Source organism: Triticum aestivum, chromosome 7A, assembly GCF_018294505.1.
Source record: "Triticum aestivum cultivar Chinese Spring chromosome 7A, IWGSC CS RefSeq v2.1, whole genome shotgun sequence".
Taxonomy (NCBI): domain Eukaryota; kingdom Viridiplantae; phylum Streptophyta; class Magnoliopsida; order Poales; family Poaceae; genus Triticum; species Triticum aestivum.
The window spans coordinates 449,979,411-450,051,499 of NC_057812.1; the positions used below are offsets into that span (position 1 = coordinate 449,979,411).

At 45.5% G+C, this 72,089-nt stretch overlaps 1 pseudogene; it reads right to left on the reverse strand.

The window, feature by feature from the left end:
• Window positions 1–7,210: 7,210 nt before the first annotated feature.
• On the reverse strand, window positions 7,211–27,375 carry LOC123147493 (L-type lectin-domain containing receptor kinase IX.1-like; annotated as a pseudogene).
• Between the last annotated feature and the right edge of the window lie 44,714 nt (window positions 27,376–72,089).

A 72,089-nucleotide genomic window follows, 5' to 3' on the forward strand; every position in this document is an offset into this window, starting at 1 on the left:
TGCTATGTTATGCTAGTAGACGTGGATTGGGTGAGTGTATCCATGACAGTTGTGAGATTGATAAATTAATGATTTATTTAAGGTGGCAACTTAAACACACATCTGGGTGGATTGAGGCACCTGGGTATTCCAGCGATTGCCTTTTTTTTGGACCGCCACCCAGGCTCAAAAGGATCATGAGATTATTCATACTAGAAACTTCTGTGTGCAGCCACAAGCTACTATGGGCTCTAGCATAGTTGAATAACTCGTGCGAACTCTTACAGTGGTAGACTAGCAGATGTAGGGGAAAGTAGATGTAACGGTCTACCCGTTCATAAGGTGCTAGCGCTTCTGAAAGACTATGTCTCGGTCATCCGTTTCTCAAACACCATGTAGTGCGAGAATCCCAACAGAGGAGATCGCGTCTTATGGGGAAAAGTGCGCAAACCTCTGCAGAGTGTATAAACTAATCATGGTTAGTTGTGTCCCCGGTTATGGACAATTTGAGTATCTAGTATTTGGATTATCATGTGAATCTCATCATGTTACTCTAATTAATATTTTTGGGTTTTTAATGATGATGTTTAACTGGGATTGAGAGGGTGTCTACACTCTCAATGTTTAACAACTACCATGATAGTTAAATAAAATTTATTCCTTTGCAGTAGGGAAAAATTGGCTTTACGCAAAACTGTAACCATATAGCTTTCCACCAGCCATATATGCATGTAGTATAGCCTATTTCTGTTCATTGCTCTCTATGTGTTACTTTGTCAGCATATTCCATGTGCTGGCCCGTTTTCGGGCTGCAACGTTCATGTTGCAGACTTTTCAGACAACGAGTAAGGTGCCTTTAGGTCGTGGTTCTATACTCAGTGATGTCGTTGGAGTTGATGGACTCACTTATCTTCCAAGCCTTCCGCTGTTACCGTTATTAGATGGCCTTAAGCCATATTTATTGTAATAAGTTCTCTTCTGAGACACTCGTTGTAATAAGTGTGTGATTGCTACTCTGTTATAAATCCTTCAAGTACTGTGAAGTGTCCACATTACTGATCCAGGGATGACACTGGAGCACAGAGATTGGACCGTTTGAGGTCTGGTCACTACATTGTTGTCACTGCCTTGCGTGCTTTATTCTAGCTCGATTGCGACCTCTCATCGGCGGCAGAAGAGGCCCTAATGCAGCCTGGAGGTGAAGGAGGGCCAGACACGAGCGTGGCAGCCTCGACTGACGCCTAAGCTTTGCTTATTAGTCCCAGATGTAGCCTAGTTTCCTGATGATAGTCAACCTGAAACTTGCTAGATGTACGCCTGTTTGCAGCATCTTAGTGTTGTCCTTGATGGTCTTGGCGAGACCAATTTTACCCATGTGGTCTACTGAGCAGTGTGCTTGTACTGTCATAATCTTTGTGCATTATGTTAGAACAAAACCTTGATATTTTGTGCTGGAATGTATGTTGCCTAAATTGTCCTGATCGCCAATCAGTTGTACATGAAACAATTGTTGCCTCCTCCTGTCATCTAGTTTGCATCCAGAAGTCCAAGCTTCATACCATGGATTCCCATGTGGTTGCCTACCTGGGAGGATATCGCCTCAAGAACTTCGCACACAGACCGGCGGATGGAACTAGGGGTGGGATCTTGCTGCTTTAGGACAACTCTGTGGTATCCATCTCAAATGTCTAGATTGGCACCTATTTTCTCTCCGCAACAGTTGCTCTCAACAATGCCTCAGATGCAAAGACATTTAAGTTAACTACGGTCTATGGACCTACCAGAAGCATTCACAAAGATGACTTCTTTCTAGAGCTCACCTCCCAAAAACCGGTCGATGGGACAAAATGACTGGTCAATGGAGACTTTAATCAAATTTATCGTGCCAGAGACAAAAACCATGCCACTGTTGATCGCAGTCGCCTCCTGAGGTTCTGCAACACTTTGGTGAATTGTAGGCTAAAGGAAATTCATCTACAGAACCGAAAATTCACTTGGAGCAATGAACGCTCTAATCCAACGATGTGTAAGCTTGATGGCTTCTTCTACAATGATGATTGGGATGTCGAGTTCAGCTCTCATATTTTACACGCTTTATCATCTTCGCTTTCTGACCACTGTCCATTATTGCTTGCTAATGATGATGGCCCAAGGAGACCCAAAACATTCCGCTTTGAGAATTACTGGACAAGGATGCCTGGATTTAAAAAGGTTGTCACTGATGCTTGGAATGAAGAATCCATTCATGTGGAGCCCTATCAAAGGCTGTTTCATAAACTGAGGACTGCTGCTAGTAGGCTTCTCTCTTGGAGCAAGTCACTATTTTCAAATGCAAAGATACAGTTACACATGGCCCTGGAGGTGATTTTGCTTCTCGATTTGGCTCAGGAGCATAGAGAACTCTCCCATGATGAAGCTGACATCCGGAGAAGGCTAAAGAGGAAGATCATTGGATGGGTCGTACTGGAGAAATCAAGAAAGCGGAAAAACTCAAGAATAACTAATCTGAAAGAAGGAGATGCTAACACCCGTTACTTCCACTTGCGGGTGAACCATCGTAGGCAAAAAAAATTCATCCGTTGCCTCAAGCACAATGGTGGCTGGGTCACTGAACACAAGCACAAAGAAGATATTATCCATCGTCACTTCAAGAACATCGCCAAAAAGAGACCCTCGCGTAAAACAGATATCAACTGGGACATTATTCCTACTCCTGATTGCGACCTACATGGACTGGATGATGCCATCTCTGAGGAGGAGGTCAAGGCTGCAGTTTTTTCCATGCCAAGTGATAAGGACCCCGGGCCAGATGGATTTACCGGTGCCTTCTTCAAATCCTGTTGGAGCATCATTAAGGTTGATATCATGCAGGCTATAAATCGCTTCTCGAATCTACATGCCTCACATTTGCACTGGCTAAACACTGCGGATGTTACCCTCATTCCCAAGAAGGAGGGTGCTGAAGACATTGTGGACTTTCGCCCCATCAGTCTCATACATGCCATCGCGAAGATCATCGCCAAAGTTATGTCCAGCCGTCTAGCTCCGCACATGAATGACCTTGTTTCCCAAGCTCAAAGCGCCTTGATCAAAAGAAGATGTATCCATGACAACTTTATGTATGTTCGCAACTTGGCCCGACGCTTCCACCGCAAAAAAATCCGACTCTGCTATTCAAGCTTGATATCAAAAAGGCTTTTGACTCGGTTCATTGGGATTACCTCCTTGAGTTGCTGAACCATTTTGGCTTCCCTCCGCGCTTCCGAGGTTGGGTCTCGGCCCTGCTTTCTACCACTTCATCGAGGGTACTTCTCAATGGTGTGCCCGGATGCCCAATTTCCCTTGGATGTGGCTTGAGACAGGGGGACCCCCTTTCCCCTCTCCACTTTGTGCTCGCAATTGATCCTCTACACCATATCCTACAGAAGGCCACAGAGCAAGGCAAGTTGCACCCTCTTGATGGAAATGCGATGGTGATTCGTGCCTCCTTATACGCGAATGATGTTGCGGTCTTCCTTGCGCCAGTTAAATCTGAAATCAAATTCTTCACAAAAACCCTTGTGTGCTTTGGGGAGGTCACTGGCCTGGTCACGAATTGCTCTAAAAGCATGGTTTCCCCCATCCGATGTGACCACTTGGACCTTGATGATATACTGCATTCCTTCCCGGCCAACCGATCTACCTTCCCAATGAAATATCTCGGATTGCCACTGTCGGTCAAGAGGCTAAATAGGATCCACTTCCAGCCCCTGGAGGACAAGATTGCGGCCAAGCTTACTCCAAGGTTGGGCATGCTCATGGCATCTCCGGGAAGGGCGGTGCTGGTCAAGTCTGTCATCACGGTCGTCGCTATATACTATATGACAACGTTAAACCTACCGATTGAGGTTCTGGAAAAGATTGATTCTCTTCGCCAAGCCTTCCTTTGGGCTGGATGTGACAAGGTCACTGGAGGAAAATGCAAGATCAACTGGATGCAGGTCTACAAGTCCAAGGTTCATGGGGGGCTGGGCATCTTAAATCTAAAGAAGTTTGCATCTGCGCTTCGCATCCGGTGGCTTTGGGCAGAATGGTCGGATCCTCCTAAGCCGTGGGTTCGCTTGGGAAACCCTTGCGACGAAAATGATAAAAACATTTTTGCGGCTGCCACCAAGGTGCTTCTCGGCAATGGTCTTCGGGCCTCTTTCTGGGAGTCCGCTTGGCTCGACGGTTTGAGGCCCAAAGACATCGCCCCGAAGATTTTTGATCTATCAAAAAGATGGGGTTGTTCGGTTCAAAAGGCATTGCAGAATAATTTCTGGGTCTATCAAATTAACACGGACAAGATCACCTCCACTAGACATCTGACCGAGTTCGTCAACCTTTGGGAGAAGATTTCTACGGTGCACCTAAACCCCGAGATGGATTATTCTATTTCCTGGAAACTCACTCACGATGGCATTTACTATGCATCTTCAGCCTACAAGGCCCAGTTCCTGGGTTTGGTTGACTCCAACATGCAACAATTGGTGCGGAAGATTTGGGCTCCCCCAAATGCAAATTCTTTGCTTGGCTCATTATCAATAACAGGATTTGGACGGCCGACAGGCTTCAACGCCGGGGTTGGCCTAACTGCGACCGTTGCCCCATATGCAAACAAGTTCAAGAATCCGCGGCCCACCTACTGTTCCAATGCCGCTACACGGTTCGAGTTTGGGGAATGATCAAGTCTTGGCTCAGCTTGGTGGATGTGCACCCTTCTGCTTGATGGCCATCCACTCGGTAAAGGCCTGGTGGAACCTTATTGATTCCAATATGTCGCAATCTAGACGGCCGATGATGTCCTTCCTGATGCTTATCTCGTCGGAAATTTAGAATGAGAGAAACGCACGTGTGTTCAGTAATACCGCGGTGCCGGTAGGGGTTCTTGTTGCTAGAATCAAGGATGTATCCAAGCTATGGTGTCTTGCAGGGGCAAAGTATTTGAGTAATGTAGTGCCGCGAGAGTAATGTGTTGTAATTCGGCTTTTTGGCCGAAACCTCTAAACCTTCTTCTTAATCAATGAAAGTGGCAAATCTTTTGCCCAGTTTCAAAAAAAACTAGGAGTTCGACTAAATGTGGCTTAAATCCTCAAAAAAAAACTAAAGGTGCTCTAACTCTGTTCCTTTTATGGAAGGAGCAACGCAAGTTGTAAAGGTAAAGGGCAGTGCTACGAATCAGACTACTAATGTTTAGCATCCTATCAGACTACTAGTACACCGTTAGATTGATACAGCCAGGACCGTGTGATTGAAGAGGTGGGCCTAGGTAGTTGGTTTGCATGTTGCATTAATTGTGATTTGTTTCCCGTCAACTGCTCCCCAGAAATCACGCTAGACCTACATCACTTTAGCAGTAAAATCCACCTTGCTGCTTCATCCGTACACACGTTGAAATGTGCAATAAACTGGGAGAAACTGGTGCGTCTAATGCATGTTGTTGGTCAGTTTTTTGTGACTGGGAAGCACATACTATAATATATAGAAACACGTTCTATCACTTGAATAATTCATTTTGCTTCTATTTCCTAGCAAATTTGCTTCCATATCAACAGGAGATTGTTTCAATCCGGTGAGATTTGTGTCCAGCGCGACCATTTGTTTTGTTTAGATCAACTAGAGGAAATTTTGTTTCGGATGACCATAGAGCTGCCACCAATGCAACAATAAAATGCTTCCAACAATACAAATATATGATTCCATCAAACACCTTTTTTACCATTGTTATTATTGGCGTTTAGAAGAAATTATATTGGGACTTTGCTTCCAAAGAATTTGGTATTTGCGTCCAAAGGAATGGGAATTTGCTTCAATTTTTTGTATTTGCGTCCAAAGAAATGGGAATTTGCTTCCTAAAAATTTGGCATTTGCATCCAAAGAAATGGGAATTTGCTTCCAAATAATTTCGAATTTGCATCTAAAAAAAAATGAGAATTTGCTTCCATATATACAACAAAAATAATACATGCATGTGACCAGGTTTCGCATCGCCTGGGCACAATGCAGACGCCATACTTCCAAAGATATATATTTTGCTTACTATTTTTCATATATTAGAGAACATATATTTGTTGAAAACATATATTTAAACATGGGAATATGTTTCCGCAATCTAGAATATTTTTCTCGGTTAAACGGAAAATTTGCTTCTATGGTGATCACGAAGCACTGCCCATCTACGGCAGTGACATGATCTGCAAGCATAAATGCAAAGATTGTCACTAGCACCGTGCCCTTGTGGACGTGTTGCATCTTACTACCTTCTTCTGTGCTCCCTGCAATCCGAGACATAATCATGCGATAGAGTTAACAAAATTGGATGAACAAATCCGAGCGATTGAGAAGAACTCTACAATGCTTAAAATAATGAAAATTCCCAATGGAAAAAGAACAATACAAACTATGCTACACGCAATCCATTTTCAAACTTGTGCATCAGTCGGGACTCACATGTGCTTCATCCTCGTCGCCTACTTGTACATGCAATGCTGAGATGCAATCTCGCCCGGTAATCCACCCTCCTATCTCCTGCATGGCGTGAGAGCCTATCCCAGTTGGCCTCGTGTCCAAACCGAGACGGCTCTCAGACGAGGTGGATCAGAGCCTCAGAGGCCAAAACTGCAGGTGGAAAAGGCTCCAATCCTGGCGGAATTAAGCACGACAAGGAGGGAGGTTACGAGCTTGACGGTGAGCAAGTGGTGGGTCAGTCCCCGCGCAGCCGCCGGCAAGATGGGGCAGCGACGAGGTGGAACGGAGGCTGCAGATGTGTGGGTCAGAAACTCGTGCTGGGTGATAGAGGAGAAGCGGCGACGGGCATGGCGAGCTTAGCGATGTGCACAGCTGGACAGGAGGGAGGTGAAGGGAGTTAATTAAGGGAGAGAATAAAGGGCATGGGCCAGAAAATTGGGTGGTTAATATCAGGCTTGATTTTCGGGCATCTCTCAGCCGTGAGATCAAATACAAATCGACGTTGTCCGACGAGTCTGTTGAATGATTCTCATCAGACTTCTGTAGAGAAGTGTTTCCCAAAGGTAAAACACACATCGTCGTTTATATGATACTACAACTCAAGAAGTCATGCTCATGAGCATTTGATGCGAGCACATCGGTCATGCTGGACACTTCAGTTCACGATCACAATGAAGCCCTGAAGAACGGAGACATTTCTGTTCAGACCCGCCACAAAGAAATCTCGACATGGACCTGCCGGTACTCATGCCCTGGGTGTCACCATTGGCGCTGGCCCCGTGTAGCCGCTCGTCGTCGACGACCGCGTCACGGTGGACGTCGACAACCCTGAAGACGACGACTGCCCGTCCCACGGTGCCATCGGGGGCGCGTACGTGGGCACGGGCATCTTGGCCGGCAGCACGGGCAGCTGCTTGGCATCCTTGGACACCAGCGTGGTCATGGCCGTTCTGATGGACGGCCGCGCGCTCGGGTCCGGGTGAGCGCACCAGAGCCCCACGACCATCACACGCTCCACCTCCACTTCATCGTAGTGGCCGTTCAGCCGCTCGTCGACCGCCTCAAGAACGGCTCCCTGGCCGTACAGGTCCCAGACCCATTCGGTCAGCCGGGAGACGCCCTGCTTGTTAGCGGATGTGCTTATCGGCCTCTTCCCGCACGCCACCTCCAGCAGGACCACGCCAAAGCTGTACACGTCCGACTCGGAGCTGGCGCTGTTGGTTTTGATCTGACGGCTTAAACAGGCCAGTTAGATCTATTAGTCTAACAGAAGAAAAAAAAGATAAAGGGATAACGATAAGTGAAGGGGTCCACGTACCAACGTACGTGAGCCTCGATCAAAACTAACGCGCCCTGATCGGGGGCGCCCAAAAACCAACTCAGGTTTTGGGTCCCCTGTCGCCAGCGCCATATTAAAAGGATACGGGAGAGAGCTGGGCACCTGCGAGATCACAATTCACGTAAGGTTTACTCTCCTCCCGATATTCTCTCACCCCATCCGATCAGGGGGAGTGCTGCAGCGACGGGAAGACCTAAGCCAGCCGCCGCCGCTGTCCCTGGGCAGTGCCGGTGGCGTCCTGAAGGAATCAGGACGTCGAGGAGAACATCTACTTCGACTACATCACCCCTGCATCACGCCTGCACCGAGCAGGCGATCATGTCCACTCCCGTGACATGTAAAGAAACCCTAAACCCTTCTCTGTTCATGTTGTGAGGTGATCTAGGTGCAATCTGTTTCTGCTAATGGCATCCCAGAGATGCATAATTATTCCAACAATGGTATCAGTCGCCAGATATGATTGCTTTTAGATCCCTATATCATGTTCAGTAAACCAATCTCAAGTTTAGGCCCTCTGTAGATCAAGTTTGATTGCTACTGTTTTCTAATGTTGATGTCAATTGCCCACTGTTGATGATGTTTTAATTCCAATTTGCTACGGATCAGTAGTGCCACCTAAGTTCATCAATTCTAATTAATCTAAGTTAAGATCTTATGCTCACCTTCATGTTAAGTTGATTAAAATTGATCATGCTTAAGTACTGTTTTCGTATGCATTAGCAAAATATTAGGCATAGGGATACACGCAAGTCAACCGTAGCACCCCCTCATGTTTAAGAACCCTAGAATTCATCCCCAATTCGCAAGAACCCTAATTCTGAAATTAGGATTGCTTTTTCCCCACATCAAGCAACTAATGAACACGAATTGGAGAAGCAATGAGGAGAATCCTCACCTAATGCGCCGCGTCGACGTCTATCCCCTTCGGGGCCCGCATGGCCGACACCATGCGAGGACGCCGATGCCGCGACGCCGCCGTCCCTCGGGTCGGCGCGCGGAATGCCACGCCGCTCCCTCCCAACGGAGAGACCGTGCGGTAGGACGCCGTGGGCCGCCGTGCCTCGACGTCGCCGTTCAGCAGGCCGCTGGCCCGCCGGGGTGCTCCTCCCGCCCCGCTTGGACACGACCCGGGCTGCCATGCTCGACGGGAGAGCGCGCGGACTTAGTCCTGCGCCCGCTCCTCCGGCGAGCACCGCCGTCGCGTCGGTATGGACTGGGGTGGCCGACGTTCTCGTCGCCGCCGTCGACCTCGAAATGGAGCCAGCGGGATCGGGAATCAGATGCGGGGGAGAGGGGGAAACGACCTAGGGTTAGCCCAGGTCAGCTGTTTTTGCTCCGGCCGCAAGCCGCGCGAGCCGTCAGATTCGATCGGACGGCTCACAGTGTCGCGGAGCTATGACCCGGGCCGGCGGGCGTTAATGGGCCATTTTTGGCCACGGGCTTCAGCCCAAGTTGCCTTAGCCCAGCGCGTTTTTTTTACGGTTTTTCGCTGCTGGGTTTTGGGCCGCTGTATAACCGTGGGTATTTTGGGCCATCGCGTTTTTCTGTGATTTCCAGTGCATGTAAGTTAATATCTTTCATGTTTTGCACTGTTTAAAATAGAAAATGCCTAAAAATAAAATGAACACATTATTATTCTGGGTAAAATTGAACCAACGAGATTTTTTATTCAGGATTTATTATGTGTTTTGCATGATGAATTTTTAGACATCAAAAATAATGATATTTTCTTTTATGTTGATGTTTAAATTAAGAATGAAATGACTCTAATTTTAATTCGGACCAACGTTGTTTTATTATTATGAGTCATCCCCTATGATATTTTAAATCCATGTTTTTTCTGCCCAACGGTGTTATGACATGGAGTTGAAATTAAATACTTGGTATGTTTGTTTATTTACCAACGTAAATTTATAATCATGCAAGTTTACTTATGAACTTTTATGATGATTTCAGCTTCCGCTCCATTCCGGTCCGACACGATCGAACCACTTACGGGGAGTAACTTCCCTCGTTGGAAGTCCCAAGTCGAATTATGTTTGGGTTGTAATGAATTTGACTATGCCTTGAGGGAAGAAAAACCTGTGGCACCTATGGCAGGTGTCACAGGGTATGCAGAACTCAAGAAGGAGTATGATGTTAAGATGGAAAAGTGGAATAAGTCCAACCATATTGCGCTTCTCATCATGAAAGCGACAATATCGCCGGACATTTCGAAGCACTCCCTAAGAAAGATACTGCTAAAGATTTCCTCACTTAAATGGAGGAGCAATTTAAAGGCTCCGACAAAGTGTATGCTCATGAGCTTTTTGCTAAACTTCTTCAGAAATACACTATTGACGGAAATGTTAGGCAGCACATATTGAGGGTGGTAAATGCTTTCACCAAGCTTAAGGCTTTGGAGTGTTCTTTAAGTGAAGCCCTTCTTGTCATAATTATTTTTGAGTCTCTTCCTGAAGAGTTTGAACAATTTAAGGTCAACTATAACTCTCTAAAGGAAAAATGGCCACTCTCTGAGATGACCGCAAGGATCGTCCAGGAGGAAGAAATGATCATGAGGCAGAAGAAAGACCATGTCTTTCATGTTGGCTCTAACAAGAGAAAGCATGACGGACAAGGTTTCCCTAAGCCTCAGAAAAGGCAAGTCAAGAAAGAAGGCACTAAGCCATTCAACCCTAAGGCATTCAAGGGTAAAGAAGCCGGTGGTTCTTCTTCTGCTCCTAGCAGCTCCACTGCTGGAGAAAATGCTTGTAACTTCTGCAAAGAAGAGGGACACTATCAAAGGGACTGCCCAGGCTTTCTAAAATGGATGAACAAAAGAGGTATTGATAAAATTACTTTTGTAGATGAATCACTTTATGTTGATTTTTCAATAAAGTCATGGTGGATTGATTCAGGGGCAACCACTCACGTTGCTAACTCTATGCAGGGATTCGATACGATCCAAACCATAAGAGGAGGAACAAGAAAACTTAAGGTTGCGAACGGAGTTGAGGCCGATGTTGAAGCTGTGGGATCTCTCACGTTGGAGCTACACACTGGCCACACTCTTAGATTGAATAATGTTATTTATGTGCCTACCTTAAGTAGGAATTTGATTTCAGTTTCTCGTTTAGATGATGATATGTATGAGTGCCATTTTGGCAAGAAACAATTTGCTTTGATCAAATGTAATAAGAATGTAGGCATCGGTGTTAGACGAGGCCAACTATACATGTTATCTCTTCATAATGATTCAGTTATGCATGTGAGTGATGAAATTAATGTTGAGAAGAAATGGAAAGGAGTAAGTAATTCTTCGAAATTGTGGCATTGTCGTTTGGGCCACATTTCGAGGGGGAGAATGGAACGCTTAGTTAAAAATGAAATACTCCTCCCATTAGACTTCTCAGATGCAGACAAATGTGTCGACTGCATTAAAGGAAAATTTGCAAAAACAATTAAGAAAGGAGCAGTTAGAGCCACAAGGGTTTTAGAATTAATTCACACCGACATATGTGGACCCCTTAATGTTAAGTCTGTAGATGGTTTTGATTCGTTCATTACATTCACAGATGACTTTTCCCGCTATGGGTATATTTATCCCATACGTGACCGATCGGAAGCTTTGGAGAAATTCAAAGTCTATAAAGCGGAGGTTGAAAATCAACTGAACGCAAAAATCAAAGTTGTACGGTCTGATCACGGGGGAGAGTATTATGGTAGGCATGCTCCTTATGGGCAGATTCCTGGACCTTTTGCCAAGTTCTTATCTAAAAATGGAATCATTGCTCAGTACTCAATGCCTGGTGAACCACAACAAAATGGTGTGGCCGAGCGCTGTTGGGTTTCGTAGTAATTTCAAAAATTTTCCTACGCGCACACAGGATCATGTGATGCATAGCAACGAGGGGAGAGTGTTGTCTACGTACCCAACGCAGACCGACTGCGGAAGCGATGACACGACGTAGAGGAAGTAGTCGTACGTCTTCACGATCCAACCGATCAAGCACCGAAACTACGGCACCTCCGAGTTCGAGCACACGTTCAGCCCGATGACGATCCCCGGACTCCGATCCAGCAAAGTGTCGGGGAAGAGTTTCGTCAGCACGACGGCGTGGTGACGATCTTGATGAACTACAGCAGCAGGGCTTCGCCTAAACTCCGCTACAGTATTATCGAGGTATATGGTGGCAGGGGGCACCGCACACGGCTAAGGAATAGATCACGTGGATCAACTTGTGTCTATGGGGTGCCCCCTGCCCCTGTATATAAAGGATGGAGGAGGAGGAGGCCGGCCAAGGCAAAGGTGCGGCCAGGATAGGGAGTCCTACTAGGACTCCAAGTCCTAGTAGGAGTCCACCAAGAGGGGAGGAAGGGAGAAGGAATAGGAGGAGAAGGAGAGGTGGCCGGCCCCCTTTTCCCTAGTCCAAATCGGACTAGAGGGGAGGGGGGGCGCAGCCTTTTTCTCCTCTTCCCACTAAAGCCCATCAAGGCCCAATACTCTTCCCCGTATTCCCGTAACCCTCCGGTACTCCGGAAAATACCCGAATCACTCGGAACCTTTCCGAACTCCGAATATAGTCGTCCAATATATCGATCTTTACGTCTCGACCATTTCGAGACTCCTCGTCATGTCCCCGATCTCATCCGGGACTCCGAACTCCTTCGGTACATCAAAAATCATAAACTCATAATATAACTGTCATCAAACCTTAAGCGTGCGGACCCTACGGGTTCGAGAACAATGTAGACATGACCAAGACACGTTTCCGGTCAATAACCAATAGCGGGACCTGGATGCCCATATTGGCTCCTACATATTCTACGAAGATCTTTATCGGTCAGACCGCATAACGACATACGTTGTTCCCTTTGTCATTGGTATGTTACTTGCCCGAGATTTGATCGTCGGTATCCAATACCTAGTTCAATCTCGTTACCGGCAAGTCTCTTTACTCGTTCCGTAATACATCATCTCACAACTAACATATTAGTTGCAGTGCTTGCAAGGCTTATGTGATGTGCATTACCGAGAGGGCCCAGAGATACCTCTCCGACAATCGGAGTGACAAATCCTAATCTCAAAATACGCCAACCCAACATCTACCTTTGGAGACACCTGTAATGCTCCTTTATAATCACCCAGTTACGTTGTGACGTTTGGTAGCACCCAAAGTGTTCCTCCGGCAAACGGGAGTTGCATAATCTCATAGTCATAGGAACATGTATAAGTCATGAAGAAAGCAATAGCAACATACTAAACGATCAGGTGCTAAGCTAATGGAATGGGTCATGTCAATCAGATCATTCAACTAATGATGTGACCTCGTTAATCAAATAACAACTCATTGTTCATGGTCAGGAAACATAACCATCTTTGATTAACGAGCTAGTCAAGTAGAGGCATACTAGTGACACTCTGTTTGTCTATGTATTCACACATGTATTATGTTTCCGGTTAATACAATTCTAGCATGAATAATAAACATTTATCATGATATAAGGAAATAAATAATAACTTTATTATTGCCTCTAGGGCATATTTCCTTCAGTCTCCCACTTGCACTAGAGTCAATAATCTAGTTCACATCGCCATGTGATTTAACAGCAATAGTTCACATCACCATGTGATTAACACCCATAGTTCACATCGCTATGTGACCAACACCCAAAGGGTTTACTAGATTCAGTAATCTAGTTCACATCGCTATGTGATTAACACCCAAGGAGTACTAAGGTGTGATCATGTTTTGCTTGTGAGAGAATCTTAGTCAACGGGTATGTCATATACAGATCCGTAAGTATTTTGCGAATTCTATGTCTACAATGCTCTGCACGGAGCTACTCTAGCTAATTGCTCCCACTTTCAATATGTATCTAGATCAAGACTTAGAGTTATCTAGATTAGTGTTAAACTTGCATCGGCGTAACCTTTTACGACGAACCTTTTTCCATAATCGAGAAACATATCCTTATTCCACTAAGGACAATTTTGACCGCTCTCCAGTGATCTACTCCTAGATCACTATTGTACTCCCTTGCCAAACTCAGTGGTATGGCATATAATAGATCTGGTATACAGCATGGCATACTTTATAGAACCTATGACTGAGGCATAGGGAATGACTTTCATTCTCTTTCTATTTTCTGCCGTGGTCGGGCTTTGAGTCTTACTCAACTTAACACCTTGCAACACAGGCAAGAACTCCTTCTTTGACTGTTCCATTTTGAACTATTTCAAAAAATTTATCAAGGTATGTATTCATTGAAAAAATCTTATCAAGCGTCTTCATCTATCTATATAGATCTTGATGCTCAATGTGTAAGCAGCTTCACCAAGGTCTTTCTTTGAAAAACTTTTATTCAAGTATCCTTTCATGCTTTGCAGAATAATTCTACATTATTTCCGATCAACAATATGTCATTCACATATACTTATCAGAAATGTTGTAGTTCTCCCACTCACTTTCTTGTAAATACAGGCTTCACTGTAAGTCTGTACAATAACTATATGCTTTGATCAACTTATCAAAGCGTATATTCCAACTCCGAGATTCTTGCACCAGTCCATAAATGGATCGCTGGAGCTTGCACACTTTGTTAGCTCCCTTTGGATCGACAAAACCTTCCGGTTGCATCATATACAACTCTTCTTCCAGAAATCCATTCAGGAATGCAGTTTTGACATCCATCTGCCAAATTTCATAATCATAAAATGCGGCAATTGCTAACATGATTCGGACAGACTTTTAAGCATCGATACGAGTAAGAAAATCTCATCGTATTCAACACCTTGAACTTTGTCAAAAACCTTTTTCGACAAGTCTAGCTTTGTAGATAGTAACACTACTATCAACGTCCGTCTTCCTCTTGAAGATCCATTTATTCTTAATGACTCACCGATCATCGGGCAAGTCAATCAAAGTCTACACTTTGTTCTCATACATGGATCATATCTCAGATTTCATGGCCTCAAGCCATTTCGTGGAATCTGGGCTCATCATTGCTTCCTCATAGTTCATAGGTTCATCATGGTCTAGTAACATGACTTCCAGAACATGATTACCGTACCACTCTGGTGCGGATCTTACTCTGGAAGACCTACGAGGTTTGGTAGTAACTTGATCTGAAGTTTGATGATCATCATCATTAACTTCCTCACTTATTGGTGTAGGAATCACTGGAACTGATTTCTGTGATGAACTACTTTCCAATAAGGGAGAAGGTATAATTACCTCATCAAGTTCTACTCTCCTCCCACTCACTTCTTTCGAGAGAAACTCCTTCTCTGGAAAGGATCCATTTTAGCAACGAATGTCTTGCCTTCGGATCTGTGATAGAAGGTGTACCCAACAATTTCCTTTGGGTATGAAGACGCACTTCTCCGATTTGGGTTCGAGCTTATCAGGATGAAACCTTTTTCACATAAGCATCGCAGCCCCAAACTTTAAGAAACAACAGGTTAGGTTTACTGCTAAACCATAGTTCATACAGTGTCGTCTCAACGGATTTAGATGGTGCCCTATTTTAAAACGTGAATGCAGCTGTCTCTAATGCATAACCCCAAAACGATAGTGGTAAAGAGATATCATAGATCGCACCATATCAAATAAAGTGCGGTTACGACGTTCGGACACACTATAACGATGTGGTGTTCCAGGTGGTGTGAGCTGTGAAACTATTCCACATTGTTTTAATTGAAGACCAAACTCGTAACTCAAATATTTGTCTCCGCGATCAGATCGCAGAAACTTTATTTTCTTGTTACGATGATTTTTCCACTTCACTCTGAAATTCTTTGAACCTTTCAACTATTTCAGACTTATGTTTCATCAAGTAGATATACCCATATCTGCTCAAATCATCTTGTGAAGGTCAGAAAACAACGATGCTTGCCACGAGCAACAGCACTCATTGGATCGCATACATCGGTATGTATTATTTCCAACAAGTCAGTAACTTGTTCCATTGTTCCGAAGAACGGAGTTTTAGTCATCTTGCCCAAAAGGCACGGTTCGCAAGCATCAAATGATTCATAACCAAGTGATTCCGAAAATCCATCTTTATGGAGTTTCTTCATGCGCTTTACACCGATATGACCCAAACGGCAGTGCCACAAATAAGTTGCACTATCATTATTAACTTTGCATCTTTTGGCATCAATATTATGAATATGTGTATCACTTCGATCGAGATCCAATGAACCATTTTCATTGGGTGTGTAACCATATAAGGTTTTATTCATGTAAATAGAACAACAGTTTATTCTCTTACTTAAATGAATAACTGTATTGCAATAAACATGATCAAATCATATTCATGCTCAACGCAAACACCAAATAACATTTATTTAGGTTCAACACTAATCCCGAAAGAATAGGGAGTGTGCGATGATGATCATATCAATCTTGAAACTACTTTCAACACACATCATCACTTCACCCTTAACTAGTTTCTGTTTATTCTGCAACTCCCGTTTCGAGTTACTACTCTTAGCAACTGAACCAGTACCAAATACCGAGGGGTTGCTATAAACACTAGTAAAGCACACATCAAACACCTGTATATCAAATATACCCTTTTTCACTTTGCCATCCTTCTTATCCACCAAATATTTAGGGTAGTTCCGCTTCCAGTGACCATTTCCTTTGCAGTGTAAGCACTCAGTTTCAGGCTTTGGTTCAGCTTTGGGCTTCTTCGTGGGAGTGACAACTTGCTTGTCAATCTACTTGAAGTTCCCCTTTCTTTCCCTTTGCCCTTTTCTTGAAACTAGTGATCTTGTCAACCATCAACACTTGATGCTCTTTCTTGATTTCTACCTTCGTTGATTTCAACATCACGAAGAGCTCGGAATCATTTTCATCATCCCTTGCATACTATAGTTCATCACGAAGTTCTACTAACTTGGTGATGGTGACTAGAGAATTCTGTCAATCACTATCTTATCTGGAAGTTTAACTCCCACTTGATTCAAGCGATTGAAGTACCCAGACAATCTGAGCACATGCTCACTAGTTGAGCGATTCTCCTCCATCTTTTAGCTATAGAACTTGTTGGAGACTTCATATCTCTCAACTCGGGTATTTGCTTGAAATATTAACTTCAATTCCTGGAACATCTCATATGGTCCATGACGTTCAAAACGTCTTTGAAGTCCCGATTCTAAGCCGTTAAGCATGGTGCACTAAACTATCAAGTAGTCATCATATTGAGCTAGCCAGACGTTCATAACTTCTGCATCTGCTCCTGCAATAGGTCTGTCACCTAGCGGTGCATTAAGGACATAATTCTTCTGTGCAGCAATGAGGATTTAACCTCAGATCACGGATCAAATCCGCAACATTGCTACTAACATTTTTCAACACAATTTTCTCTAGGAACATATCAAAATAAACACAGGGAAGCAACAACGCGAGCTATTGATCTACAACATGATTTGCAAAATACTACCAGGACTAAGTTCATGATAAATTTAAGTTCAATTTAATCATATTACTTAAGAACTCCCACTTAGATAGACATCCCTCTAATCCTCTAAGTGATCACGTGATCCAAATCAACTAAACCATGTCCGATCATCACGTGAGATGGAGTAGTTTCATCGGTGAACATCATTATGTTGATCATATCTACTATATGATTCACGCTCGACCTTTCGGTCTCCGTGTTCCGAGGCCATATCTGCATATGCTAGGCTCGTCAAGTTTAACCTGAGTATTCTGCGTGCGCAACTGTTTTGCACCCGTTGTATTTGAACGTAGAGCCTATCACACCCGATCATCACGTGGTGTCTCAGCACGAAGAACTTTCGCAACGGTGCATACTCAGGGAGAACACTTCTTGATAATTTAGTGAGAGATCATCTTATAATGCTACCGTCAATCAAAGCAAGATAAGATGCATAAAAAGATAAACATCACATGCAATCAATATAAGTGATATGATATGGCCATCATCATCTTGTGCTTGTGATCTCCATCTCCGAAGCACCGTCATGATCACCATCGTCACCGGCGCGACACCTTGATCTCCATCGTAGCATCGTTGTCGTCTCGCCAATCTTATGCTTCCACGACTATCACTACCGTAGTAATAAAGTAAAGCATTACATCGCGATTGCATTGCATACAATAAAGCGACAACCATATGGCTCCTGCCAGTTGCCGATAACTTGGTTACAAAACATGATCATCTCATACAATAAAATTCAGCATCATGCCTTGACCATATCACATCACAACATGCCCTGCAAAAACAAGTTAGACGTCCTCTATTTTGTTGTTGCATGTTTTACGTGGCTGCTACGGGCTTAAGTAAGAACCAATCTCACCTACGCATCAAAACCACAACGATAGTTTGTCAAATAGACTCCGTTTTAACCTTCGCAAGGACCGGGCGTAGCCATACTTGGTTCAACTAAAGTTGGAGAGGCAGTCGCCCGCAAGCCATCTCTGTGCAAAGCACGTCGAGGGAACCGGTCTCGCGTAAGCGTACGCGTAAGGTTGGTCCGGGTCGTCTCGTCCAACAATACCGCCGAACCAAAGTATGACATGCTGGTAGGCAGTATGACTTGTATCGTCCACAACTCACTTGTGTTCTACTCGTGCATATAACATCAACATAAATAACCTAGGCTCGGATGCCACTGTTGGGTTTCGTAGTAATTTCAAAAATTTCCTACGCGCACACAGGATCATGTGATGCATAGCAACGAGGGGAGAGTGTTGTCTACGTACCCAACGCAGACCGACTGCGGAAGCGATGACACGACGTAGAGGAAGTAGTCGTACGTCTTCACGATCCAACCGATCAAGCACCGAAACTACGGCACCTCCGAGTTCGAGCACACGTTCAGCCCGATGACGATCCCCGGACTCCGATCCAGCAAAGTGTCGGGGAAGAGTTTCGTCAGCACGACGGCGTGGTGACGATCTTGATGAACTACAGCAGCAGGGCTTCGCCTAAACTCCGCTACAGTATTATCGAGGTATATGGTGGCAGGGGGCACCGCACACGGCTAAGGAATAGATCACGTGGATCAACTTGTGTCTATGGGGTGCCCCCTGCCCCTGTATATAAAGGATGGAGGAGGAGGAGGCCGGCCAAGGCAAAGGTGCGGCCAGGATAGGGAGTCCTACTAGGACTCCAAGTCCTAGTAGGAGTCCACCAAGAGGGGAGGAAGGGAGAAGGAATAGGAGGAGAAGGAGAGGTGGCCGGCCCCCTTTTCCCTAGTCCAAATCGGACTAGAGGGGAGGGGGGGCGCAGCCTTTTTCTCCTCTTCCCACTAAAGCCCATCAAGGCCCAATACTCTTCCCCGTATTCCCGTAACCCCCCGGTACTCCGGAAAATACCCGAATCACTCGGAACCTTTCCGAACTCCGAATATAGTCGTCCAATATATCGATCTTTACGTCTCGACCATTTCGAGACTCCTCGTCATGTCCCCGATCTCATCCGGGACTCCGAACTCCTTCGGTACATCAAAAATCATAAACTCATAATATAACTGTCATCGAAACCTTAAGCGTGCGGACCCTACGGGTTCGAGAACAATGTAGACATGACCAAGACACGTTTCCGGTCAATAACCAATAGCGGGACCTGGATGCCCATATTGGCTCCTACATATTCTACGAAGATCTTTATCGGTCAGACCGCATAACGACATACGTTGTTCCCTTTGTCATTGGTATGTTACTTGCCCGAGATTTGATCGTCGGTATCCAATACCTAGTTCAATCTCGTTACCGGCAAGTCTCTTTACTCGTTCCGTAATACATCATCTCACAACTAACATATTAGTTGCAGTGCTTGCAAGGCTTATGTGATGTGCATTACCGAGAGGGCCCAGAGATACCTCTCCGACAATCGGAGTGACAAATCCTAATCTCGAAATACGCCAACCCAACATCTACCTTTGGAGACACCTGTAATGCTCCTTTATAATCACCCAGTTACGTTGTGACGTTTGGTAGCACCCAAAGTGTTCCTCCGGCAAACGGGAGTTGCATAATCTCATAGTCATAGGAACATGTATAAGTCATGAAGAAAGCAATAGCAACATACTAAACGATCAGGTGCTAAGCTAATGGAATGGGTCATGTCAATCAGATCATTCAACTAATGATGTGACCTCGTTAATCAAATAACAACTCATTGTTCATGGTCAGGAAACATAACCATCTTTGATTAACGAGCTAGTCAAGTAGAGGCATACTAGTGACACTCTGTTTGTCTATGTATTCACACATGTATTATGTTTCCGGTTAATACAATTCTAGCATGAATAATAAACATTTATCATGATATAAGGAAATAAATAATAACTTTATTATTGCCTCTAGGGCATATTTCCTTCAAGCGCCGCAACCGCACCCTTATGGATATGGTGCGAAGCATGCTTAGTCACTCGAGTTTACCAGTAAGCCTTTGGATAGAGGCATTAAAGACAGCTGCACACATACTAAATCTTGCTCCAACTAAGTCAGCACCTAACACACCTTACGAGATGTGGGCGGGAAAGAAACCGAGCTTGAATTACTTACGGGTGTGGGGTTGCCCTGCTGAAGCTAAAGTTTTCAATCCACAACTTAAGAAACTGGATCCAAAAACAGTTAGCTGTTTCTTCGTTGGATACCCTCATAGGGGAAAGGGATATCGTTTTTATTGTCCAAGACACACCACCAAGTTTTTGGAGACTAGACAAGCGGTATTTTTTGAGGATAATGAGGTCACAAATTTAAGGGAGATCAATCTTGAGGAGAAGCGAGTTTGTGTACCATCCCCGACTATCCAAGAGATTGTTTTTCCAATACGAAGAAATGTGACATCTGATGATCCTGAATCTCACGGTTCAGTCTCTCAGTCGAATGGTGATCCAGAAACTAATAATGAGAATCCAAACACAAATGAGGATCTCCGAGAAAATAATGAAAATGATGATGTTCCACCACCACCTCCGCCCATGGGTAGAGCACGGCGTGAGAGGAAGAAAGCCATATCAGATGATTATATCACTTTTTTGATGGAGGACATGAATGATATGGGAAAGGTGGAGGATCCAACCTCATATAAGGAAGCCATTAAAAGCGAAAATTCGTCCAAATGGTTGGTTGCCATGGAAGACGAGTTGAAATCTATGGGCTCAAACGATGTATGGGACTTAGTAGAAGTTCCCGATGGAGCTAAGAAAGTAGGCTGCAAGTGGGTCTACAAAACCAAGTATGATTCCAAAGGGAATGTCAAACGGTTCAAGGCAAGGCTAGTGGCAAAAGGGTATACACAGAGAGAAGGCATTGATTATAAGCAAACTTTCTCTCCTGTGTCAACCAAGGATTCTTTCAGAATCATAATGGCATTAGTAGCTCATTATGACCTGGAACTACACCAAATGGATGTTAAAACGGCATTTCTAAATGGTGACTTAAAAGAAGATGTCTACATGGCTCAGCCAGAAGGCTTTGTTGTGGAAGGAAAGGAACATTTAGCATGTCGTCTAAAGAAATCAATTTATGGCTTGAAGCAAGCTTCAAGAGAGTGGTACCTCAAGTTTGATAAAATTATCAAAACTTTTGGTTTCACCGAAAATGTTGTGGACAACTGCATATACGTTAAGTTTAAAGGCAGTAGGTTCACATTTTTAGTCCTATACGTTGATGACATATTGTTGGCATGTAGCGATAAGGATATGCTGCATGAGACCAAGAATTTTCTGTCATCCAGTTTTGATATGAAAGATCTTGGTGAAGCCTCGTATGTCCTCGGCATCGAGATTCATCGAGATAGGTCCAGAGGAACGTTAGGACTATCTCAAAAGGCATACTTTGAGAGAGTACTGAAAAAATTCAATATGCATAAGTGCTCACCCTCACCTGCTCCTATAGTTAAGGGCGATAAGTTTGGGACATTTCAATGTCCGAGGAACCAATGTGAAACTGATCAGATGAAGTCGGTTCCTTATGCTTCAGCTGTTGGAAGCATCATGTATGCTCAAGTGTGTACACGCCCAGACTTATGTTTTGTAACCGGGGTGCTTGGCAGATACCAATCAAATCCAGGACCGGACCACTGGAAGGCCGCAAAGAAAGTCTTGCGTTATATGCAAGGAACTAAGGACTTCATGCTTACATATAAAAGAACTGATAACCTAGAAATTGTTGGTTATTCAGACTCTGATTTTGCCGGGTGTGTGGATAGTATGAGATCCACGTCAGGTTATATATTCACACTCGCGGGAGGAGCTATATCGTGGAAAAGCTCCAAACAAACGTTAACTGCTGGATCTACGATGCAAGCAGAATTTGTAGCATGTTATGAGGCCATCGGGCAGGCTGTATGGCTAAAGAATTTTATACCCGGACTTAAAGTGGTTGACAGCATATCTAAACCAATTTTATTGTACTGCGATAATGAACCAGCAGTTTTCTATACGAGTAACAACAGGTCAAGTAATGCTGCCAGACACATTGACATAAAGTATCGTGTTGTGAAAGATAGAATCCAGGATCAAACAGTTGATGTTAAACATATAAGAACGAAGCATATGCTTGCGGATCCGCTAACAAAAGGCTTACCACCCAGTATCTTTCGTGAGCATGTTGCCGGCATGGGACTACTGGAGGCCTGATGATTCTGGAATAAGAGGACCATTAAAATAAACCACTCCCCAATTAGTAAAATGTTTTCCATTTCGAAATAGGCGGGTGTACTATAAGTGTTGAGGTTCTATGACGTTTTGAGCTGTTGTAACACCTCACTTTGGTACATCATTCCTATGTAGAATGGGCGAATGAAGTTAAGCCTAACGATCAAGGGGGAGAATGTTGGTTTTGATCTGACGGCTTAAACAGGCCAGTTAGATCTATTAGTCTAACAGAAGAAAAAAAAAGATAAAGGGATAACGATAAGTGAAGGGGTCCACGTACCAACGTACGTGAGCCTCGATCAGAACTAATGCGCCCTGATCGGGGGCGCCCAAAAACCAACTCAGGTTTTGGGTCCCCTGTCGCCAGCGCCATATTAAAAGGGATACGGGAGAGAGCTGGGCACCTGCGAGATCACAATTCACGTAAGGTTTACTCTCCTTCCGATATTCTCTCACCCCATCCGATCAGGGGGAGTGCTGCAGCGACGGGAAGACCTAAGCCAGCCGCCGCCGCTGTCCCTGGGCAGTGCCGGTGGCGTCCTGAAGGAATCAGGACGTCGAGGAGAACATCTACTTCGACTACATCACCCCTGCATCACGCCTGCACCGAGCAGGCGATCATGTCCACTCCCGTGACATGTAAAGAAACCCTAAACCCTTCTCTGTTCATGTTGTGAGGTGATCTAGGTGCAATCTGTTCCTGCTAATGGCATCCCAGAGATGCATAATTATTCCAACAGGCGCGGCCTGTAATCGGGCACTGGGGGTCCACGTAGCCCGGCGTACCGGAAACTATGGTCATCGTCTGCATCCCGACGGAGTGGTCGATGAGCCTCGCGAGCCCGAAGTCGCCCAGCTTGGCGCCGAAGGACTCGTCCAGCATCACGTTGCTGGGCTTGATGTCCCGGTGCACCACGCATTGCTCCCATTCCTCGTGGAGGTAGAGCAGTGCAGAGCCAAGCTCGAGGACTATCTTCATCCTGTTGCAATGATCATCCATTCATGAGCTCCAAGAGATGCCAAACTCACGTTAAGATGAATGAACGCCGTGCAACAAAGATGTTACCTCATCGCCCATGTCAAGAAGGTACCCTTGCCGTGGAGATGGATGTCGAGGCTACGGTTGGGCATGAGCTCGTAAACCAGCAGGAGCTCATCGTGGTTGTGGCACCAGCCAACAAGCTGCACCAGATTCCGGTGGCGCAGCCGGCTGATGACATTGATCTCCGACGTGTACTCCTTTCTCCCTTGCATGGATGACTCATTGGAGAATCGCTTTATGGCCACGGGGAGGCCAAGCTCTCTCAGGTGGCCTCTGTACACCGCACCGAAGCCACCTTGCCCGAGCTTCTCCTCCGCTGCAAAGTTCTGTGTCGCGTTGGTGAGTTACCGATACGGGAACCTCCTTGGCCCCGTCCCGAACTCTATCTCCATGATCACCTCGCCTTCCGAGTCCATATCCTCCTCCTTTGCCTCCCTCTTCTTCTTGTTCTGACGGCGACGTAGCAAGAAGGCTGACATGGAGAAGAACACCACGAGGAACAGCGATGCCCCAGCAACGGCTCCTGCTATGACTCCGGAACTGGAAGTTCTCGAGGAGGGTGGTGGTAGTACCGGCGGTGCTACTACTGTTGCCGTCTTGCCCTCCAGCGATGAGTTGAAGTGCCAAGAAAGCAATTGATGCAGCTCAACGGATTTGCCCGTCGACGCCGAGAAGCCAACCGCAACCAGCTCCGGCAATGCACTCTTGAGATCAACCTTGGAGCTAAGGCTGTAATTCTGGCCATGACCATCACCAAGCCATAGTGTGACAGACATGATACTTGAAACGTTGTCATACTGGATTGCGGCAGTCATGTTTCCAGTGAGGCTGAAGTTTGGCAGGGGCAATGTTTTCACCGATTTTAACGAGTTGATGTCAATGCCAACGTGGTCCACAGTGGGATCTGATACCTCGGTCTCATTGGAGGTGTCGAATTCCACCGCCACTAACCGGTTGTCGCCTGCCGCCACAGCACCATCTTTTTGGTTCGTGAGACCGAGGTTGTAGTAACCTGCAGACCCAGTCGGTAAGCTCGACGGGTAGCTGGCAAGGAAGAAGGCCATGCCAGCCCCCCTGCTGCTGTTGGACTTGGGGTTGATGATGAAGGAGAAGCTGGTGGTGAAGCTAGCCACCTCGCCTGTGTGCCCATCCCACAGCAACATTGGCTGGGTACTGTACGACGCCCGCCCCTGGCTCTTACGGACGTCCCAGTTGTTGCCGCTAATGTCGATGTGCCCGACACTGAAGGAAGCGTTACCTTCGATCTTGATGGCCTTCTGGTCCTCCGAGCGGAAGGTTGGGTAGTCGAAGGACAAGGATCCAGCAAGAGGAGGCAGGCAGCAAGCGAAGGAGAAGAAGATGAAGAGAGCACATGTGGCTGTTCCTGTGATCTTGGCCATCGCCGATGCCGGAGCACACTACTGGAAATTGGCAAATGGCAGAACTGGAAGCTAGCACGTAAAGATAAGGGAATGTATCAACTCACTTCTTAAGTAGTACCGCGTCCTTCCTTCTCCAACTGGGAAAATTTGGACGGACTATTGATTCGATGTGAGGGCACAGGTAGGCCGGCAAAGGAACAGGTAATTATGTAGGACAAACATAAGCCGGCCAAATAGAAAATAATAAACCTGCCGTAGTCTGCTAACTTAACTAATCATAATCACTGAATAATAATGGCAAGCCGGCAGAAAAAAATAACTGGTCTGTCAGCATGAGATTTTTATTTTTAGGAAAACAACAAAGAGTGAGGTGAACGTGTGATCAGGATGAAGGAGAAACTTCAACTTTTGTCTTCATGAAGAACGAAACTCATGTTCAGATTAGGCACAAGACCAACAGTTGATACAGAGAAAAGGACATTTCAACCACCAGAACCCTACTAGTTAAAGAACGCACCCGAACACCGAGTCACCAAACAAAGTTCAGTATCTCTGTAGCCATGGACTCGCCAAGCCGAGCATCTAGCATATAAATAAGATCCATCCTGAGTGCTGTTCCTAGTAGGATGCCCACCTCTTCAGCCTTCGTCACCGAGGAAGAGCAAAGTCTAATGCGTTGTATCAAAAGAAAACAACAAAGCTCAATGAGAAGAGAAGAAGAAAAAGAGATGTCTCCTTACTGAATATCAGAAACCAACCAATAAAGAACATAAATAAACAAAAGGAATTGTAAACATGATCACCACCGTAGGATTTTGACCTGGACTTTTTCAATTTGTAGGCGTTTTTGTCTTGTAGGAATGGCACACATAAGATGAATTTAAAGACCCAGGCAATATACACGCAAGGCTGGAAAACGACAAACCCCGTAATACCACCCAGTGTTAAGATTCAAGGTGTCCACAAAACGAACATTACGTTAAGGAACTGCGGTAACTCTGTTATTGCATAGAGTGAAATTAAACAATAGTTGTGAACGAGTCACCAACAGATTAGATCTGCAACTTTTTCAACAAAATTTGATTAATGCACACTGACATATCCTATTCTTCAGAGAAGAAAGAAAATATCTTGAAAATGACACAGGAGCAAGTGATCCATGCTCTTCAACATTACGCTCCTAGCCAATGTCAGATGCGCTTGATCAAACCTACCAGGATGGTTACCAAAACAGAAATGAGAATGTTGAAAATGTAAGTAAACAACAAGCATGCAATTGATGCATTATATACTAAAAGTTACTCCCTCTATTCTTTTTTAAATGATGTAATAACATACTTTCAGTTTTGACAGTTCTGAGACACACTTTTGTTCATCATTACACAGCATACACATTGGTATAAATTATAAGATTACGAATAACTTTAAGAAGCTAGTGATATAATTTTCATATAGCAAAACTGGATAGCTGTAAATATTCCGAGGGTGAATTTTGGAAAGTGACTCCTCGGATTAGAAAACAGCATTAAAGAAGAAAAATGAGCCCAATAATTCTGCAACCTTGTCTTCTCCAACATACAATGAAAAGCTGTACATATCTCGTTAAAACCCTTATGCAAGAAGAAGCACAATTAGACAATAAACAGCTATACATATCCAGCTAAAGGCAACAGACCGAGCAATTGATCATTTGCTCTTACTTGCTAACAAACAATGGTGCTTAGCTTGCCAAGTACAAAAGCATAACATACATAGGCAGAGAGACAGAAATATTCACATCTAATTTATATTTTACCATGGACAAGCCTGACAATGCTCTCCAAGGCCCACTGGAATCCATAGAGGAGAGCCATACATAAACTGATAAAACCAACAGCTTCACGACACATTCACACCAATGTAATGAACTAATGATATATCTTATGCGCACAAGCTAACAAAAATTGGGCAGAAATATCATATCCTAGAATATATCACATCTTAGCTGACCGGTCTCTCAGGAAACAAACCATTGCAATTCCAGCATTAGATAGTAGAAAATCATCATCACAAGCAGAGCCAATCAAACTAGCACGACTAGGCATTCAGTTATAACAGAAACGAAACGAACTGGATGCATGCAGGGGGTGGACTTCACCTTGGGAGAGGCAGCTCCAGCAGGAGGAGTCGGCGGCGATGCACGACCGTAGCCGCGCGCCAGCCACCGCGCTGTGGAGCGGCATCAGCGACTCCGCGCCCGCCAGCATCTTCACCGTGGACCTGAGAGAAGGAGCAGCAGGATTGAAAACCTCTGGAGCGAGTTTAGTGGTGGGACGACACAAGGGTTGGGGATTTCAGGAATGACCTGCGGAGGCGAGGAGCGGCAACGGGAGACCTCGTTGCCGGGAACGGGCTCGCGATCCGGGACTTGGACCGGAGCGCAGCCGACCTGGCCGCGGCGGCGGCGGAGCGGCAGAAAGACGCCATCGTGTGGTCGTTTCCTGCGATGGAGGAAAGCGGAAAAATGTGCGAGGAAATGGTGTGTGGGCTACTAATAGTTAAGCCGGGCCGGGCAGGGCCTTGAGTGGACTTCGAGAAGGCTATAATGGCCCAAACACTGATGGTGCAACGGCCTTTTTTTGTTGTTGAAGATATTAGGCCTCATCCGTCTTTTTTTTCTTCTCTCCCAGCACGGAACGGAATATTGAGCATATAGACTGAAAAAAAACAGAATATTAAGTATCGTATTGTGCGTTTCTTTCTCTAGTGCCATGGACTGTAAAAAGAATGGGGGCTGAAGATTCTGAAAAAAAGCTAGAGATAGGTCCTATTCTCTTTTTTTTCTTTGCAGGGAAACATGAGAGCTTTATTCAAACAAAAGAGCTCCTGCGATCATCTGCCAAAAGGCTCGTGACCAGGAACGAGGGTTCTGAGTCCAACCAACTCTCAGTCACCGTAATCGAGCAGGCACGCTTCGCACTTAGGTGCGCCGGAAGATTAGTTGTCCTACTTACATGTGAATAGTAAAATAATCAAACGACAAGGTAAGCTCTCCAATCTCTAGCAAAATAGGAGCCACAATCGAGCAAGTGTTGTGGCGATCGTTCTAGAGATTCACAATCTTCAGACGGTCCGTCTCCATAATCACATGTGAGTAGCCCCTAAGACTTGCGAATAGGACTCCCTCTCGTAGTGACAAGGACTCGGCGACGAGCGGGTCGGTAATTCAAACCTGCGGCTTGCACCATGCTGCTAGAAGGGCAGTCGAAGAGCGGGCAACACCCCCGCCCCTGCCACTCCTGAATCTGAGTTGATGGCGCCATCAGTATTGATCTTGACAAAGCCAAGTTCGGGCGGTCTCCGCCCATGACCTAGAAGGATGGATGCATCGACACATGGAATTTCCAGGACTGTGAGATCCCCCCGAATATGGCGAACAGACTACTCCGGATCGGTGTGCTCCTTCTCATGTGTCCACTGGTTACGCGAGGTCCAAATTGCCCACATTACTGAAATAATCTTTGTGCGTACCTGATCCATGAAGCGTTCATCACAACGAATATCTCTTGACCAAGTACTGGGATGCAACCTTGGTAGGCGGAAATCAAACCAAGATTGGGCCTCATCCCAGAAACGTCTAGCATACGAGCATGACACCAACGAATGCATCAAATCTTCCTCTTTTACCAGGCATACATTACATATGCTTAGAGGTTTAATATGTTTGTGCTTTAGGGTAGCTTCATCAGGGAGAATTCCACGGATTACTCTCGATCAAAAAACTCTCACCTTTGGCACAACTTTGAGCTTCCAAAGTGATGTCCACATCTGTTGATCTATCTTTGAGGCGTCGGTAGCCTTCCCTTCCTCTAGAGCAACACGCTCCTTATGATTCACAAGAGCACGGTATGCCAATTTGACAGAGTAAACACCGGATGTTTCAAAAGCCCAAGCAAAATAATCCTCTCCCCCACCATTGCGCAATGGTATATTTAGGATAGCCTCTGCATTTGGTGCTAGGAAAGTGTTACGGATTAGATCGTCCTTCCACCTCCAATTAATATCATCAATTAACTCCTACACGAACTGAATCGAAGAATTGGTCGGTCTAATCATAGGGGACATTTATATTGTACCTGGGATCCACCTGTCATTCCAAACAGAGATAGAGCTGCCATCCCCAACACGCATAATCAAACCAGCTCGAAGAGCTTCCTGCCCAGCCACAATAGCTCTCCATATGGCAGAGGCTGATTGCGGCACTGTTGCTTGCATGAAATCAGTATTTGAGAAATACCTGCTCTTCATTACATGGGCACATAAAAGAGTCTAAACTAGACATGAACCTCCAACCATGTTTGCCTAGAAGGGCAATGTTGAAGAGTTCCATATCACGAAAGCCCATTCCACCATTAATTTTGGGAGATGCGAGCGACTTCCAAGAGATCCAGTGCAAAGACCGTTTATCAAGTGAGCTGCTCCATCAATGTTTCGCCATATTTGATGTGTACTTCTTGCATACTTTCTTTGTAAGACGGAAACAGGACATGCTGAAGGTAGGTATTGCTTGCACTATAGATTTCAGAAGAATCTCACGCCCTGCACAAGCAAAATTCCTTTCAGAACATCCTTCCATACTAGTCCGAGCCCGATCACCAATATGATCAAAAGTCTCGCTGATGATCCTTCCCACTGTTGTAGGAAGACCAAGATAACGCTCACTGAATGCCTCCATGAAAATGCCCAGCCTTTGTTTTACTAGATGTCGTCTCCCTGTTGGCGTATTCGTAGTGAAGAAAACCGAGCTTTTAGCTTTGTTTACACTCTGCCCCGAGCAGTCTGCATAGGTTTGTAGGATCTGGTTCAGTCTGTCCACACTCTCCACCGTTGCACTGATGAAGATGAGGCTGTCATCGGCGAAGAGTAAATGGTTGATCCAAGGTGACCTGCATGACACCCAAATACCTCTGTCCACATAATGTCCACCAAAATGATTTAACAAGGAAGTTAGTCCTTCCGCACATAAGAGAAACAGGAAGGGGGACGCAGGACAACCTTGTCTTAGTCCTCTAGATGGGGTGAAGGAAGGCAGCAATTAACCATTCATCCGAATTGAGAATCTGACGGAAGTGACACACCTCATAATCAGACGAACAAAATTAGCATTGAAACCCAATCTGAGAAGCATAGCTTCCAAGTAATGCCACTCCACACAGTCATATGCCTTCATCATATATAACTTGACGGCACATGAAAATTGTTTCCCTTTCTTCCTCCTTTTCATCGAATGAATGCTCTCGAAAGCAACAAGCACATTATCAGTGATCAGTCATCCTGGAACGAACACACTCTGTTCCTCTCCACCTGTCGCATCCATCAATGGTTTCAGTCGGTTGGTTATGGTTGTTGCCGCAATTTTATGCGGCACCGGACAGAGCGATATAGGTCGGTACTGTGTGATAGACGGGGGATGTCTCACCTTTGGGATTAAAGTGATTGAAGTATCATTGCTTCCCACTGGCATCTCTCCCCCATTCAGAAAATCCAACACTGCCGACACTAGGTCCTTCTCCACAAGAGCCCAATGTCGCTGAAAGAAGCCTGATGTAAAACCATCCACTCCCGACGCCTTTGAGGGTGCCATCTGGAACAGCGTCGCCTTGACCTCAGCGGCTTCAAAGGGCTTGGTCAATTCTGTATTCATTTCCTCACTGACCCGCGCTGGTACAAACTGAAGCAAGCCATCCATATCGCTAGAACCTTGAGAGGTGTACAGCATTGATACGTCTCCAACGTATCTATAATTTTTGATTGCTCCATGCTATATTATCTACTATTTTGAATGTTTATGGGCTTTATTATACACTTTTATATCATTTTTGGGACTAACCTATTAACCCAGAGCCTAGTGACAGTTTCTATTTTTTACCCTATTTTAGGGTTTCACAGAAAAGAAAAATTAAACGGAGTCCAATTGACCTGAAACTTCACGGAACTCATTTTTGGAAGGAAAGAAGCCCAGAAAACTTGGAGTGCACGTCGGGGGATCTGTGAGGAGGTCACGAGGCAGGGGGCGCGCCCACCCCCCTGGGTGCGCCCTCCACCCTCGTGAGCCCCTCGTGGCCCCCCTGATGTACTTCTTCCGCCTATATATCTCCATATAGCCTAAAAACATCTGTGGGCACAATAGATTGGGAGTTCCGCCGCCAGAAGCCTCTGTAGCCACCGAAAGCCAATCTAGACCTGTTCTGGCACCCTGCCAGAGGGGGCAATCCTTCTCCGGTGGCCATCTTCATCATCCCGGTGCTCTCCATGACGAGGAGGGAGTAGTTCTCCCTCGGGGCTGAGGGTATGTACCAGTAGCTATGTGTTTGATCTCTCTCTCTTTCTTGTTTTCTTGAGGTGATACGATCTTGATGTATCACGAGCTTTGCTATTATATTTGGATCCTATGATGTTTCTTCCCCCCTCTACTCTCTTGTAATGAATTGAGTTTCCCCTTTGGAGTTATCTTATCGGATTGAGTCTTTAAAGATTTGATAACACTTGATGTATGTCTTGCCGTGCGTATCTGTGGTGACAATGGGATACCACGTGATTCACTTGATGTATGTTTTGGTGATCAACTTGCGGGTTCCGCCCATGAACCTATGCATAGAGGTTGGCACACGTTTTCGTCGTGATTCTCCGGTAGGAACTTTGGGGCACTCTTTGAGGTCCTTTGTGTTGGTTGAATAGATGAATCTGAGATTGTGTGACGCATATTGTATAATCATACCCACGGATACTTGAGGTGACATTGGAGTATCTAGGTGACATTAGGGTTTTGGTTGATTTGTGTCTTAAGGTGTTATTCTAGTACGAACTCTAGGGCTGTTTGTGACACTTATAGGAATAGCCCAACAGATTGATTGGAAAGAATAACTTTGAGGTGGTTTCGTACCCTACCATAATCTCTTCATTTGTTCTCCACTATTAGTGATTTTGGAGTGACTCTTTGTTGCATGTTGAGGGATGGTTATGTGATCCAATTATGTTAGTATTGTTGAGGGAACTTACACTAGCGAAAATATGAACCCTAGGCCTTATTTCCTAGCATTGCAATACTGTTTACGCTCACTTTTACCATTAGTTACCTTGCTGTTTTTATAATTTCAGATTACAAAAACCTTTATCTATTATCCATATACCACTTGTATCACCATCTCTTCACCGAACTAGTGCACCTATACAATTTACCATTGTATTGGGTGTGTTGGGGACACAAGAGACTCTTTGTTATTTGGTTGCAGGGTTGCTTGAGAGAGACCATCTTCATCCTACGCCTCCCACGGATTGATAAACCTTAGGTCATCCACTTGAGGGAAATTTGCTACTGTCCTACAAATCTCTGCACTTGGAGGCCCAACAACGTCTACAAGAAGAAGATTGCGTAGTAGACATCAAGCTCTTTTCTGGCGCCGTTGCCGGGGAAGTTAGCGCTTGAAGGTATATCTTTAGATCTTGCAATCGAGTCTTTTAGTTTCTTGTTGTATCACTAGTTTAGTTTATAAAAGAAAACTATAAAAAATGGAATTGAGTTTGTCTCATATGCTTCACCTTTTTAATATCTTTCGTGAGTATGATGGAAAGGATAATTGTGCTCAAGTGCTAGAAGAAGAAATCTATAAAATGTTTGGCACTAAATATTTGAATAATGAGCATGATTGCAATGTTGTTAGTATAAATTCCTTGAATATCCATGATGCTAATGATATGCAAAACCACAAGCTTGGGGAAGCTATGTTTGATGAAGATGATATTTTTTGTCCCCCAAGTTTTGATGAGCAAATTTATTATGATGAAAGCATGCCTCCTATATATGATGATTACTGTGATGACACATATGATTTAAAGAATAATGATAACCATGAAACTTGTCATCTTGATCTTAATTTTCAATCACATGATAATTATTTTGTTGAGTTTGCTCCCACTATTATTCGTGAGAAGAATTTTGCTTATGTGGAGAGTAATAAAATTTCTATGCTTGTAGATCATGAAAAGAATGCTTTAGGTGGTGGTTATATTATTGAATTCATTCATGATGCTACTGAAAATTATTATGAGGGAGGAATATATGCTTGTAGGAATTGCAATAATATCAAGTTTCCTCTCTATGTGCTTAAAATCTTGAAGTTATGCTTGTTTTACCTTCCTATGCAAGTTGATTCTTGTTCCCATAAGTTGTTTGCTCACAAAATCCCTATGCATAGGAAGTGGGTTAGACTTAAATGTGCTAGTCATATTCTTCATGATGCTCTCTCTATATTTTAATTCTTATCTTTTATGTGAGCATCATTGTCATCATCATGCCTAGCTAGGGGCATTAAACGATAGCGCTTGTTGGGAGGCAACCCAACTTTGCTTTTATTCCTTACTTTTTGCTCCTGTTTAGTAATAAATAATTCATCTAGCCTCTGTTTAGATGTGGTTTTATGCATTTAATTAGTGTTTGTGCCAAGTAGAACCTTTGAGAAGACTTGGAGAAAGTCTTGTTGATCATGCTGTAAAAAACAGAAATTTTAGCGCTCACGAGAACTGATGCCATTTTTATTTGGAGAGTTCTATTTAGTTAATTATTTTTGAATATGATTAATAGATAAATTCCTCAGGTCCAGAAATTTATTTTAGAATTTTTGGGGTTCCAGAAGTATATGTTTAATTCAGATTACTACAGACTGTTCTGTTTTTGACAGATTCTGTTTTTTGTGTGTTGTTTGCTTATTTTGATGAATCTATGTCTAGTAAAATAGTTTATAAACCATAGAGAAGTTGGAATACAGTAGGTTTAACACCAATATAAATAAAGAATTAGTTTATTACAGTAACTTGAAGTGGTAATTTATTTTCTTATACTAACGGAGCTCACGAGTTTTCTACTTTAAGTTTTGTGTTGTGGAGTTTTCAAGTTTTGGGTAAGGATTCGATGGACTATGGAATAAAGAGTGGCAAGAGCCTAAGCTTGGGGATGCCCAAGGAACCCCACCCCAAGGTAATAGTCAAGGACAATCAAGAGCCTGAGCTTGGGGATGCCCCGGAAGGCATCCCCTCTTTCGTCTTCGTTCATCGGTAACTTTATGTGGAGCTATATTTTTATTCGCCACATGATATGTGTTTTGCTTGGAGCGTCAATTTATTTTGTTAGAATTTGCTTGCTGTTATTTAGAACAATGTTTTGCATCTTTTATTTCAATAAAAGTGGCATTGATAGCCTTTACTATGCCTATGTTACAAGTATACATGTTGCTGTTTGAAAACAGAAAGTTTACCGCTGTTGCAATAATTCCCTAGAGAAGTCAGAATGTGATAAAATGTTGAAACCTTTTGCATATTAATCTCTGATAAATTTAATACAGTGGCAATTTTCTTTCATAATTTTTGGAGCTAGGGAAGTATGGATGTTGCAGCATTCTTTATAGACTATCCTGTTTAGGCAGATTGCTATTATGTTTGCATTGTTTGCATATGTTTGCTTCTTTAATGATTCTATTTGAATATAGGACTATTAAACATGTAGAGGAATTTAGTATTCAATATTGAATAATAATTTTAGTGATTTGCTACAGTAGAGTATGATAAGGTTTTGGCAATGATTTATACTAACTTATCTCACGAGTCCTTGTTGAATTTTGTGTGGATGAAGCTTTTGAGATTTAGGGAGACCGTGATATGAGAGGAATTAAGGAGACACAAAAGCTCAAGATTGGGGATGCCCAAAGAACCCCAAGATAATATTTCAAGAACTCTCAAGCGTCTAAGCTTGGGGATGCCCCGGTTGGCATCTCACATTTATTCTTCAACAACTATCGGTTAGTATCGGTTGATCCTAAGTTTTTGCTTCTTCACATGATGTTTGCCATTCTTAGAATGTCATTTTATTTTGCTTTGCTTGCTGTTTGAATAGAATACCAAGATCTAAAATTATTAAATGTTAGAGAGTCTTCACATAGTTGCATAATTATTCGACTACTCATTGATCTTCACTTAAATCTTCCGGAGTAGTTTGTCGTTTGCTCTAGTGCTTCACTTATATCTTTTAGAGCATGGTGGTAGTTTTATTTTGAATAAATAGATGAACTCTCATGCTTCACTTAGATTATTTTGAGAGTCTTAAATAGCATGGTAATTTGCTTAAAAGCCTAATATGCTAGGTATTCAAGAATAATAAAAATCTCTTATGAGTGTGTTGAATACTATGAGAAGTTTGATACTTGATAATTGTTTTGAGATATGGAGATGGTGATATTAGAGTCATGCTAGTTGAGTAGTTGTTAATTTGAGAAATACTTGTGTTGAAGTTTGTGATTCCCGTAGCATGCACGTATGGTGAACCGTTATGTGATGAAGTTGGAGCATGATTTATTTATCGATTGCCTTCCTTATGAGTGGCGGTCGGGGACGAGCGATGGTCTTTTCCTACCAATCTATCCCCCTAGTAGCATGTGCGTAATACTTTGCTTTGATAACTTGTAGATTTTTGCAATAAGTATATGAGTTCTTTATGACTAATGTTGAGTCCATGGATTATACGCACTCTCACCCTTCCACCCTTGCTAGCCTCTCTAGTACCGCACAACTTTCATCGGTACCATAAACCCACCATATACCTTCCTCAAAACAGCCACCATACCTACCTATTATGGCATTTCTATAGCCATTCTGAGATATATTGCCATGCAACTTTCCACCGTTCCGTTTATTATGACACGCTTCATCATTGTCATATTGCTTAGCATGATCATGTAGTTGACATTGTATTTGTGGCAAAGCCACCGTTCATAATTCTTTCATACATGTCACTCATGCATCATTGCACATCCCGGTACACCGCCGGAGGCATTCATATAGAGTCATATCTTGTTCTAAGTATCAAGTTGTAATTCTTGAGTTGTAAGTAAATAAAAGTGTGATGCTTATCATTATTAGAGCATTGTCCCAGTGAGGAAAGGATGATGGAGACTATGATTCCCCCACAAGTCGGGATGGGACTCCGGACGAAAAATAAATAAAAGAGGCCAAAGAAGCCCAAATAAAAAAAGAGAAAGAAAAGAGGCCATAAAAAAGAGAAAAGGCCCAAATAAAAAAATAAAAAAATGAGAGAAAAAGAGAGAAGGGACAATGTTACTATCCTTTTACCACACTTGTGCTTCAAAGTAGCACCATGATCTTCATGATAGAGAGTCTCCTATGTTGTCACTTTCATATACTAGTGGGAATCTTTCATTATAGAACTTGGCTTGTATATTCCAATGATGGGCTTCCTCAAAATGCCCTAGGTCTTCGTGAGCAAGCAAGTTGGATGCACACCCACTAGTTTCTTTTGTTGAGCTTTCATACACTTATAGCTCTAGTGCATCTGTTGCATGGCAATCCCTACTCAGTCACATTGATATCTATTGATGGGCATCTCCATAGCCCATTGATATGCCTAGTTGATGTGAGACTATCTTCTCCTTTTTGTCTTCTCCACAACCACCATTCTATTCCACCTATAGTGCTATATCCATGGCTCACGCTCATATATTACGTGAAGATTGAAATTTTTTGAGAACATCAAAAGTATGAAACAATTGCTTGGCTTGTCATCGGGCTTGTGCATGATTTAAATATTTTGTGTGGTGAAGATGGAGCATAGCCAGACTATATGATTTTGTAGGGATAACTTTCTTTGGCCATGTTATTTTGAGAAGACATGATTGCTTAGTTAGTATGCTTAAAGTATTATCATTTTTATGTCAATATGAACTTTTGTCTTGAATCTTTCGGATCTGAATATTCATACCACAATTAAGAAGAATTACATTGAAATTATGTCAACTAGCATTCCACATCAAAAATTCTTTCTTTTATCATTTACCTACTCGAGGACGAGCAGGAATTAAGCTTGGGGATGCTGATACGTCTCCAACGTATCTATAATTTTTGATTGCTCCATGCTACATTATCTAGTGTTTTGAATGTTTATGGGCTTTATTATACACTTTTATATCATTTTTGGGACTAACCTATTAACCCAGAGCCCAGTGCCAGTTTCTGTTTTTTTACCCTGTTTTAGGGTTTCGAAGAAAAGGAAAATCAAACGGAGTCCAATTGACCTGAAACTTCACGGAACTCATTTTTGGAAGGAAAGAAGCCCAGAAGACTTGGAGTGCACGTCGAGGGGGTCTGCGAGGAGGTCACGAGGCAGGGGGGCACGCCCACCCCTAGGCGCGCCCTCCACCCTTGTGAGCCCCTCGTGGCCCCACTGACGTACTTCTTCCGCCTATATATCTCCATATACCCTAAAAATATCTGTGGGCACAGTAGATCGGGAGTTCCGCCGCCAGAAGCCTCCGTAGCCACCGAAAGCCAATCTATTCCCGTTCCGGCACCCTGCCGGAGGGGGAAATCCTTCTCCGGTGTCCATCTTCACCATCCCGGTGCTCTCCATGACGAGGAGGGAGTAGTTCCCCCTCGGGGTTGAGGGTATGTACCAGTAGCTATGTGTTTGATCTCTCTCTCTCTCTCGTTTTCTTGAGGTGATACGATCTTGATGTATCGCAAGCTTTGCTATTATATTTGGATCCTATGATGTTTCTTCTCCCCTCTACTCTATTGTAATGAATTGAGTTTCCCCTTTGGAGTTATCTTATCGGATTGATTCTTTAAAGATTTGAGAACACTTGATGTATGTCTTGCCGTGCGTATCTATGGTGACAATGGGATACCACGTGATTCACTTGATGTATGTTTTGGTGATCAACTTGCGGGTTCCGCCCATGAACCTATGCATAGGGGTTGGCACATGTTTTCGTCGTGATTCTCCGGTAAGAACTTTGGGGCACTCTTTGAGGTCCTTTGTGTTGGTTGAATAGATGAATATGAGATTGTGTGACGCATATCGTATAATCATACCCACGGATACTTGAGGTGACATTGGAGTATCTAGGTGACATTAGGGTTTTGGTTGATTTGTGTCTTAAGGTGTTATTCTAGTACGAACTCTAGGGCTGTTTGTGACACTTATAGGAATAGCCCAACAGATTGATTGGAAAGAATAACTTTGAGGTGGTTTCGTACCCTACCATAATCTCTTCGTTCATTCTCCGCTATTAGTGACTTTGGAGTGACTCTTTGTTGCATGTTGAGGGATGGTTATGTGATCCAATTATGTTAGTATTGTTGAGGGAACTTACACTAGCGAAAGTATGAACCCTAGGACTTATTTCCTAGCATTGCAATACCGTTTACGCTCACTTTTACCATTAGTTACCTTGCTGTTTTTATAATTTCAGATTACAAAAACCTTTATGTATTATCCATATACCACTTGTATCACCATCTCTTCGCCGAACTAGTGCACTTATACAATTTACCATTGTATTGGGTGTGTTGGGGACACAAGAGACTCTTTGTTATTTGGTTGCAGGGTTGCTTGAGAGAGACCATCTTCATCCTACGCCTCCCACAGATTGATAAACCTTAGGTCATCCACTTGAGGGAAATTTGCTACTGTCCTACAAACCTCTGCACTTGGAGGCCCAACAACGTCTACAAGAAGAAGGTTGCGTAGTAGACATCAAGCATCTGATAAAAGGATTGAACCTCCTATTTGTCCTCTTCGGGTGTATCACAGATCGTATCATACTGTCTTTTCAGTCTCAAGATTTTGTTCATGCGTTTTCGCTGCCTCGCTTGAGCTTGAAAATATGACGTATTCCGATCACCAGCTCGCAGCCATCGGACTCGCGATCTCTGTCATAGCCATACTTCTTCCTGCCGAAGAGATTCTCTTAATTTAAGTGTTGTAACTACATCCTCATCAGACGGTCCACGCCCCACTGACTACTTGCGGAGGGTCTCAAGCTTCTTCTGTAGTTTTTTAATAGTCCGGGAAATGTTCCCAAACTCATGAGCGCCCCAGGTACTCAGTTCGCCCTGTAGTTGTTGCAGGGTACCAGCTATACTTGCAAGTCCCTGTCCCCGATGCAAGCTCTTCCATGATTCACTCACAAGCTCATCATAGTCTGCATGAGACTGCCATACATTCTCATAACAGAATTGCTTCATCCCTTTATTATTCATAGGTTGATGCTCACTAAGTTCAATTACAAGAAAACAGTGATCAGACTCTGTTGAGTTGACCTGTCTAACTCGAGTATGGGCAAAAAGATTGAAAAAAAATCCTCATTTGCGAGAGCACGATCGAGGCGTGCATTCACATTCGCTACCCCTTGTTGTTTATTATTCCATGTGAATTCCATACCAGTCCACCCCAGATCCTAGAGGGCACAATCTTCAACCACCTCGCGGAAGGCCCACATCTGCCACTCCAGTCGTGCTGCCTGGCCGAACTGCTCGGACCCATACAAGGTCTCATTAAAGTCACCGATGCAGATCCAAGCTCGATGTTGGATCACGTAAAGAGTTCTCATGAAGCGCCAGCTATGATACTGATTCTCTTCTCTCCGTGCTCCATAGAAACCTGTAAATCTCCATGACGGATAAACTTGTCCCTCCTTCTTGACTAGGACATCAATATGACTCAGACTATAGTTTTTCAACTCAACTGAAACTTCCTTCGACTAGAACAGTCCAACACCACCACTCATACTATCACTATCGACTACGAAACAACCCGCAAACCCCAACGTGAGCTTCAGGTTTTCCACTCTTTTCGCCCTTATTTTAGTTTCCATTACAAATAAAAGGGCAGGACCTTCTTGCTTCACTATGTTGCGAAGCTCGCGAACTGCCTCAGGGTTCCCAAGCCCCCGGCAGTTCCAGCTCACACAATTCATTTGGACGGGCAGGGCTGCCTCGCAGCCTCTGTCGAATTTGCTGGTGTTGGCTTCTTCTTCTTCCCAATTATGTCCTCTTCACTCTGTCCTTCTGAACCATCCTCACTATTGAGCAAGTTTCCCTCTGCATCTTCGTGTTCCATAGCTGATTTCAACAACAGTGGTGGCTGGTTCACTCTTAAGTATTCCTGCATAGGCACCTCCTTCCTCTTTGGTAAGCGAGATTTGATTGGTGAGGTAACCTCGGCAGTAGTCTTGCCCGTAGCAACATTGCTAGAGTTCTTTGATTCTCTTTTGCTAGTGCTGGCAGAAGCGTACTCTCTCTTTGTACTGTCACCCGAGAAATCTTTTCTCCTCTCCTCCGGAGCACGCAGGCTTGCCCCAAAGGGGAGCTCTCCGTTCTTGTCTCTCTTACTCGGAGTAGGGCAAAAGAGCTCAGAGTGTCCCAAGCGGCCACAGGAGAAACAAAAGTGCGGCACGTGTTCATATTGTATCTCATACAAGTCTTGCTTTTTCCTCCTGGCCGACTCAATCGGAATCCACCTCCTCAGAGGTTTACTCACATCAATGGTAACTCTCGCGTGCAGATAACCTCCAGTGTGATCAAACTGCACCGAGGAAGCATTCTTATCAATCTGATTTGCGATTTCTTTACCCCATACATCATCTCTGAGATTGTAGGGGAGATTGATGACCCGCGCCCATAGCTGCAGCCGGTCAAAACTCACCTCATCCGGCCTCATGCACTCCTCAAATTCAGCAAGGATTACTGCGTTCTTGCTCACATGCCATGGCGATCCATCCCAGATCCGATCTTTGTCTCTCTTTGGTTCAAACACAGCCACGAACATGTTATCACCCATGGATGTGAACTTCAAACCTCTAGGGTTTCCCCAAGCTGGGCGTAGGGCATTGCTTATGGTCTGGATATGGAGTAGATTGCGATTCAGAACTTTTCCTGCAAGTAGCCACTTCGCCGGAGCTTCATCTTCCCGATCATCAATAACTAGAGGCGTAGCCTCCTCATCGGTGATTCCCAAGTTTTCGAAGGGCCTCCTCCAATTGAGCCCTCGCCGCGCCCGACAATCCTGATGCCGCCTGCACCTTCTCTCCTTGGTGCTTTGTTCGTCCGGGCATGGGATTAGACCCCCCTCCCCCCGGCGCCTGATGAGGACATCTTGCCTGACCGCTCACGCGCCCCGCCGATCGAGATCAGCCGGGCGCCGCCGTGCTACGCGAAACCCTAATCGCCTCAGCGGAGGCTCCTAGGTTTTCAGAGAAAACATTTGATGACAGAATGACAGGTTGCCGAGGTCCTATTCTCTAAGAATCAGCCAAAATAACTAACCGAGAGTCCACTCGACTCGAATACACCACCATCGAGTGTTATACACTTGTACACTGCATACGTATGTACGTACAAAAAAACGTAACTGTACAAGTTCCCATGACATTCTTCTGTAGCTTTCATGTTATGCATATCTAGCGGCTGCAAATTGGCGACGCCACGGTGGGATCGATAAAGAGAACATGTACAGTACTACCTAGATCAGATCAGGCGATGACTATTGACGACAACGAGAGATCGTCATCCTCCAAAGTGGATAACTATGATTGAGATGTACAGTACATAATTCTCTGTTTGGTTATGTTCATTTCCCCTCAGTCGTGTTTTGACTACGACATCAAAAAAAAAGAAGTCGTGTTTTGACTTGTCTCCTCTGTCAGACACCAGATCTGTTTTTTAGGAAGCATGTCGAACCGGTACACTAGGGTTTGGCGAAAACGTGGCGACGCCCAGCCGTCGCCGCCACACACGCCCATTGCCGGCGTGGATGGCACTAGTTCCGCACGGGGAGACCATCCCTGGGGCGGCCTTGTTGCGGCTCCGTCCGCCTGTGCGGCCTCGTCCGCAAGTTCTTTGAGCTTGAGCTGTTCTTCACGGGAAAGTGATGTACGCAGAAGTTGGATCTCTCAACCAGATAGTGACCCTTCCTGTGGATTGGGAAACATTGGGGATACGATCTACCATGCACGTCCTAAAGCTGCGGATGCTGGCCACCCAAAGTGGCGTGCTCGTGAACCTCCAGATCGATCTGGGCCGCCGGTGAGTACGCGAAGTCTGGCTTCAAGGCAACCTATAACAGAAGCACTGGTGAGTTCTGGGATGATCCAGCCGATGGCTCCCTTAGTGAACCTGGATGCTGGTGTGGGTGACAAAGGGGCAGCCGGCAAGGAAGCTACCCATGCGAAACCAGCTGACGGGGGATCTACAAGCCATACAGCGTCCAGACTGAAGTCGATGGAGGCGGCCGATGTGGCACAAAACGTACATGTGGAGCCAGCAGGCGCAATGAATTGTTTGTCGTGAAATTGCCGGGGGATTGGTGGAGCCAGTACTGTTCGTGATCTGGTAGCCCTCGTGGGTACTCACTCCCCGAAATTGGTCTTTCTATGTGAAACTAGACAACCGAAAGAAAAGGTTTATCGTCTTCGTAATCGTCTTGGCTTGGCTGGCTTTGAAGGTGTCAGCAGTGATGGGCGTAGTGGTGGTCTTGCATTATTCTGGCACGAGTCTATATCAGTGGATGTTCAGGAAGCAAATAGTAGATGGATTGATGTTCATGTGCCATCGTCTCCCAGGGATCCTTTGTGGCGCATCACCTTTGTGTATGGCGAGCCGCGAGTAGAGAACAGACACTTAATGTGGGACTCGTTGGGGAGGCTGTCTAGCCAAAACGCTCTCCCTTGGATGATAGTCGGTGATTTTAATGAAGCTATGTGGGACTACGAGCACATGTCAGAAACACCAAGGGCATCGGGGCAGATGTTGATATTCAGAGATGCTTTGGAGACTTGTGGGCTGATCGATCTGGGTTTCACGGGATACCCCTTTACATATGATAACAGACGAGCTGGAAGGGCCAATGTCCAAGTGAGACTAGACCGAGCGGTGGCTACCAATGCGTGGCGAGATCTTTTCGCTGATGCGGTTGTGCATCACCTGATCTCGCCGGCGTCAGATCACTGTCCGTTGTTGATCTCTTGTACACCAGACACGGCCCCTCGGCCAGCTCGATGTCGCCGCTATGAACTAATGTGGGAACGTGATCAGGGCCTTGACAAGGTAGTGGCCGAGGCATGGAGTGCAGCAGGACCCAAACAAAATTTAAGTGATGTGCAAAAGGCTCTCGGCCAGGTGATGGGCAAGTTACATACTTGGAGCAACAAAAAATTTGTGAATGTCACAAGACAACTTGAGAAATCAAGATCCAGATTGGAGGAGCTAATGCACATGAACACGGACAGGACAGAAATTAGGAAGCAAATGGATGTAATGAATGAACTTTTGTTTAGAGAGGAGATGATGTGGCTTCAGCGCTCACGCATCGTTTGGCTTAAAGAGGGGGATCGAAACACAAAGTTTTTTCATAGGAAAGCGGTGTGGCGGGCCAGAAAAAATGCAATACGTGGATTGATGGACGCAAATAATGTTTGGCAAACCAACAAAAATGTGATGATGGACATGGCTCGCTCTTATTTCATGGAGTTATTTACAGCTGACCGTAACGTGGATCCGGAGGAGGTAGTGGACCTTTTCCAGTCCAAGATAACAGATGACATGAATGCTTCTCTGTGTGCCCCATTCACCGATAAGGAAATAGGTGACGCCCTCTTCCAAATTGGACCTCTGAAGGCCCCCGGTCCAGATGGGTTTCCAGCAAGGTTTTTTCAGCGGAATTGGGCCCTAATGAAGAAAGATGTAATGGCGGCTGTCAGGAGGTTTTTTGAGACAGGACATATGCCGGGCGAGGTAAACTCTACTACCATTGTGCTTATTCCAAAGGTTGCGAAGCCTAAGAGGCTAAATGAGTTCAGACCGATCAGCCTGTGCAATGTAATTTACAAAGTCATCTCCAAGTGCCTAGTAAACCGTCTGAGACCCTTCCTTGACAATATTGTGGCCCCTGAACAGAGTGCCTTTGTGCCAGGTAGACTAATCACAGATAATGCTTTTATAGCCTTTGAGTGTATGCATACTATCAAACAGGAAAGGAATCAGCAGAACAACTTTTGTGCATACAAGCTGGACTTATCAAAGGCGTATGACAGGGTAGATTGGCAATTCCTAAAGCGAATGATGCAACAGTTGGGCTTTCATCACCGGTGGATACAATGGATCATGGCGTGTGTTACCTCGGTGAGATACAATGTTAAACTAAATGGAGCTCTCTCAGACTCGTTCGCACCATCCTGTGGCCTTCGGCAGGGTGACCCTCTATCCCCGTTTTTGTTTTTGTTTGTGGCTGATGGACTTGATGCTATTCTGAAACAGAAGGTTACACAAGGAAAGATCTCGCCAGTACATGTGTGCCCGCGGGCTCCAGGCATCTCGCACCTACTTTTTGCAGATGATACCCTTCTGTTCTTCCGTGCTTCTCAGGAGGAAGCGATGCAGGTGGGAGATGCGCTGGCTATCTACGAGCATGCCACAGGGCAGTTCATCAACCCAGCGAAGTGCTCTATTTTGTTTGGTCCTAGATGCAGGGAGGACAACAAACAAGCAGTTATGGGAATGTTACAGGTTCAAATGGTGGGTTTTGAAGAGAAGTACCTCGGTCTCCCCACCCCATCTGGAAGAATGTCAAAGGGAAAGTTTAATCACCTACAAGAATAGCTTACCAAGCGTATTTTGCAGTGGGGAGAAGCAGCGTCGCAAGGGGGCAAAGAAATTCTCATCAAGGCGGTTGCACAGTCGCTCCCCACCTATCTTATGGGGGGTCTTCCGGCTACCCCGTAGTGTGTGTGATGATCTAACTCGTATGGTGCGCAACTTTTGGTGGGGTGCCAGGGAGGGGAAGAGGAAGACACACTGGCGAGCTTGGGACACACTACTTAAACCAAAGTCTCAAGGTGGTGTTGGGTTCCGCGATTTTAGGCTCTTCAACCAGGCACTTCTAGCAAGACAGGCATGGCGTCTTATTGCTAATCCTGGGAGTTTATGCGCGCGGGTACTTAAAGCCAGGTATTACCCGGAGGGACGACTAGAAGACACTGTCTTCTCGGGCAATTCTTCCCAGACGTGGCAGTCGATAGTCCATGGTCTTGAGCTGCTGAAGAAAGGCTTAATCTGGCGCATTGGTGATGGGGCTTCGGTTCGTATTTGGAGAGACCAATGGATCCCACACCCGCTCGCGAGACTACCCATATCACCGCAGGGGCGTTGTCGCCTTCGGCGTGTTAGCGAGCTCCTCGATGGGCGTGGGAATTGGAATGTGCAGCTGCTCAACCAACATTTTATGTCGGTCGACGCCGCGGAAATCATGAAGATCAAGGTGGTGCCCCGCCTGGGCAATGACATCATCGCTTGGGCGCCAGAGCGCTCCGGTTCATTCTCGGTCTGGAGTGCCTACCGCCTCGCTTCCGATGAGTCTCATCGTCATAATACAGTCGCTGCGAGCACGGCACCAGACGGTCGACGTGCCGTTTGGGCACTTATATGGAGGTGCCCTGCTCCATCAAAGGTGCGTATCTTTGCGTGGCGGCTAGCTTCAAACTCCCTTGCGACTTGGATGAACAAACAGTCACGGAAGCTCGAGGTATCTAACCTTTGTCCGCTATGTGCAATGGAACCGAAGGACACGTTTCACACATTCTGCAGGTGTCCGTTGGCTGTCGCATTGTGGAACGCCATGGCGGAGCGGTGGCCTCTGCCGAACCTAGCTACGCTGAGGAACACGGGGTCCGAGTGGCTTTTTGATCTGCTATATGAGCTCAATGAAGAGGAGCGCATGCGAGTGCTTATGGTGTTATGGCGGAGCTGGCATGTAAGAAACGAGATTGTCCACCACAAATCACCACCTCCAATTGAAGCATCACGCTGCTTCCTTCTCAGTTATGTGGATTCCCTTCGTTGCATCCAACAACTCCCTACAACCGATTTAATCAAAGGTAAAATGGTGCTTCCGCCTGTTGGCTACAGTTCTTCAAGCATACACCCGCCAGTGCAGCATACCACCATTATCCAGTAGTCTCCTCCGTCGGCTGGACGTGTCAAGCTGAACGTGGACGGATCGTTCGTCGAGACTGATGGTGGCTTGGCGGGAGCCGGCATGATCCTTCGCGACAGCGACGGCAACATCGTCTTCTCCGCTTGCCGCTCCATACGACACTGCTCCGGACCTCTTCAAGCTGAGCTTTTGGCATGCCATGAGGGTTTAAACCTTGCTCTTCAGTGGTCTACTCTCCTAGTGGACATCGAGATGGATTTCATGGATGCAGTCAGGTTGATCAAGTCGCCCACTCTTGACAGATCACCTCATATGATGTTAGTTCAGGAAATTAAAAAGCTCTTTGATGAAAGGGATAACTCTATTGCTCATGTAAGTAGGAACGAACGTTGTCAGTCATACCCTTGCTGGCTTCGGACGCTCGGAGGGCCGAACTGCAGTATGGTTGCGCTCTGGGCCTGCAGATGTTCCTCTACTTTGTAGGAACGAACTCATCATGCGTTGAGTAATGAAATCCCTTTTAACCCCACAAAAAAAAGGCACCATATCTGTTTGCATAATTGCATGGCTGGATGAGACTGAAACTCATTAGTTTGTTGCAGGGGGGAAAACGTGTGACAACTGTGCATTCGACAACGATCGGGTGACAGAAGGAAGGTGCGGTACTTTTCGGGCTCCACGCGTACGCGAATTCATTAATTCTAGATCCTGGCTCATCTCGCCGATTGCGAAATGGGCGCTGCATTATCCGTTCGCCATTGCTCTCTCTTTTACACGTAACTTTTCTAATTGTTTGGATTTCTTTCTTTTTATTGTTTAGATTGCTTACGACATGTATCATGTAACCTCTTACACACAATTTTGATCGTACCGCTCCCCACAAAATAAATATTGACTGTACACACGTACTTTCTTTTTAACATAATACAGACGCAAACACTCATATATACACATATATATTCATCCATATGAACGCACACATGTACACCCTACTTTTATGAACACCTTCGAGAGACTGAGCCGACATATCATCTTGAGATTTTACGAAGTCACCGTAGACGTCTCGTAGTCGACGAAAACGTCTTCTTTCACCAAACGTGTATCATCGAACCCTGATGGATCGGGGTTACTACTGTCCACCTAACCATCCAATCACAGGTTGGCTCACTGTACGCACACACTTCTAAAACATGGTTTTCAAGTGTACGTATGTCAGTAGGTTACATTCATTGGTGACGATTTTCTTTCTTTTATATAAATTTCTAGATTTCAGTTGTCTTGTTTTCTACCACGGACTGTAGGTTAATAGGAGCAATGCTAGACCTACATACAATTTCTATGCAATTAATCTTACCTGCTGACGTGGAGCAAACTAATTGGACCAGGATTAGCAGTACCCCCCCCCCCCCACCCCAACCCCGGCCCGCAGTTGAATTCATGAGGAGGAGAGAATAAATGGTAGGTTCGTAAATCTTACATACTTGTTCATAGGTGTAGGATTTTCGGGTTCGATAGCTACAATGCCGTGCACGATAGGCAAGGAGCCAAGGAGGCATGGAACACCACCAAAGTACAAAGTATGCACACCAACGGGCTATCCATTCCACATCACACAGCCAAATTGAAGTGGGAGCGATAGATGGTCTAGACCCTACAAATCGACCTTGCTGCATTTATCTAAACTACCTAATTGCCTGTGCATTGTAATAGGCGTGTACTTTTGTTTTTGCGGAGGAATTGGCGTGTACTTAGTGGTTGAATATTAATTTTGTCCGACCTATGTATTACTTCAGTTTTGATAACATTTAATTTGATGTGAGTATGGGTAGGGAAAGGGAAAAAATAACTTAGTTGATATTGTGTAAGAATGATCTTTTTTTTTGCCGGATGTGTAAGAATGATCTCATTTCAATGAGTTAATGGAGGACGTGGTTGCAGCCTGGTTGTAGAAAAGCACTGCCTCTGTCTAATTTTACTAGTCTCCCTCCTATTTTGGGTCATATTTTGATCATGATTTAAACTAGTACGTAAAATATAAGTTACACGTAACAAAAATAATATTACTAAAAATTACATTCAAATACGAATTCAACAACATAATTTTTAGTGACTGGGGTTAATATTTTGCTAGTCAAATATGTGATCAAATTTTGACTCAAAGTACGATGGGACTAATAAACTCAAACGAAGATAATATTGATTTGATTTAGATTATTCTAAGTGCTTGCATGCACTGAATCAACTTTCTGCAAGCTCTCCAAGAAACATCATTTGTCCCATAATGTAAGACGTTTTTCGACGCTAGTGTCAAAAACGTCAGAGTCGGAAAATGTCTTACATTATGGAACGAACGGACTAACTAGTAGCTGCTTGCCCGACTGAATTTTGCTTAACAGTGCAGTGAAGGACACGAGTTAGGTAAAAGATGCTTGCTTAGTTGCAAAAGCAGTTGAACACGGTAGCTGCTAGTGAGGCAAGGCGCAACACAGGCCTTTACTTTATCACATTGCCATGAAGGTGACATCCATCTCTTCTCCGTCTTCTCTTTCCCTTGAGCCGACTGTTTACTTGCTTCGGGTCATAAGTCATAACAGTGACATCAGAGGCAGGTTATCCATATAGCTAACCACTTTTTGGCAACCCCTTCCCCTTCACTCGATGTCTCCATCTTTCTCTATGGCTAACTAATCACCATCCATCCACTAGCATCCACTACTCCGTTTCTTCTTTTTCTCTATGTTTCTGAATTCTGATGAACTGTCCCAAGTAAACACGGGTGATGGGTTAATCAACTGGAGCAAAATGATATTCTTTTCGTTGAAACTTTCACATGCCTTTGATGAGAGATTGGAGTATTTTTAGAATCTACTCCCTCTATAAACTTTTATAAGACATTTTCGTCACTATTTTAGTGACCTAAAACGCCTTATAAAAGTTTACAAGGTAGTATATGTTTCACAGTTTCTAGAAAATAAAAGAAAGGAACCCATGAATAATTACAATGTCACGTGCACTGGATTTTCATAAGATTAAATTTGCACCCCAAATTTGGTTTACAACATTATAAGGAAAAGGAAATAAATATTTTCAAGGGATTTGAACCGATACAAAGAAGAAGGAAATAATACAAAATATGGTGCAAAGAAATCCTTAGAAGAACATGGTCTGCTTTTTTTGCGAAATAATTCTTGCATTAATCAATTAAAAATTACAGTCATGCTTAACAATGTCCAGAATAGGCTCTGGACTAGATCCAAGCCACACAGCAATTCGACCTTGCGATCTACTAAAATTTGCCATAGCGTGGCTAGAGGAATTTTGAGCACGAGAAATATGAGTAATACAAAAACTAAACTCGGACAAATTATCCTTAATATCCATAATAAGAAAATCATACTTTGATTTGTTGGCTTTTCCGCTTCTCACCATATTGACTGACTGCAAACCTCGCTTTCCAAATCAACTGGCAATTGGCTTCATTGCAAAGCTAATGTAATTCTTTCTCTTACAAATGAACCAACACACGTACAAAATATTTCAAGAATTTTAATTTTTCAAATTTTCTATAAAATCCTTTAAATCAAAGAGGACTTTGATGGTGTCCCAACATTTATTTTACATTAGTGACCCTGCACAACTGCGCCAGTAGGCTGCCTATGGATATATCAGCTATTGGAAGTCTCTGCATGGGTGCTTCATCTAATCGTGGATTCCCACACTGGACTTAGAGATTAGTAATGTATTGATTTTATGTGACTTTCTTATTCAGTGGGTGCACACCATGAATATCCGAAGGAGGCAACTGTACTATCTTTTTCTATTCAAAAATCATTTTAGTGCTCATATGTGTTTTCATTTCCTTCCAAACGGGTTGTGATACTTAGTTTGGAGCTGAATCCGGCATATCCCTGGTAGGGTGTCCCAGCTAGGCGACTTGGCATGATGGTAACATGAGGTGAGGTTTACCCTGGTCCAGGCCCTCTAGATGAGATAATACTCTACTCCATGCTTATGTTTTATTGTGTTGGAGTATATACAAAGTACAAGTGAAGTATCAAGGGATCGAATATGATCAACGACTTGTTGGGAAACGTTGCATGAAAAACAAAAAAATTCTATGCACACGCAAGATCTATCCATGAAGATGCATAGCAACGAGAGAGGAGAGTGTGTCTATATACCCTCGTAGATTATAAGTGGAAGCGTTTGATAACGCGGTTGATGTAGTCGAACTTCTTCGTGATAACCCACAAGTATAGTGGATCACAACGGTTTTCGATAAGTAAGAGTGTCGAACCCAACGAGGAGCTAAAGGTAGAACAAATATTTCCTCAAGTTCTATCGACCACCGATACAACTCTACGCACGCTTGATGTTCGCTTTACCTAGAACAAGTATGAAACTAGAAGTACTTTGTAGGTGTTGTTGGATAGGTTTGCAAGATAATAAAGAGTACGTAAATAAAAAGTAGGGGCTGTTTAGATAAAGAAACAATAAAGTAAATATAGCGAGTGTTGAAAAGTGGTGGTAGGAGTTGCGAAATTGCCCCTAAGCAATTGACTACTTTACTAGACCGATAGCAAGTATTATGTGGGAGAGGCCACTGCTAGCATGTCATCCCTGACTTGGAATTCTATGCACTTATGATTGGAACTATTAGCAAGCATCCGCAACTACTAATGTTCATTAAGGTAAAACCCAACCATAGAATTAAGGTATATTGGTCCCCCTTCAATCCCGTATGCATCAATTTCTATGCTACGTTGAAGTTTCTGTCACTCTTACCCTCCAATACATAGTCCTATCAACATACAACTAACCCTAGGGTGTGATCCACGCGCGCAATCATATGATGGGCACCAAAGGACAGCAACATAACCACAAGCAAATTAAATCAATCATAGCAATTCATCAACCACCGATAGCACAACGAAAATCTACTCAGACATCATAGGATGGCAACACATCATTAGATAATAATATGAAGCATAAAGCACCATGTTCAAGTAGAGGGTAAAGCGGGTTGCGGGAGAGTGGACCGCTATAGATAGAGGGGGGGGGGGAAGGTGATGGAGATGTTGGTGAAGATGGCGGAGGTGTTGGTGTAGATTGCAGTGATGATGATGGCCCCCGGTGGCACTCCGATGCCACCGGAAGCGAGGGGGAGAGAGCCCCCCTCCTTCTTCTTCTTCTTCCTTGATCTCCTCCCTAGATGGGAGAAGGGTTTCCCCTCTGGTCCATGGCCTCCATGGCACGGGAGGGGCGAGAGCCCCTCCGAGATTGGATCTGTCTCTCTATCTCTCTCTGTTTCTGCATTCTCTTCTGTCTCCGTTTCACCGTTTCGTGTATATATGGAGATCCGTAACTCCGATTGGCCTGAAACTTTCGCTGTGATTTTTTTTCGAAAATTAGCTTTCTTGCAGCAAAAGAAGAGCGTCAACCACCTTACGGGTGGCTCACGAGGGTAGGGGGCGCGCCTGGCGCGCCCCCTGCCTCGTGGCCACCTCGGGCACCGTTTCGCGTGGATTTTTCTTCCGGAATTTTCCAAATATTCCAAAAAGTATCTCCGTCCGTTTTCATCCCATTTGGACTCCGTTTGATATGGATATTCCGCGAAACCAAAAACATGCAATAGACAGGAACTAGCACTGGGCACTGGATCAATATGTTAGTCCCAAAAATAGTATAAAAAGTTGCCAAAAAGTATATGAGAGTTGTAGAATATTGGCATGGAACAATCAAAAATTATAGATACGACGGAGACGTATCAGCATCCCCAAGCTTAACTCCTGCTCGTCCTCGAGTAGGTAAATGATAAAAAAATAATTTTTGATGTGGAATGCTACCTAGCATAATCTTGATCATGTAATCTAATCATGGCATGAATATTAAGATACGAGTGATTCAAAGCAATAGTCTATCATTTGACATAAAAACAATAATACTTCAAGCCTACTAATAAAGCAATCATGTCTTTTCAAAATAACAAGGACAAAGAAAGTTATCCCTATAAAATCATATAGTCTGGCTATGCTCCATCTTCACCACACAAAATATTCACATCATGCACAACCCCGATGACAAGCCGGGCAATTGGTTCATACTTTTTAACGCGCTTCAGCATTTTCAACCCTCACGCAATACATGAGCGTGAGCCATGGATATAGCACTATAGGTGGAATAGAATGGTGATTATGGAGAAGACACAAAGGAGAAGATAGTCTCACATCAACTAGGCGTATCAACGGGCTATGGAGATGCCCATCAATAGATATCAATGTGAGTAAGTAGGGATTGCCATGCAACGGATGCACTAGAGCTATAAGTATATGAAAGCTCAAACTGAAACTAAGTGGGTGTGCATCCAACTTGCTTGCTCATGAAGACCTAGGGCATTTGAGGAAGCCCATTGTTGGAATATAGAAGCCAAGTTCTATAATGAAAATTCCCACTAGTATATGAAAGTGATAACTCAAGAGACTCTCTATATGAAGAACATGGTGCTACTTTGACGCACAAGTGTGGTAAAAGGATAGTAACATTGTCCTTTCTCTCTTTTTCTCTCATTTTTTGGGCCTTCTCCTTTTTTGGCCTTTCTCTTTTTTTTCGTCTGGAGTCTCATCCCGACTTGTGGGGGAATCATAGTCTCCATTATCCTTTCCTCACTGGGACAATGCTCTAATAATGATGATCATCACACTTTTATTTACTTACAACTCAATATTACAACTCGATATCTAGAACAAAGATATGACTCTATATGAATGCCTCCGGCGGTGTACCGGAATGTGCAATGATCTAGCGTAGCAATGACATCAAAAAACGGACAAGCCATGAAAACATCATGCTAGCTATCTTACGATCATGCAAAGCAATATGACAATGAATGCTCAAGTCATGTATATGATGATGATGAAAGTTGCATGGCAATATACTCGGAATGGCTATGGAAATGCCATAATAGGTAGGTATGGTGGCTGTTTTGAGGAAGGTTGTGACGCCCCGAGACCGATGTGCCAGATGTCTTCCAGTTATTCGCTATTGTTGCCATGTCATTTTCTTGCGTGTTGCATTTTATCATGTCATCATATGCATTGCATCATCATGTTTTTTTCAAAACTTGCATCCGTCCGGGTTCCCCCACTTCCGTTCGTTGTTCGTTCTGAGCCCAGACACACTTGCGCACCCCCGCGGCACGTCCGGAATATTATTTTATAAGTGTCCAAAAATTGTTCTCGGAATGGGATGAAAGTTGGTGTGTGGTCTTATTATAGTGTATATAGACTGCCTATCAAGTTTCATTGCATTTGGAGTCCGTTTGATGCCCCAACGGATAACTATAGCGGCATTATAGCTGGTCAAAACGTCAGACGTTTTCGGTCTTCGAAAATTGTTGCCGGGCCGTTTTCTCTTCTCTCCTCTCAGTCCAAGCCCTTCCTCACAGTCCACCTAGGCCCATGCCTACCCCTCTTTGCATAGTGCATCGGACCTCCTCCTGCGCGCGTCCGAAAGCTGTCCCGGACCCGACTCGGACTGTCGCTACCGTTGTGTCCGGATCATCCCCAAATGTCTACAAAACATCTCCGTTTTTCTTTTTGGACCCCCTAGCCTATTTTTTCCTGATCGTCCGATTACGATCGAAGGGTCCAGATAGCCCCTAACCTAATCCCCTCGCTATATATATTAGTCTAACCGGAGACCAAATCCCTAATTTCTAGGGATCCTCCTCGCCGCCGCCACACTCCACCTTGTCGTCTCCCACCTCGGGATCCCCTCCCGATCCCGCAGCCAATCCGCCAACCCAGCGCCTCCACTGTTTTCCCCAAGCCAATAAACCAGCTCCTCCCGATCCACCAGCCAGCCAGCCACCATCAGCTCCTCCTCCGTTTTCTCCTCGAGCCCGCAGCAACAGCGCAGCGCCAGAGCTTCTCCCCGCCTGATGCACACCATCCTCGCCTCCGGGGTCCTCCCGTCCCCGAGCACGCTAGCCACCGGACAGCTCCGTCCCTTCCAGCGACCTCCACGCGGCAGCTCGTCGCCGGGGAACTCCTCCAGCTCCAGGTCGCCCTGTTCCTTTCTCTTTTCTTCCTTACTCTGTCCTCATCTCTCTCTCGGTCCTCTCTCTCTCTCCAGGGACCAACTATGGCGCTCCGTGAAGCTCTCCTCCGCAGCCGCATCGTCGAAGCCGCCTCCATCGACAGACCCATCCTCCTCCCGTTTCCCTGCTTCGGGTCTGGTGCTCCACACCTTCCTTTGTGCTTGCGGCCTCCCGTTCGACGCCATGGCACGAGCACCGGAGCTCTGCCCGCCGCGAGCCGCGACCTCTCCGTCCATACCCGCTGCTGCTGCCTCGCCGCGTCTCCCGCTAGACCTCCTTGTCGCCCGCATGACTGCCGGACCCTGCCTGCTCTGCATCCAGCCGGCGGCCTCAAGGAGATGCCCTGCTTCAACCGCCCTTGCCTCGCCTCTGCTTCGAGAACTCGCTTCGCCCTGCTGCCAAGCGTCGCCGCTAGATCAGTCGAGTCCGGGCCCTCTCCGCCGTTCCCGGTCCTCCCTGCGCCTCCCGACCTGCTAGCCCCGCCGGAGCAAGACCCACGCCGCCGTCGCTGTCCCTGTTCGGCCACGCCATGACCAGTGCAGAAGAACAAGTGTTTACCCCCTGCGTTGACCTCGTTCTGCTTGTCCGCTTCCAGCGTGGACCGCTCCACCACATCGACCGAGCGAGCCTCCCCAAGGCCCAGTGCGCCTATGTAGGCCTGCCTCCTCTTCTCTGAACGGGTCGAGGCCCATGGGTGAGCTGACTTCTCCAACGCCCTGCTCCTGTTGGACCAGCCATATTCGGCCCATATCATGTTTTTTCCAGCGTCTGCGAATTTAGTATTTGTTCCAAAGAACGCAGTTTTACAGAAAAGTCCTTCATATTCATGCATTTAATATCTCCACAACCGTGCATCGGATTAAAACAAATTATATATGAAAGTTGCTTAGAATCTCGTCTAGTTTCATAATATCCAACTTTCATGCATGTTTGAGATGTTTAAACTGCTGTTTGCATGCATTTGCTTAATTTCTATGTTAAAATGATTTAATTCATATAACTTAATAACCGTAGCTCCAAACCTAACAAACTTTATATGTAAATGGGGTAGAAAAATGCCTAGTTTAACGTGGGGACTTTACTTTGCATGATAAACAACTCTAAAATATGGTTTAGGGCAGAACAGTACCAAATCCATAATTTGCATATGAGGATTTTTCCAGACTTGTTGTTTGTTGTTCCGGCCTCATTTAAACTTGCCTAGATAGGTAGAGTTAATTATGCTTCACCATCTTTCCATGTTAATCAACATTTAATATTCTTAGGTACATAAACGAGATCGAATTAAATAATTTGAATGTGGTGTTCTGTCAATATGCAACTCGTTGCATATTGAGCTCCACTTAACTTGTAGTGTTGTTTGTGCACTTTGCCATGCCATGTATCATTAAACCGGACATGCATCATACTTGGTTGTGCATCATGCCATGATTATGTGAGGGCTGATTACCATGTTGTTTGCTTCTTTCCAGTGTGCTTCTTCGGGTTGGTTTCGTTAACGTCGCGTTTGTGAGGATCCGTTCGACTTCGTCCGTTTGTCTTCTTCATGGACTCGTTCTTCTTCCTTGTGGGATCTCAGGCAAGATGACCATACCCTCGAAATCACTTCTATCTTTGCTTGCTAGTTTGCTCGCTCTTTCGCTATGCATATGCCGCCCTACCTACCACATGCTTTATCATGCCTCCCATATTGCCATGTCAAACCTCTAACCCACCTTGCCCTAGCAAATCGTTGTTTGGCTATGTTACCGCTTTGCTCAACCCCTCTTATAGCGTTGCTAGTTGTAGGTGAAGATTGAAGTTTGTTCCTTGTTGGAACATGGTTATTTTGTTGGGATATCACAATATCTCTTATTTTAATTAATGCATCTATATACTTGGTAAAGGGTGGAAGGCTCGGCCTTATGCCTGGTGTTTTGTTCCACTCTTGCCGCCCTAGTTTCCGTCATACCGGTGTTATGTTCCTTGATTTTGCGTTCCTTACACGGCTGGGTTATAATGGGAACCCCTTGACAGTTCGCCTTGAATAAAACTCCTCCAGCAAGGCCCAACATTGGTTTTATCATTTGCCACCTAGCCTTTTCTTTCCCTTGGGTCGGCCAACCCAAGGGTCATCTTTATTTTAACCCCCCGGGCCAGTGCTTCTCTAAGTGTTGGTCCAACCTGAGCGATGTCCGGCGCCCCCTGGGCAACCAGGGTCTATGCCAACCCGACGTCTGGCTCATCCGGTGTGCCCTGAGAACGAGATATGTGCAGCTCCTATCGGGATTTGTTGGCACATCTGGGTGGCTTTGCTGGTTTAGTTTTACCATTGTCGAGATGTCTTGTAACCGAGATTCCGAGTCTGATCGGGTCGTCTTGGGAGAAGGAATATCCTTCGTTGACCGTGAGAGCTTGTGATGGGCTAAGTTGGGACACCCCTGCAGGGTTATGAACTTTCGAAAGCCATGCCCGTGGTTATGGGCAGATGGGAATTTGTTAATGTCCGGTTGTAGAAAACCTGAAACTTATCTTAAATTAAATGCATCAACCGCGTGTGTAGCCGTGATGGTCTCTTTCCGGCGGAGTCCGGGAAGTGAATACGGTTCTTGTGTTATGCTTGAACGTAAGTAGTTACAGGATCACTTCTAGTTCACGACTATGCCTTGCCTTCTCTTCTCACTCTCATTTGCGTAAGTTAGCCACCATATATGCTAGTGCTTGCTGCAGCTCCACCTCAAATACCTTTTCCTACCCATAAGCTTAAATAGTCTTGATCGCGAGGGTGTGAGATTGCTGAGTCCCTGTGACTCACAAATTACTTCCAAAACCAGTTGCAGGTGCCGATGATACCGTGCAGGAGATGCGACCGAGCTCAAGGAGGAGCTCGATGAAGATCTTGTTCATCGTGTTGTTTCATTTCCATTGATCAGTAGTGGATCCCAGTCGGGGCGATCGGGGATCTTTTGCATTAGGGGTAGTCTTCTTTTATTTTGGTTCCGTAGACGGACCTTGATCGTATCTGGATGATTGTAATGCTATATTCATGTATTGTGTGAAGTGGCGATTGTAAGCCGACTCTGTACCTCTTTCTTATTCAGTACATGGGATGTGTAAAGATTACCCCTCTTGCGACATTGCCTACAATGCGGTTATGCCTCTAAGTCGTGCTCCGACACGTGTGAGATATAGCCGCATCGTGGGTGTTACAAGTTGGTAATCAGAGCCTTCCCCGACTTAGGATCCCCCTGCTTGATCAAATCGTTGGCGTTGTTGAGTCTAGAAAAATATTTTGAGTCTTTTAGGATTATATATATCAGAGAGTAGGATTATTTTTACTCCTCAGTTCCTTCGTCTCTCTGGTGAGGCATCCTGATGTAGAGTTTTGACTCTTCTCTTCTCAAATTTCACTAAAAAAAATTTAGTATCACGCGGGTATCTTGGTATCGTTCCGATGGTTTTGTGACGAGAACATTGTTCTTGGTGCCTCCTGACATTTAGGGGTTGTGGCAGTGTCCCGGGGAGTTGAGCTCCGAGGTGTTGTCCTCACAATTTTATCGTTGCAATTCTGGAATACCTGAGTTTCGCCGACATCGAAAATCTCTTTTATGCAGTTGTTGGTGAGATAACCTCGACGCCACCCAGTACTAGGGTGGGAGTTCGGGAGTATTGCCATAACTCGTATAACGTATGCTTTTCGAAGGTTGAGGTAAATGATTTCCGAAGATTTCTTGGTTATGTGTATCCCCAACACTTGATTGCATAACCGTAAAATTTCAGGAGTTTATAAGTGGGAATTCAAGTAGCTCTTAGGATATCTTTCCGATAGATGTATGATATGAAATTGGGGTTCGACGTCTAGTGGTCCGCCTATCCAAGGTTGGTTTTATAGTGGTCTCGTTGTGTCTTAAAGAGTCCTTGGCTATGCTGACTCAGGGACGCTTCGTATGTCATGTGCACTACCTTGTACATGATGGTGCTGTACGATCGAGCCCGTATGGGCCCCACCACGAAAACTTCGGACGAAATCTCTATCATATGTTTGTCCCGGCTTATTCTGCAAGCCAATCTTTGTTTTGTTTTCAGCTGTGGTATTCGAGTTGCTTCGAAGTCAAGTGTTGATTCCATACCTTTTCCAAGTGGTGTTCTCATACTCCTATGTGAATACTAATCCTTCTTGATCTTCGAGTTTGCCATCTCAATTTCATCTGAACCGGTGTGTCTCTCTTTAAGTGGATCCGATCACTTCAACATTCGTAAGATCAATTATCAGTTCTTCTCAATGGTGTTTGCTTCATCCGTTCCAAGTTGTCTTTGTTTTTCCCGCTCTCCCACCCTTGTTTCTTCAAGGACTCAGATTTCTTAATCAAGTATCCATTTTTTATTCATGTGAAGTCTCTCCATTCTTTTTCTTCAATGTTCTTATCCGGTGATTCTCAGGAAGATACTAACGGAGCTTCTAGTTCATCATTCTTCGTTCTTTTCTTCTCCGGTGGATTCAATTCAAGGATTTGGTGTTGATCATATCCCTTTTTCCTCGTTTCTAATGCCTTTCCCATGACCGGTGCTTCTCATAATCATCCACTTCTCGCCATTCTATTATTCCGAAGTGCTGAAGATATCTCAAAGATTCCTGTTTCCACTCTGCTTTCATTCAAGCTCTTTCGAGGATGTTATCTCATTCTAGCCATTGAATTCAACCGGTGCATTCTCTCTTTTAAATCGTTCTACGGTGTTTCTTTTGAGTGGTCCCTAACCCACAGGTCTTTTCCCAAGATCTTACCTGACTCTTCTTATTTTCCTGGAGCTTCTCAAATTCTTCTCCAAGTTTGGCGTAAGAATGGTTTATCATCAGTCATATGTCTTTCTTCAAGATCTTTCAAATTCTTTTCATCGTTGGTTCAACTTCCTACTTTTCATCCCGGAGTACACTACAAAAAAATACACTTCCGTGATGATACGTGTTTGTCACAGTAGGTCGCTTTTTTGTCATGCATGTACATCCATGAAAAATTTATGACAGAATCAAGATAGTCATACTTGTGCTGTCGTAGAAGTGTTCCATGACATTACGAAATTTATCATCATGGAAGTGTCCACTTCCATGACGATAAATCGCGCGTCACAGAAGTGCTTTCGTCAAGGGTGACCGACACGTGGCATCCACCGTAACGGAATGCCGTTAAGCTACCGGGTCGGGTTTTGGATCCGATAACCCGTTAACAGCCCCGACCAATGGGAAATTTCCACGTGTAAAATTCTTATTGGCCGGACGAAACACGTGTCAGCTCGTCAGTGGGTCAGATAGGCGCCTATGATACGTCAACACGTGGCACGACCCAACAGAGGCCCATTCCTGTGTAAAGGCCGGCCCATTTGACTTGGTCAAAAGCTGGCGGGCCGGCCCGTTTGACTTGGTCAAAAGCTGGCGGGCCGACCCCATGGAAAGCCTGTTAACGGCCTGTTCGAATATAGCCCATTTACAACCCGCTAACCCAAGGCCCGTTACGCCCTATCCGAATTAGGCCCAGTAGTGTCATCTGGGCCATCCAATATGATTCCAACCCGTTTTCACTTCTGGCCCATGTATGGCCCATGACGTCTTTCGGCCCATATGAGGCCCTATGTAACTCTTGGCCTGTTAACGGCCCGTGGTGAAACTGGCCCGTAATGAACAGTGTATCACTTTACACCCGTTAACGGCCCGTGGTGAAACTGGCTCGTGATGAACAGTGTATCACTTTATACCCATTAACGGCCCGTTATACCGTTGGGCCGTTTCCAGCCCATGTTATCTTCTGGCCTTCTTCAGAGACCGTTTATTCTTGGGCTCATTTCCAGCATTCGTTTACTTACGGCCCATTACTGTCATTTTCTGCTTATGGGCCAAATTCAGCCCGTGGTTAAAGTCGGCCCGTTTGTGGTCCGTTAATACGTTGGGCCGTTTTCATAGCATCATCAAATACAACCTATTAACGATGGCCCGTTATGGTCAACCCATGAACGGATGATTCCAACTCTAGCCCATTTACGGCCAGAATGCGGTCTGTTCGGCCCATGTTTGGCCAATCAATCATACGACCCGTATAAGGCCCATTGATGATACGGCCCGTAGAAGGCCCATTGATGATATGGCCCGTAGAAGGCCCATTGTTTCTACGGCCCGTAGAAGGCCCACTGCTTCTACGGCCCGTAGAAGGCCCACTGTTTATACGGCCCATAGAAGACCCACAGTTTCTACGGCCCGTAGGAGGCCCAGTGTCACTACAATAAATATTAGCCCATGGTTATTGTGGCCTAGTTTTAAAAAGTAGGTTATTGCAGCCACTAGCAAACCACAGAAAAAGAACTGCACTGACTACAAGCAAACAAATAAACAAGATAACAAGGAAATAAATAAGCAAGCAACTTACACTAGGCTATCACGGCTATTACACATATTACATCCACTGGGCATCAAAGTTCGCCACTAGTGCAAATATAGGGAACACAACAGCATATAAACGCCGCAGCAAAACAAGTCCAGAACTGAAACCACTTCAGAAGAGCTCAAGAAACAATATCCTGGGTACCCATAATGCTGGCAAGATGCTTAACAAGCTTATTAACTTTCTCTTGTTTGGCGCTTAAGTCCTCCAGCGCTTGCTGTTGCACCAGAAAGTATGCATCTGAATTCTACAGGTACTTCCTCAGTCCTTTGGCTTCCTGTCGCATAACATCTGATCGATGTCTTTCAACTTGAAGTTGAGACTCAAGAAGCCGAACTGATTCAGGCAACGAGTTCGAAGAGCTGGTGCCAGCAGTGGTAGCCAGTAACTCGAACACTACATCAAGACAGGACTTTGGGGTTGTCTCAGTGTCTTCAATATAGTTTTTATCAGCTTTCTTGGAGACCAACAAGGATGTCTCACTATCTTGAACCTTATCTGCATTACTTCCTTTACCATTGCATAACAGGGTACTCTTCTCCAATATTTTATCCGCGTTCTAAAAGAGAAACAAACAAACACATCTCAGGTTTACCAGTTCAGTAGTAAGGTGGACAGGATAACAACATGAAACAAACATATATCTATGTAGTATGGTCATTGTATGGTCTATATCATTCTAGTTTATGTTGCCAAATCAAGATAGATACAGTTCGAATCATATCTATTTAAGACAAAGCAGCATAGACAGAATATAAGTGTGGGAAACTACACAGCAATAACAACACTTGTAATGTGCATGGCATGAGAACATAACTGTTTATTCAACTGAAACTGAAATCAACATAGAGCAAGTTACAACAGCAAACAGCCAAACACGTTGAAGAAACAGGTTTAAAACATACCTGTTGCGCCATTGGAGTTTCAATTACATCCTTCAAATTTGAAATTAGTTGGTATCAGTAAATACAGTGATGCAAGAGCAAAGTAGTATGAACCATAACTACTGAACCTGACCTGAGAATAATTCTTCTACTACTTTAAGCGTTGACTTCTGGTTCGGAGTGGTGGTCCTCGTGATTTGGGTACTGCAATTGCCTTACTAACTGCTCATGTTTGGGTGCTCTGTGGTGGAGACGGTGCTGTGTCAACGGGAACTGGGTGTCTATCTGCTGGGGTTGGGGTTAGAAGGGGTGTAGCTGGTTCTCTGTCCAACTGGGTAGGGGTACAATCTGCATGAGTGTGGGTTATGTGTGGTGGGGCTGGTTCTTGGGCAAGTACAACCGTGGTTCTACCTGCATCAATAGGTAGCACGATCTTTTCTGAAGACCGTGTTTTTACTCCCACAGATACTGCCATCACTCCCTCCAATTAAAATGGCTGATAAATAAGAAAAGTAATTGAATGTACAAACATTGTAAGATAGACAGGTGCAATGGATAGTAGGGAAGAAAACAGGGCATGAAATAATTCACATTTATGTTGTCTAAGCAAACAGAATAGCAGGACATAATTTCACATATATGATGGCTAATTAAACAGGATAGCATGACACAATTTCACATGTATGATGGCTAACTAAACAGGATAGAATGACATACTTCAAAATATGATGACTATGTAAACAGGATGACATGATATAACTATACGATGTGTCTATTAAAGTGGTTGGCATGCCATAAATCACAAACATGCCGTCGATGGAAACATGATGGCATGATATAATTCACGGATAGAATGACATAATTTAAATATGATGACTATGTAAACAGGATGAGATGATATAACTATATTATGTCTTTAGAAAATGGGTTGGCATGCCATAATTCAGATACATGCTGTCTATGTAAACATCATAGCATGACATAATTCAAATATATGATTTATATACTAAGGAAGTGAGCAGAGGGCAATCACATATATGATGTGTCAACTAAGGAGATGGCATTCAATATTGTGTATATGATGTAAAAACTAAGCATTGCAATACAACATATGCATTATATGAGTAATATAACCCTGCCAAGTTTGAGCATGCACCTCAGGGGGATAATAGGACTGGTCATCTGCCTCTGAATCCTCCTCTGAAGAGCTATCTGTAACCAGCAAGATATCTGCTTCAGCAGGTAGCATTGTGTGCTCTGAAGACCTTGTTTTCACTCCAGATTTCTCCATCACCAATTCAAATGGCTGATGCACAGGAAGAGCAGTTGAATATACAAATATTGTCGACAGAAGCAATGAGAAATACAAAAAAAGGACAGCATGATATAATTCACATATATGACGCTTGCCTAAACAGCATGGCATTGCATAATTCACATACATAATGCCTTGCAACAAGATAACATTGCATAATTCACATATATAATGTCTTGCAACAAGATGGCATTGCATAATTCACATATATGGTAATTAGACACTAAACATGTGGCATTCACACAAATCATGTCTAAACTAAGCAAATGACATAGCAATGCAAGATACCATCCGCACGATATGAGCAACATAACCCTGCCAAGTTAGGGCATGCACCTCGGGGGGGAAATATGACTGGTCATCTATCTCTGAATCCTCCTCTGAGGAGCTATCAGTAACCAGCAAGACATGCGCTTCGTCAGATAGCATTGTCTGCTCTGAAGACCTTGTTTCCACTCCAGATTTTTCCATGACCGTGCCAAATGGCTGATGCACAGGAAGAGTAATTGAATGTACTAAAGTTGTTGAAAAATTTAACACGTAATAAAAAATGATGGCATGATATAATTCACATATAAGATGACTGGCTAACCAGGGTGGCATTGCAAAATTCACATATATGATGTCTGGCTAGACAAGATGGCATTGCATGATTCACATATACGATAAAGAAACTAAACAGATGGCATTGACACAAAGCATGTCTAAACTAAGCAGATGGCATCTTTAATGTATACAGTAAGCAATGCAAGGCACCATATGCATGATATTACCAACATCAGCATGCCAAGTTAGAGCGAAGACCTCATGGGGTAAATAGGAGTGGTCTTGTCCTTCTGAATCCCCCTCATAACAGTTATCTTCCTCTTGATTACGATCCGAAATGGGTGGAGGGGGGCTGCCTTTGCGCCCACCATGGAACGACGTCTGCATGAAATTTTATTGCCACGCAAGGCTCGTCTCTTTTGCTCTACATGATCAGTTCCATTGTGTACAATAACTGGCATGCATAGGAATAAAACATAGTGAGATTATGTAAGGAGTGCATGCACAAATCCAGAGTGATGGTAGCAAACTGTGGATAGACCCAAAACCAATGATAGCAGGCAGATAATAGCTTTAGTTAAAAAATACAGATAATGGCTCCTTTAATGTTTGTTTGCACCCAACATGAAACTCATAGTAGACACCGGAGATTAACCAGATAGTAGACAGATAGTACTGATTGCTGCCCCAATATGTACCCCACAACCATTTAAAAACTCAAGTTTCAGCATTAGTTTGGAACTGACTCGGAGTCTAATAGGTGAACACGATGATAATGTAGCATGTCATCATATTAAGCGACACATAATGTAAGCAGACACGGAAGAGTGCGACCTCTCTTGCGGACCCGTGTAGTCCTCAAGGTCATCTGCTCAGTTGATGATGGTAATGCAGTTGCCGTGGCTGCCGGCGGCGGGGAAGAAGATCTGAGGCGGCGAAAGACAGTCTGGAGAGCGGATCCCTGCTGTGGTGAACCCTTCCGTCGTTGGAGCAGCTGAGCTGGGGTGGAACACAGCGCCGCAGGAGCAGGACAAACCACACAAGGTTTTCTTTGACACATATCTGTAACAGAAGTAATTGAGTAAGGGCTTGTTTGAATTTGAGGATTCTAACAATGCAGGGATAGGAAATAGACAGGAATAGGATAGGAATGCACGTGCAAAACAGAGAATTTAAAAACACAGGATTTCTGCCAATCTGGGTGTTTGATTCACAACAATTGGAAGATCAGAGGATGCAAAAAAGCATGGTGAGATTAAGTCAAACCACAAGAAAATGTATGGTTATAATGCTATTATGCTACTATCTCTTAGTCTTGTGCTTGATGAATAGGAATATGAAAAGGAGGAGAAGTGGAAATTAGAATTCCTACGGTTTTTCTTTCAAGGAGACACTAAAGGAACAAATCCTACAGTTTTCCTTTGCTCCATTCCTTTGCACCAAATTCATGAAAAGTAGTACCATAGGAAACTTTCCAATTCCGATGTTTTTCATTCACTTTTCCTTTCAAGCACTAGCGATTCTAGTAGGCAGGCTTGAGCAAGGAAAATCCTACACTAAAAAATGTTTTTGTGCTACTTATATTACTTTGGACCCAGGCCACTGCCATACTAGCTCAACTCCCAGGCCCATCGACAAATGCACAGCTGAAACGCGCACAGATAAATAATGATGGCGTTCAAGAGAGTCCATCACGGATAGCTAAGTTGCCTGGTACCTCACTGCTTGTCATATACTAGGATAAAATAATCGTATTTCCCGTTACTACGAGTGCTTAGTGGACAATATATATAACATGTAGAGTAAAAAAGAGATGCAACAAGTGTAGAACCTCTTTGGCGAAGCCATGTCAATCTCAGCGTGATTGGGTTGGCCGGTGAGGATGCTCCGGCTGACTTGGCTGTCAGAGGAGGGGAAGAAGATCTTAGGCGTCTGGAGATGGAGCCTGAGGTACTGCTCCGTTGTGATGGAGGGTTTCGTCGTTGGAGCAGCTCCGGTGAGTTGTACGACGCCGAGGCTGAAGCAGGACAAGAGAGACAATGAACAATGTTAACCTGAGTGGAATTCTAATAGCATCTCCAATACATGACGTAAAATACATAACCACAAAGTGCTAGATGTAAAATACATCAACCGCTCATCTCTGAACTTAACTGTCGAAACTGAACTTAACCGTCGAAACTGAATTTTGCTGTCGAAACTGAATTTTGCTGTCGAAACTGAACGCACTAGCAAGGTGAGGCTACACGTCGGTCGACTAACTTTTTCATCTCTGGCCAGTCGATTTTGCAGCCGTTGGATACGAAATCAAGGGCCTGCGGTTCGTCTTCAACCTCCACCCCCTGAGCTGGCCAAACAGCAGCCCCCCGCCGCCCGCGGCCGGCGGTGCGCCGCCCCGCCCTCCCCGAAAACACTCCCCACCGCCGGTCTGCCGCCGCCCCGACCATCCCTCTAGGCCACCCCGCGCCGAGCTTTTTCTCCGGCGATCCCCACGCCACCACCCCGCCAACGCCCCGCCACCGCCGGCGACCACCGCCCCCATCCTGAACCCTAAGATAGGTAGTGGGGTATCTCTCCGGCGAGCCCCCCTCCCCGCCGCGGCTGGTTCTTCCTTCACCCTGGCGAGCCCCCCCCACCACCTGAAAATTGACTGACCCAAAAGTCGATTCAGTCGACTGAAGTGTAGCTAAATCGGAGCAGCATCTCAAGCAAGAGCAAGAGCGAGAGCAGCAGCGCGAGCAAGAGCAATAGCAAGAGCAGACCAGGCAGGGGACCGAGAGCAAGAGCAGAGCAGCAGCGCGAGCGAGAGCTAAAGCAGCAACAGGTCCTACTGATGTGGACATCGCCGCCGAGGGAGCGACGCCATGGAGGAAGTGGCCGGTGACGCCGCCGTGGATGGAGCCACGCCGTGTCGGCTCAGGACCGAGCGCCGGCAGCACCGTGAGATCAAATCAAGAAGAAAATGCGGCGATTAGTGTACAACCTCTTTGGTGGTGCCAATTAGGCCGCAGCTTCATCCGAGGAAACGGTGATGATGATGCTCTTCCGGTGGTGTAGGTGAAGATGGCGGTGTGGGAATGGAGGTGGCACGAAAGACGAGGGGAACGTCGGGGCAGCTCCTTGGAGGTGGAGGACGGGGTGGCTGAACCGGCGGGACGATGAGATCGACGACGGATCCTCATCCGGTACGGTGGATGAGGGACGTCGAGGTGTTGCTGTGGACGGCGTCGTTGGGGAAGAGGCTCCGGCTGGGTGGCGGATGGAGCATGGTGTGGGGTTTCGTCGCGGGTTTTCGCGGCCTCGGTGTACAAATGGGTGGGCGGATGGGATGGCAGTGGGGAACCATGGCTTAGAGACGCGCTTGTCTGAAATGTGGGGTAAGTTACGGAAGTACCCCCACCGATTTGAGGCGGTTCTTTCGGTTCAGGGGTACCACGGGCATTTCGCGTGTCTGGTGTCGTGGTTCTAAGTCTGACAGTAGTGTAGGGGGGTAAGTATGGAGATGCAAGATCTTAGCTATGGAGAAGTTGTAAGCACGCAAGGTTTACGAGTTCAGGCCCTTCTCGGAGGAAGTAATAGCCCTACGTCTCGGAGCCCGGAGGCGGTCGACTGGATTATGCATGTATGAATTACAGGGGTGCGAACCCTTGTCTCAGAGGAGGGGGTGGCTTATATAGAGTGCGCGAGGACCCCAGCCAGCCCACGTTACAAAGGGTTCAATGTACATTAAGGCAGGGCGTTACTGGTAACGCTAGTAATAAAGTGCTATGATGACCATAAAAGCTACTTAATAACCGACCGTTAGCATGCGGAGTGCCTTTAGGTCTCCTGACTGTCGAGTGGCTTGGTCTTGGTCGAGTGGTTGCTTCTTGCTCGAGTATCTTTGAGTCTGTCGAGTGGAACACCTCCAAGTCGATTGAAAGATGATTTCTTCTGGAGATGTCCTTGGGTAGGTCAGTTTGGACAGGCCCATGCCCCTACCCTAGGTACATAGCTTCATCATTAGCCCCCGAATGGGTTGAGGTTTGAGTGGGAAAGGGATTGAGCACTTCTCCGACTCATTGTTCATGCCATGAGCATTTCTTGTTTCGGATCAATGAACCTGAGCGATGGCAGCGACTTCCTTTCTAGTCGCCTTGATCCATTCTTAGGTTTTTGCCGAGTGAGTTTCTTAACTTGAAAGGCTCCGAGTGACGGTGCGAAGGAGACCTTTGGTCTGACAAGTTGTTCCGCTGCCCGTAGATTTCGTGGGATCCGAATTTTAGGAAGCGCGCGGGACGAGGGAGGCCGCAGTAATCAGATGGGATAGAGCGGAGCCGCCTCAATTCACGCGCCACCTTCTTCGCCACGTATCGCGCGCGCGATTGTTACGGGATTTGACAGAATCGCCCGGGCCTACCAGTCAGCCACTCGGAAGCGGCCTCATATAAGGCATTGGACCGGGGTCTCCGGTACAGTGCGTCCCCATTATCTCTTCTCCTCTTCACGCTCCTCCGCTGCGCTCGCTCTCGCCCTCGCACCACCGTTCCGTACGCGTCTCGCCGGCGATGATGGGGAAGGAGAAGACAGTGGCTCTGGAGCGGGCAAAGAAGGCGACGGCGAGGTCGAAGGGGAAGGCGACCAGTCGGGGCGGATCCTCCTCGCGAACCGGCCTGCCGAAGGGCTGGATCCAGGGCGACTGGATCCACTCGAAGCTCACCCAAGAAGACCTCGACGACCTGGCCGAGGGAGGGCTGATCCCCTATGACTCGGTGCGGCTTCCGGGGAAGGAATCCGAGCCGCAACCCCGGGAGGGTGAGCGCGTTCTTCTTGCCACCCACGTCGGCCGTGGATTTTCCTTGCCTCCTCACCCTTTCTTTCGAGGATTTCTGAACTTCTTTGGGGGACAACTCCACCATTTTACTTCCAACACAATCGTTTATCTCGCCGCTTTCATTTCTTTGTGTGAGAATTTCCTGGGTTGCCGGCCTCACTGGGGTCTTTTCAAGCATATTTTCACTTGTCGCTCCCAGACAGTGAAAAAGGCTAATCCGAGTGACGAGAGGACCCAAGTGATCCAGATGTGTGGGGGTCTTGGTATCCAGATGAGAGGGAAAAGCTCCTTTCCGGCCATGATTCTTCCCGACTCAGTTCACGGATGGCAGTCGACCTGGTTTTACTGTAAAGACCAGTCGACGCTAGGGCAGTCGACTGGCCTCCCTCCCTTTACCATGGACCGAGTGAGGAAACCATCCCCTTTGAAGGTGCTCCCGGAGGAGAAAGCACAGGTGAGGGTGCTGGTCGAGCGAGTGGTCCAGCTTATCCGTGACGGGGTCACCGGTATGGATCTCTTGGAGGTCTTCCTCCAGCGGCGCATCCAGCCTCTTCAAGCCCGAGACCATCCGATGTGGATGTATTCGGGTCTTGAAGACTCCAGTCGGATTCACCCGGAGGAGGTCGATGACGACACACTGGAGAAGTGGCTGTCGGGCATTGCCGGAAACAAGGATAACCCCAGGGGAGCCAGGAGAGTTCCCCCATTCGACCAGTTTCATGCACCAGAGAAGGTCTGATTATGAGTTTTTGCTTGTAATCTGAATTCACTTGCGCAGCTGCCTATACTGCGTCGACTGACTTTGTTCTCCCTGCTTTCTTTCAGGCCATTATTAAAATGTATTCAATGCCCAATGGAGAGCAAGAGCAAGCTCTGGAAGGCGAGGCGAGTGGCGGCGACAGTGGCGAGTGGACTTCCGATGGTGAAGGGGATGGAGGAAGCGACGACTCAAGCGATGGAGAAGAAGTCGAGTCGCCCCCTCGCAGGGAGAGGCGATCCAAGCTTGACCAAGCACGATCGAGCGCCCGCGAAAAGGCTACTCCTCAGGCTGGTCAGTCTTTGAAGCGTCCTCGGATCTCTTTACCAACCCCGACTGAGAAGGCGCCAAAGCACCCCAAAGTTGCAGAGCCGAAGACTCGAAAGGCGTTGCCGAGGATCAAGATTGATATCCCCGTTGCTTCCGCATGAGTGTCTCTCTTTGTATTCACTCGATGCTCCGTGCTGTTTGTTTTTCTTGTTTTAACTGGACGAACTTTGGAACTGTCAGCGCTGCCACTTCCGGGACCTCAGCTTACAGGGACGATGATGAGGTGATGGAGGATGCGGTCACTTCTAATCTGGGTATGATTTCTGCCATACTGTCTTTGTTCGGTCGATTCAACTGCAATGTGCATCATTGGGTGACGTGATTTTGGGAATTGAACTTTGCACAGCTCCCAACATTATTGACCTCCCCGATGATGATGAAGAGCCCGAGAGGTCTTTGACGAGGAAGAATAGGCAAGCTCCTGCAAGCGAGGCGCTACAGTCGACGCCGAGGGCAGAACCAGTCGTTTAGGACACTGGCAACGCCAATCGGGGTTCTGTTACCTTTGTCATGCCACTGTCGAGTGCCTTGCCTTCTTCGTCGACTGCTCAGGCCCCTATCGACCCACCTTCAGTTTTTGTGACCCATCATGTCCCAGAAGACGAAGTGAATGCTACCAGGGAAGCGATACGCCAGGTGGGCGTCATGATGGAGAAAATGAAGATGGTGCGGGACGCTAGTAAGGCTGCCTACGACGCCAGCTTGGCTCTCCAAAGCAACGTTCAGGTTAGTTGGTCGCCGCTTGTTCTGTTAGGATATGATATCTGAAGACTCTTTTCGAAAATCTTTGCTCCGAAAATCTTTGCGTTAGTACACCCACTGGGTGCATTGGTTGAACTTTGAATTAGTGGGGGCACGCTGAGTGCACCCACTGGGTGTAGTCCCCGAGACTACGGTGGACTGCGGGCAGTCGACTGTAGTCTTTGCATTTTGTCGAGTGTAAACCGAACTGATAGTTTGTCTCTTCCACTCGGTCTGGTCGAGTGGGATCAGAACCGGTGGGGGCACCCCAAGTGCACCCACTGGATGTAGTCCCCGAGACCGCGGTCAACTGCTGGCAGTTGACTGTGGTCTGAGTTCTTTCTCTCTTCTTCTCTTTTTTTACTCCCTGCACTCGACTCCGGCGGGCCGGTCGAGTGGGATCAGAACCGGTGGGGGCACGCAAAGTGCACCCACTGGGTGTAGTCCCCGAGGCTATGGTGGACTGCGGGCAGTCGACCGTAGCCTTAGTACTTATTAACTTTGTTGTTTTTTGCTATAAAAATAACTTCTCCCCTTTGATTTCAGAAATCTTGTGATCTTGGAGCTCGCTTTGCTGTCTTGGAGAAGCAGCAGATCCAACTGAACCTTGACTTGGAGCTGGCCAAGACAGAGCTGCAAAGGGTCAAGGACGACACCACTGGTAAAACGAATTTGTCGACTGGTCTGTCTTAGGCTTGAATACCCTTCTGCTCTTTCTGAATCAGGCATCATTTCTTTGTAGAAAAACTGAGAGAAGCTTTGGCGAAGAAGGATCAGGATTTGGATGCTGCTCGAAAGGAGGCTAATGACAGAACCGCTCTAGCTGAACAGAAACTGGCTTCGGTCGGCCAGTTGGAAGAAGAGAATACCAGGCTGAAATCTGCTCTGAATGACGCCAACAAGGAGTGCTCGCGCTGGAAGAAGGAGAATCTCATCCTGGGCGAGAAGATGGAAAGCATTGCTCGCAGGAGGGACGATCTGGAGAGCTATCTGAGGAGCCTTGCCAAGAAGTTGTTCATCAAGCTTGAAGGTGCACATTTTGTTCCGACTGATTTTTTTATGTCAACTCAGTGTACGAAAATTGACTTATCCTCGTGAATGCAGAGTTTTGCCAGAACTTCGAGGAGGAGACTGGGCGGATTGAGCCAGGTTTGGACCCAATCAATTCTCCCATAAAAGATGAAACTGCCATGAATCTGCTCCGACTGGAATCCCGCATCGACGGTGTCGTGGACTACTTGGCTCGATTGATGGTCGCCATGTCGCGGATCGACCCGGCACTTTGGCCAGAGACCACGCCCCAGAATGATCTCGAGTCCCTGATGACTCGACTTAACGAAATCCCTGATCGAGTGCAGGAATGGAAGAAATCTTCTGCCCGGTGTGGAGCTGATGTGGCCCTGTCTCTGGTTCGCGTCCATTGCAAGGAGGTGCGTCAAGATAAGCTAGCGGCAATCAAGGTCGCCAACACTCAGAAGCATGACTTCCGATCTTTTATGGAGACTTTCATCGCTCCAGCCACTCGGATCGCCGACGGCGTCGACCTGGACGAGTTCGTCGAGCCTGCTAGTCCTCCTCCCGTGGAGTGAACAAACTTTTATGCCTCACCTTAAATTTGCCTTGGGATGCCGAGTGGTTTTTGTAACCGTTAATCTCTTTCAGGATGAAAGCCCGAGCACTTCGATCTGTGGTCTGGAACCTTTAGGGTTTATCTGAACTTGGTTTATCGTTAAATATCTTCATGAATCCCCCGTCGAGTGAGAATCGTTCTTCATTCGAGACAACTTTTGTATTTGTGGCGCAGTTCCGAAGGAGAAGGTGGTAGTCGACCTGCATCTTACTATTGCAGAGCGGGACGGAGCGCACATTGTATTTGTGGTGAAGCTCTCAAGGAAAAGGTGGCAGTCGACCTGCACCTCGTTACTGCAGAGTAGGATGGAGCGCACATTGTATTTGTGGCGAAGCTCTCACGGAGAAGGTGGCAGTCGACCTGCACCTCGTCATCCTTGAGGATTCAGATGTGTTTCGTACTTAGGTGAGTACTGGACTGCAACTAAGCCTCCAAGTGGGAGGCTGGCTCACCACTCGGTAGGATTTTCAGATAGTTAGGCGAGTACTGGACTGCAGCTAAGCCTCCCACTTGGAGGCTTGCTCACCACTCGGTAGGATTTTCAGATACTTAGGCGAGTATTGGACTGCAGCTAAGCCCCCGAGTGGGAGAATTGCTCTTCACTCGGTAGGATTTTTTCAAACTTAGGCGAGTGCCGGACTGCAGCTAAGTCTCCAAGCGAGAGAACTTAGGCGAGTACTGGACTGCAGCTAAGCCCCCGAGTGGGAGGATTGCTCTCCACTCGGTAGGATTTTTTCAAACTTAGGCGAGTGCCGGACTGCAGCTAAGTCTCCAAGTGAGAGAATCTTAGGCGAGTACTAGACTGCAGCTAAGCCTTCGAGTGGGAGGATTGCTCTCCACTCGGTAGGATTTTTTCGAACTTAGGCGAGTGCCGGACTGCAGCTAAGTCTCCAAGTGAGAGA